General features: G+C 38.4%; 1 protein-coding gene across 1 annotated transcript; it reads left to right on the top strand.

Moving 5' to 3' along the window:
- Positions 1-13319: 13319 nt before the first annotated feature.
- Lhfpl1 (LHFPL tetraspan subfamily member 1) lies at positions 13320-53526 on the top strand. Its single transcript, XM_027933936.2, has 3 exons — positions 13320-13701; positions 24571-24669; positions 53345-53526. The coding sequence occupies exons 1-3, from the start codon at positions 13320-13322 to the stop codon at positions 53524-53526; spliced, it is 663 nt and encodes a 220-aa protein (XP_027789737.2).
- Positions 53527-72089: the final 18563 nt, after the last annotated feature.

The raw sequence follows: 72089 nt of genomic DNA, 5'->3' as shown, positions 1-72089 counted from the left end.
TTCTGCAACAGCAAAAATCCTGAGATTGAGTAATTTATGAAGAAATTAATTTTCTCACAGCTCTGGAGGCTGAGAAATTCAACATCAAGTTACTGGTAGGATTGGCTGTCTGGTGAATGCTGCTCTTTTTCCAAGATGGCCTTATTGCTGCAACATCCAGAGGGGAAGAACACTGTGTCCTCACATGGTTGAAGCCGGAAGGACAGAGATCTGAATGCTGTGTGAAGCCTCATTTATAAGGGCATCAAACCTCTTCACAATACGAGGAGCTTCATGGCCTAATCACTTTTTAAGATCCTACCTCTTAATACTATTATATTGGCAACACCTGATTTTTCAGACAAAACACATTTAAACCAAGGCAGTAAGTAATGGTTGAATGAATATTAAAAAAAAATTAAGTGGTTTTTTTCTCAAAACCCACTTATGGAAAATTAAAAATTAAGTGGTAATAGGATTTTTTTTACCTTTTTAAAAATGTATTTAAATTCTAATTAGTTATATATGCCAGTAGAATGCTTTTGGACACATCATGCATAAAAGGAGTATAACTTTTCTTTCTTCTGGTTGTACATGATGTATAATCACACTGGTCGTGTAATCACATATGCATACAGGGTATTAATATCTGATTCATTCTACTATTTTCCCTACCCACATACTCCCTTTCTTCCCTTCACTCCCCTCTGTCTAATCCAAAGTACTTCTATTCTTCCCTAGTTGCTGTCCTTATTGTGAATTAGTATCTGCATATCAGAGAAAACATTCAGCTCTTGGAGTTTTGGGATTGGATTATTTCACTTAGCATGATATACTCCAGCTCCATACATTTACCAGCAAATGCCATAATTGCATTCTTCTTTTAAAGCTGAGTAATATTCCATTGTGTATATATACCACAGTTTCTTTATCCATTCATCTATTGAAAGGTACCTAGGTTGGTTTCATAGTTTAGCTATTGTGAGTTGAGCTGGGTAATAGGACTTTTAGAAGAGTTTTATTTAATATCTTGATGGAAATTTTTCTAAATTTGTTTTAAAAGTATATTTAAATATAAATATGCATACAGAAAGATACTCAAAATGGTTATTATAATGCAATTTAATTTAACTTACTCTATGCAATTTGGACCCAAAATTTGGTACATTAGTTAAGTTTAAAAAAAGGATTTCTGGTTTATTTTCATGTGTTATAAATATAATAAAGATCCTCCTTCAAAAGCTGTTAAAGCAGGCATCAAGATCCCTGAGCAATTTTTTTTTGGTTTACTTCTGAATAATATACAAATTGCACTATAAAAGTTAAAAAGTTGGTGCCCAGTAAAACATTTTGAAGTGTTTCAGTGCCAGCGACTATATTGCATAGCAGGGAAAAAGCCCATGTGTAACATGAAACAACTGTGATAGCTATCCCATTTTGATTAATACTGTATGTAGCTTATAAATCTACACAGACCCAAACTAATATACTTTGAATCTAAATTCCAGTGGTAAACTGGAGCTAGTTTACACTATCTTGTGACTTTCAATTGTGTGTATTTTTTGCCAACTCCACTTTCATTAACTTGGTAACTTGAAACTGGCCATGGTGGGAGAAATTAAACTATGGGAATCAGTAAATGCCACAAATCTGGGCTCTCTTGTACCCCACTCTCCACTCTGAAGCCAGTCATTAAACATTTACCAGTATACTGTATCACTGGTTAACATAATAAGTTCATCCTCTGAGATCAATAGGGAAATTCAACAAAAGAATTTTCAATTCTGGTCATTATATAAAAAAGATATGTTTCATTCCTAAGTTTTTAGTACAGAACTAAAACTACAGTACAGGCAAGGAGTATTTTCTATATTCACTTTGCATGAATGACAGTTTGACAGGTCAGAGTCTATGTGATTTGAAATTTGTAAGCACAAACTTTTCAAAGTTCAAGGGCAATGGGATTCTACACCTGATTTTACAATTGTAGAGTAGAATTTAGGTGTAGGGTATAATTTAGGTATTCCCTGGCCAATAACTATTTTAGCATAGTTATTGGGCTAGGGTTGTGGCTCAGTGGCAGAATGGGTCCTCCTTGGAAGACTAGAACATAAATCCATAGTAAAGAGAAACTTTATAAAAACCAAAATAAGGAAGGAGCTCCCAAAGTAGAAGCAGATCCAATGAAGGAGGAAAAAAAGAACTTGAAATATATTGGAAAACAACATAAACAGTGGTTCAAAGGAAGGACAGAGAAATACATTTTCACAAAACCACTGAATATTTGGCCTATATTAAACACTAGTGTGTTGTTAACCCACAGGCAGTAGATTTTGAAGAACCAATGTTAACTTGCACCTTAATGAAGCTGAACACAAGTGGCCTTTCTATTTATTTCACTATTCCCCCTCCTCTTCAAATTCTTTCTTCTAACAATTAACACACACACACACACACACATGTACACACACATATGTGTGTGTGTGTGTGTGTGTGTGTATATATATATATATATATATATATATATATATATATATATATTTGTATGAGTATAAACTATGAGTCAACATCTTTTTTTTTCCTGTAAAGAGCCACATTATAAATAAATAAATAAATAAATAAATAAATACTTTAGGCTTGGTAGATCATAAGGTCTCTGTCATAACTACTCAACTCTGTAATTGCAGTATGAAAGCAGTCATAGACAATACATAAATGAATAAGTTGTGGTTGCATGCCAATAAAACCTTACAAAAACAGACAGCCTACTTGATTTGGCATGCACAGTCTCTGGCTTGCTGACCCATTGTCTAGACTGCAAAATGTGGGAGTATTGACACTGCTTGAGAAATGCTACTATAGAGAGCAATGTTTGGTGAACCAGGTATGGGGATGGGACTGTGTATCAGAATTACTAGTCATTGTATCTCATTTTTGCAGAATCTCTAATTCTAGACTGTTCAAAGGTAGAATTTAGGTATTACCTGGCCAACAACTATTTTAGCATTATTAAAAGTAATACATATGGCCCATATCCTGAACACATTACCAGAAATATCCCCTTCTCAAATCGTTCCCACATGATATTATAAAAGCATCACTGAAGAGCAGTTTTAATTGAGAAAATATGAAGGGCCACATGATGAAATCAATTTATTTCTAAGAAAACTATTAGCTGTTAAATTTTAAACAGGAGAGGATGTAGTAGTAGCTCAGTGGTAGAGTACTTGCCTAGCATGTGTAAGGCCCTGGGTTCAATCCTCAGCACCACATAAAAATAAATAAATAGAATAAAGGTATTATGTTCATCTACAATTAAAAAGTTTAAAAAGGAAGTAAAACTTGCCCTATAGATAATATTGTTTGGTATATACATTAAGTCTCCCTATTATTTCATTTACGGGAACTGGGGGCACAGTGAAAAGAAGTTAAAAAGAGGAAACATATGTGAATATGCCACAGTGAATTTCACCATTATGTACACCCACAAGACACTAATTTAAAAAAAAATTACATAAATAGCAGAAAGATGGGTAGAGTAGAGGGAAGGGAACAGGAAGAGGGAGGAAGTGGGGGAAGGGGAAGTACTGGGAACTGATTTTGAACAAATTATATTCCATGCTTTCATAATTGTATCAAAATGATCCTAATGTTATGTATAACTAAAAAGAACCAATACAAATGCAAAAGAGGGAATTAAAAATTGCAGTATTCTTAGAGTTCCAGTGATAAACTTCCCCAAATGACAGGTGTAGCCACTAAGTGAAAGGCAATGTTTACCAGTGCACAGAGTGAAATCAACTACTTTTCATGACTAAATTTTCATTCATCACTTACATACAATTACTATGTGTCTGCTAATATTCACTTACTTTTCATGAAGGAGGGCCTAGCACTTCTCTTTATACAGCCCTATATCTGAAGCAGTGATTCCTAAGGGAATGGCAACTGGGAGATGATTAAAATTATCTAGGGAGCTCACACTACCAAAAGTCTGACATTCCACCCAAGAGGTCATCTCTTGTTCTTGCAGAAACTGCCTCAGTAAGCTATTATTACAGATGGGAATGTGGTTTATCAGTGCACAGAGGAAGAAAAAAAATGTTTGAAACTGCTGATGGTAAATAGCTGGATAAACAAATGCATGCATGAATGTGAGGCTATGTCAGTGATAAAAGACAGGATGCACACTCATACCCACTGCAGGCAGGAAAAACTTTAGTAACTTCATTAAATAATTCTGATGGATATATTAAATGGCTAGTTAATTTACTCTCATTTTTTTATTATTGCCACAAAATTTTAATAAACAGGACTGACAACTTTTATAGCATTCTGGGAAGGCAATTGGGTCATTATAGAAGCACCAATACTTTGGATCCAGTCACATATGCTCTGTTAAGGTAAGCTATTTACCATTCTTCCTTCCAACTCATTTTGATTTGTAAAGCTAAGTTCCCTGTTGACAGGGCATCTAGAAGGGGAAATGAGATACATATGTAAAAAAATTAATACAATGTAGAAGGTGACTAATTTCCCAAAATAAATGTAGAGTATCAGGGACATTCAAAGATGGAAGAGATAACATCAGGTTGAAGTAAAGCATCAGGTAAAACTCCATCCATTTCCAGACCTCTTACCTCTTTTCCCAGTCAGAAAAGCAGTTACTGGTACTTTGTGATAAATTAGACACTGAGTTGCAGTACTTCTGTCATTTAAAAAGGTATCATTTATCCCTTTCAATGTGTGCTTTTGATAGTTTCTTTTTAAATGTTTTTATCAGTGTATCATAGTTATGCATTTTATTGAGGTTCATTTTGACATAATTGTATATGCATGTAATATAATCTACCCCATTTCAGTCCCCAGTACATCCTCCTTCTCCCTCCCTGATCCCCTTCCTCTCTTGCACTGTCTTCCTTATATATATTTATTGATAGTTTCTTAAATGTACCTTGGCTACATCTTGGACCCTAAGATCCTTCTGTTGGAGTGTCATCCCCATCAGACAGTGTAAGTCAATTTGGGGAAAAGACGATATTCTGTCTTGCTCCACTGAACCATGGGTTCTCTCAGTTGTTTCCATTCGTTTACATCTGATACTGAATCTCTGTGGTGAGGATGATTTAGGACTTTCAAAAAAGTCAAGAAGAATTTGTGTTCCTCAGCAGGCATTTGGGCAGCAGGTGAGCAAGTGAGATAGATACACACTTCAAGCATGGGTATAGCTATACACACACACACACACAAAAAAAAAAAAAAAAAAAAAAAAAAACACTGCTGACTTGGCAGCTGTGAAGTTGGAGGTGGGGAACTCAGTACCTGCTAAGCTAGTTTCTACTTCAAGTGCCTGCGTGTCTGAGGCTGTTTGAAGCCTCCAGCGTGGTTAGAGTTAATTCCCATTAGGTTGGACTCCGCCCCTCTCTCCCAAAGGTAAAGCAAGGTTTTCAGGCATCACTGCAAAGAGCAGCTGGGATTCCCATCCCTGTCTGACAAGCTGTGAAGAGAAGTTGTTGCTCAGATCTGAACCCGAAGAGAGGGAACAAGTCAGTCAGTCTTCATGGTCAGAAGGTAAATATGCAACTTGGGCCAAATGCAATTGAAACAGCTGGATAAGAAACTGCTTTGCTCTCCCCTTGCTCAGCCCTCCTTCCCTCCTTCCTTCTTCAGGCTTCCTGTCCTTTCATCTCAAAGCTCAGAGAAGCTGTTTTCCTCCCAAGGGCAGCCTGGTGTATTTTTACTTCCTCATAGTCTGTTGTTTGCACGGAGGCTAAAAGGAACCAGAGCTGGAATCTTATTTCATATTGACAAGCTTTGAGGACCTAAGGGTTAAACGCTAGCTGATTTCCCCAGGGGAGTTGGTAACCTGAGGAGAGGAAGCTCATGTCTCTGGGAGTGGAGGAAGGGATTTTGTTCTGACTTGTCTATGAGAGTCAGAATGGATCCAGTTTTCCCCGATGTGGTAGGTAGTGGTAGGTTGATCTCTTAGACGTGTTTAATTGGGGTTATGGGACTGAAATGGGGTGATGAGGCTAAACTGAAATGCAAATGTACAGGCCAGTAGGGCTGGAAATAGAAGATAGTATTCATTTAGTAAATATTTAGGAGTTCCTACTATGCACTGAGCATGATAATTTCCAGATGAACCTGAAGCAGTTTAACTATAAATCCATTCCTGCAAATAGTATCAGCCAAGTGGTGGGAAACTAAAAGCAGAAAGAACCTAGGAATGAGAAAAAAAAAAACACTGATAAAGTGAGTGGTCATGGAGTGAGAGTCTAAGAGGAGTGATGTTCCCCTCTTGGGTGACTTCAAGTCTTCTCTATTACTTATGAGAGAATGGGGTCTTGTCTGGTAATAAGGGAGAGAATTGATATGTACCATAGTGTTAGGTACACCACAGACATTATTTCATTTGAACTTATGCCTCATCATCTCCATTTTATAGATGAAACTAAAACTCAGGTTTTAATTCATCCACCTCAAGTTCACATCACCTGTAAGGGGCAGAACTCAGGACCTGATCTTAGATCTAATTACAAAAAATCTAGACTCTTTTCCACTAAAACAGTATTCCTCAATTAAAAGTTGCCATAAGAATCAAATGAGTATTTTACAAAATGCAAACTCTTATAAGTTCAAATTCAGTGAATCTGGGAGGCATGGGTCATAGGGTGATTTGATGGAGGGAGTTAGAGCCCCCACTTCAAGAAACATTCTTTTGTTTTTCATTTATTATTTTTATTTGTTCTTTTTAGGTATACATGAAAGTAGAGTGTATTTTGACATATTATACATACATGGAGTATAACTTATCCTAATTAGGATCCCATTCTTGTGGTTGTACATGATATGGAGTTTCACTGGTCGTGTGTTCATACATGAACATAGGACTGCCACCTTCCAACTCCTCTGAAGTGGTTAGAGAAGCATTCAGTGCACCTTCTTCCCACACTGGGCAGATCTACTCAATGGAGATAGTCAGCTCTTGATGGTATTTTATTTCCAGCTGAGGCCATAGGGGTAAATGAACTATTGAGGAATAATAGCAGGATGAGAGCTATTAGCTTAAGGGCATTGGTCATGCTTTACTAGTTAGTGCATTGTTTTTTTTAAATATATTTTTTAGTTGTAGATGGATAGAATTCATTTATTTATTTATTTAGTGCTGAGGATTGAACCCAGTGCCTCACATGTGCTATGCAAGTGCACCACCACTAAGTTACAACCCCAGCCCTAGTGCATTGTTGATAGGGCTTCACCATGTCTTTCCAGAGCAGCTGGCAGAGGGACTTTCTAACCAGCTGAGTTTCTGATGTTGGACTGTTAGCCAACCAACTGATCATGAAGGTAGGGACACAGGTAGACTGTCAACCCAGAGTAAAAACTGAGCTGAAGATCTCTAGATGGCAAAGCAAAGGCAAATGGGAGTTTAATGAGCAGCATTTTGAAGAAAGGGAGAAGATCATGTGAAAATTTGGGAAATCATTCCTGCTCCCACTTTCCAACCTCAAACTCTAGAGAAAGAGAGTAGCCTTGAACCTGATGCAGAGGCTCATTTTATTAGCACTTTTTATATCCTTCTGGATTTTTGATTGCTTATTTGTTCCCCTCTCTTCATGTACTCTCTGCCTTCCTGCCTTTTAGTGCTTTGCTTACTTAAGAGCATCTCCACCTTGGGATGATGAGAGCAAATAAATAATTATCTAACCCAATACAGCTAGTTTTTCTAGTTTCTAGCTCAGACAAAAAGAGGAAGGAAGTGGAAAGAAGGCCTGAAAGGAGGTTCAGCAAGCTTTAAAGCAATGGTCAAAAGTGAGGTCTTCCCTTATATGTGGAAGCTAGAGGAGAAAAATAGGACGGGGGGGGAAAGGGATGACATGAAAGCAGACGGGACACCATTAGGGTGGAAGGAGATAGTATGGGATGGGAGGATGAGAGGTGGGGAGTGAAATTAATCAAAGTATATATATATATATATATACACACACACACACACACACATCTATACATATATGCATATATATATACACACACACACACATTTATATACTGAGGATTGAACCCAGGAGTACTGAACCACTGAGCCACATCCCCAGCTTTTTTATTTTTTAATTTTGAGACAAGTTGCTATGTTACATAGGGTCTCACTAAGTTGCTAAGGCTGGCTTTGAACTTGCAATCCTCCTGCCCCAGCTTCCAAGTTGCTGGGATTACAGGAGTGTGCCACTGCACCCTGGCTCCAATCATGTTTTTATGTATATGCAAATAAACAACTATTAAATCCACCATTCTGTATAGTTGAGATGCACCAATTAAAGAAGAAATGAGGTCTTCTTAGAATCATCCAGATACAAATGGAAAATAAAGCCCTTGAGTGACTACATTATGGAATGATTTCAGGCACAGGAGAACTTGGAACAACTCCCATGGTGAAGATATCCAGAGGAGAAAAATCTTCTAAGATACATAGATGGCAGGAAATGTGGAGAGACATGTTTGGGATATGGTAGTAGATTTTTTAAAAAAAATGTGTCTGAAATAGAAAGATCTAGAATGGTTGGGCTGCTTATATGCCCAGCTTGATATGAAGAGTGACATTGGTCAAAGGCATTTCTGTGGAGTAGGACTCTTTACATACCAGATACATATGCTTGCCTATCTTGCTCATTTTCTAGAGAAGTCTCAATGTCAAGATGTATTTGTAACAGGCAATGCATATGGGGAATGGGGACATGAGAAAGGCCTGCTCGAATTCCTTTACCAACATGAGTGCCCATAAAGTAGTTCCTCACAGACCTGTTCTAAGAAAACAGTTTTGCAGCCATGTTTTCCTCAGCAGCTATAAGTCAGAGACTCCCTTCCTGACTACTTCCTGTTCTAATTATTTAACTCACAGGCTTTTGACTGGACCTTGGCACTCTTAGTAAAGGAGTGTTTTCTTTAACTCAGAATTTACACAATAAGCTCCAGTGGAAACAAAAGTTTTTTTTGTTTGTTTGTTTTTGGTGGGGTCTGGGGAAGAGATGAGGTAGAGGAAGGACTTGGTTTATTTTTCTCCCCTAAGAAAAATATAAGAGCAATGTTGCCAGTTTTGTTGATACTAAATGCCTACATATGAGTTAGCACAAAAGTGACAAAAACGAAAACAAAGACTTGGCCATGGGACACCACAGGAAGAGAAAGAGTGATCATTTTGGGTGAGAAAAGGCTAAAGGTAATCTACCAACAGTCAGAGTCTAGGGCCCTAATATGGAGGACAGTGGCCAGTTGTTCTCCATTCTATCTGAGAATCCAACAAAGGCTTTAAGTTGCAGCAGAAAAGGTTTATAAAGAGATATAACAAGTGATTTATCAACAGTGAGAATTGTTAAGTTACTGTGAAAATTTGTAAATGACCCTTTCCGTAGCTTTCTTTAAAAGTAAGAAATGACCATTTGACATTCATGGCTTATGGCTTAGGTGGGTTTCCTACATTCTGTGGGTTGAGGTGACCATTACCTATGGGGCAGTGTTAGAATAGCTAGCATATCTTTAAAGATTAACCAACATTAGACTTTGGGAAGGACAGTGAATGCAGGAGAGACTTCATGCATCCACCCTACTCATTACAACATTCTGACCACACTAAGTACATCTCATACAACAAACTCTTAGAAATAGGCATATGACTAATTTAGCAAATGGATAAACTAAGGGAGAAAGACAATGTAATACCTAAAGAGAGAGAACCAAATGCAATTCTATCAATGCCCAGTTGGTTACTGGACCACTCAGCAAGAGAATTATGGTGAGTTCTTGGCTCCTGAAATATAGTGTGACTGTGAAACTAGACATTTCCGGAAAGGGAAGCAAAGTTATTGCATACAAAAAGCATACACAAGGAATTAGGATAGAATTAAGTGTAGCATTGTTTGTGATTTTTATTGATGTGAATTCAAAGTGACATAACCAGTTTCTGGGAATGAACTTGGACCACTTTGAAGAACTGTCATGAAGAGGATTACTTCATTACAGGTGATGGAACTAAAAGCATTTGATAAAATGCACTTTCCTGTCTAGCACATGTACACTGGAGCAGTGTGAATCCAGACCCCATATGTCCTGATGCTTTCCTACCCAACCATGGGAGAAGCCAGGCTGAAGCTTATGTTCTCAGGAAATAATGAGTGATTGAATCTCTGAAATCTATTCCTTGACCTCATAAGGTCAAGTCTATGATTCAGAAAGGTAAACATTCAGATTTTAGAGGTTTTATCTCTCCAATGTGGAATTCCATGGTCATTTTTAACTTCTGGGGAGAAAAACTTAGCAAATTTTTTGGGTCAGTGATTCTCATGGATGGTTCTGGCTTACAACATCTCTAGTCCTAAATGGGATGACCATTCCAGGTTATTTGAAACTTTTCTGATTTTATCACTGAATGTCCTACATCCCAGAACATTCTTCAGTCCCAGGCACACTGGCATGGTCATTCACCCTAATCCTAAATGAAATAAGGACGATGAGGTTTGGGGTTTTTCCCCCTAAAATTGAAAGTACTTAATTTAAATTGAATTTTGAAATTCATCTTTCCTACATCTTGGCTTCTGAATGCCACTTGTAAAATGAAATCTTTGTGACAGTGGTAGATAGTATAATAGTTTACTTAACAGCTTTATTTGTCACAGATGGGGTCAACCTTATATCAGAATCCTTCTGCTTTTTTCTATCATAGTCTGGGTACCACTCACTGATATATAATCACTTCCTCTGTCTTAGGTTCTCTGTCCCTCGAACTGGTTGTCACATGAGAATTTTTGATCTCAAGGTTAATGTGCATGGGGGACATATGGGGTTACTTCAAACTCCAAGTGCTAAGCTTTAAAAGCTGATACTTTTCTTCTCACGGTATGTCTGGGTAAACTGGCCTTCCTCCTACCTTCCCTATCTTCTTCTCAAATTCTTCCCCATTCTTAAATATTTTTTGAAGTTTTAGATGGGAAGTCATGGAGGCTTTTAATTGTAATACTAGTGGAGTGATAATATAATACTACTGGGGTAATGCTATGGGAGAAGGCTGCAGATGAAGGAGAGGTGGAAAAGTCACCTTGCTTTCTGACCCTCAGTTTACTTTTTTGTTAGTTGAGGGATAATACCCACTTTCTTACTATCCTAAGAAGATGGTTCAGCAGAGCACATGTGTTCAAAAGGGATTGTGATGACGCTGCCAGTAACTATTTATCAGCTTTTTTCTCTCCTGTTCTGGCTTGGGTTTATTCATCAGGAAATGAATCCATAACAGAGGGCTACCTGTGCTTTTCATAATCATACAAACTCCAACATAACTAGCAGGAGCATTACATCATTGTGGCCAAGGATTCCTGCTTTTCTAACAGCACTTACTCAAGACAAGTTCCATTTCTCCCCCTGTTGCCTTCAATCCCTCATCACATCTTTCTCTCATTCCCTCCACTCTCAGGCACAAAGCCTTATTCCCAGGGGCCCAGCTCAGGGCACTTTCTTCCCAAACCCTAACATTCCAAAGTAAGCACCTGCAATTTACGATCTCTGCTCCCTTCCTGCACAAAACACACAGCACAAAATACATATGTATCAAGAAGGGAATTGTGGTGGGGAGAAAAAAAGAACATTATACTAAGAATTAAATAACTAGGCTCTGGTTTGGCCAGTGTACCTTGCTAGCCTTTTACCCTTGGGTAAATCACTTCCTCTCCATTTCCCCATCTGTAAAGTGATGGGAATGGGGGTTAGTATTGTGTGGTAGCAAAGTGCTGGCTTAGGAATCTGCAGATCAGGTTTCTGTTTCCGGTGTTGCTGCTTGCTAACTGTGACTGGGGAAAATCACTTCCCCCTTTACTGGTCCAAATTCGCCCCATATGTAAAACAAGAAGGTTGGATTAGGTGATTCATTTAGGTCCCTGCCAGTCTGGAAATTGGATGATTCTATGAAAGGGTTTCATTAAACAAATATGAATTGTAATACCTACCCTGTGCCAGGCAGTGTTTGATAATGCTTGTGAGAGGGCTCATGGCTGAGACCTTGAGACTCTGAATATGACTGCTATTTGTTCCTGTTTAACATCCCAATTTGGCAATGTGGCAACCCCATACTAGTTCCTGTCCATCTCCTTTTTAGGGCCTTATCACCATCTCCCCTCTCCAGCCTCACTACCTGTAACTTTTAGCAATGGTGATGAATCATGGAGATGTTTCTGAAACATACTCCACCATCTGCCTGCTGGAGACATTCACAATGCTGTCATCAAGCTGCAGTGTGGTCTCCAGCCGCCCTAATACAGAACCTAGCCAGAAAGCAATGGCAGATTAATGGATTGGGAGGAAGTGGTGGATTTTTGATTGAGGGGTCTGTAAAAACCATTTAGGAGCTGGGCTAAAGAGACTAGATCTGGAAAATCTCTCAGCATCTTGAAGCTGAGATGACTTGTTCCGAAAGGGACCTTGAAAGGTCCTTACAACTATGTATGTCTGCTACAAGGCAGGAATGCATAATTATGATCTGTTTGAGAGACATGAGAAACTTTCTTCACTATAGCTAGCAAATAATGAGGAGGCTTTTATTTGTAGCCAGTCTACTGGTTGGAATGTTGCCTTCCATTTTGGTTGTCTGAAAAGTGACTGAATGGTACTCTCTCAGTGACTGGAATAGAGTACAAGACTGGGCTTCTATCATTTTATTCTATCCATTTCAACTTGGCTGATGTATCCCACTGAAAAGCCTACAGTAACACACTGTTAGACATCCTATCTAAGTCAAATTGATACATCTCATAGCTCCACGGTGAGCTCTCCTGCCCATCCATAAGGGACAGGTCTGTGATTCATCTTCCTTCTTCACTTTCTGCAAACAACTTTGTTCCTCAGCTCTCAAGATATTGCCTGTTTCCACGCCTGCAGATCTGCAAAGCTGTTCAGCTGGAATTCCCAGGGACTCTTGAGGCAGTTTTGTCTTCCTACAGATTCTCTTCCTACCACTAGGTCTAAGCAGTATGCTACAAGTTATAAGATGATGGATCTGGCTACATTGGGTTGGCAGAGCAGTGACTAATCAGTTCTATGATTATTCCACTGCAGGATAGTGACTACAGAACTCTGAACCAAGCAGAATGAAAGGAAGATGGAAAGCAGGATCCCAAAAGGACCCAAATTGTCTTTGAGAGGCTAATCTCATGCAGAAACAAGGGCCAAGTGGCACATAAATGAACCCCAGGACTGGTCGTTTAGATGAAAAAATCAGCCCGTGGAACCTACATGCTAACTTTTCCATTTGGTGCGGTGACCCAACTGATCTTCCTATCCCTGCAGAGAAACCTGAGACCATGAGGAGCAGCTTGACCTTGGTTGGGACCCTCTGGGCTTTCCTGTCCCTTGTTACTGCTCTGGCCAGTTCTACTAGTTACTTCCTGCCTTACTGGCTCTTTGGATCCCAGTTGGGGAAGCCAGTGTCATTCAGCACATTCCGAAGATGCAACTACCCTGTACGGGGAGAGGGGCACAGTCTGATTATGGTTGAAGAATGTGGGCGCTATGCCAGTTTCAGTGCCATACCAAGTCTGGCCTGGCAGATGTGCACAGTGGTAACAGGTGCTGGCTGTGCTCTGCTGCTCCTGGTGGCACTGGCTGCTGTCTTGGGCTGCTGCATGGAGGAACTCATCTCCAGAATGATGGGACGTTGCATGGGAGCAGCACAGTTTGTAGGAGGTAAGACTGTGTCCATGGGGTTGAGTAAGTAGGAGAGCCTTAGGATGCGAAATTCCACCCACATCTCTTCCACTTTGTCTAACTCTAAGTTATGAATGGTGACTTTTTTGAAATATGTAGTCTAGGAATTCCTAAAGTGCAATATACATCAGGGTTTTATTCACAGAAAAATTGGCTAGTAGGCAGAGTAGATATTTGTTGCATGGCCTTTATTTTTGCACCTTCAGGGTATCCATTTAAGAATATTATCCAGAAGTTGATCTCAAAGTAAAAGAGAGTACAATAGTGGTCCCTAGAGGCCAAGAGGGGGAAGGGGAAGTGAAATACATGGAGGTAAGATAAGTTAAAATATAGTTAGTTAGGAGGAATAAGTTCTAGTGTTCTATATCATCATAGGGTGACTATAGTCTACAATTTATTGTATATCTTATATAGAACTTGAAGAGAAGAGTTTGAAGGCCCTCAACATAAATAAATGTTTAAGGAGATGGAAATGCTAATTTCTCTGATTTGATCATTATATATTGTATACATGTATCAAATTATTACACTGTACCCCATAAATGTATGTAATTATTATGTGTCAAACAAAAACAAAAATAATAACAATGGGCTGGGATTGTAGCTCAGTTTTATAGCACTCTCCTAACAGGTGTAAGGCACTGTGTTCAATTCTCAGCACCACAAAAACAAAATCTAAATAAAATAAAGGTATTGTGTCCATCTATAACTAAACTACTTACCAAACAAACAAAAACAAAAACAAAAAAGCAAAGCAAAAATCCCATTTCATTATGGACTTCACTGATTGGCATAGTTAAATTCACTGAAATAGAATTATTCTCAATGCAAAAAAAATATAAAGAGAATATTATTCACTTCTGTCTTCCATTGACAGCAACACATGCTCTAGTGTTCTTGTTCCAATATGAACTTGATCCTGAAGAACCCTGATTTCTGGTAGTTATCTCAGAGGACAGTGATCTGATAAATACATACACATAGGTACTAATTACTAACAGTCCTCATTAAAGAAATACATCTCTAATTAGTTAAATGCTAAGTGCCAGACACAATGTATGTGACTCCTTTATCCTTGTTGGACGGCCATTCACTAATTCTACTCAGGTTTCTCATGGCCTTGATCCACCCTACAATGTCCTTTCACTTATTCAGTTTCCCCTTAATTTTAGTGCAAATAACCTGAGACACTGGGAATCTGGATGGGCTAGGAAAGAGCAAAATGCCATAATGGCAGACTGCAGGAAGACAATGGGAGACAGTTAATTTAGACCATTTGAGAAGAAATCCCAAATTAGATAGATAAATATATGTGTGCATATTTGTGCTATTTTTAAGCCTAGATGGGGCACTAGGAAAAATCCACTGATAAATTCATTGTTATTTCAGGGTTTTAGAATCATTATCTAATTCATTAACACTATCACCTGTATAAGCACAACAGTATGGATGACTAGAGTCATGAAAGTTGGATTTCACCTCTATTTCTTTTACCACAGTGCTGTATGGCACTTATGGGCAAATGATGTGACTTTTCCTGTGCTTCATTCCCCTCAAATTTATCCCCTTGAAAATTCAGTTCATATCTGTATTTTGTTTCCTTTCTCCAATGATGTCATTCAATTAATTGGCCTTCAAGTGAGATGGTAGTGATGAGCTTAGGCACTGATTCTCACCTGAGGATAGACTTGCATCCTCTCTCCCACGAGAGGACATCTGGTTGGTTAGGCCTAGAGACTTTTTTTTTGTTACCAGTGATTGAACTCAGGGACCCTTAACTATGGAGCCCCATTCCCAGCCCTATTTTATATTTTATTTTGAGTCAGGGCTTCACTAAGTTGTTGAGGTTGGCCTCAAACTTACAATCCTCTTGCCTTATCCTCCTGAAGTCATTGTAATTATAGGTGTGCACCATAGAGCCTAGGTTGGAGATATTCTTGGTTATTGAAATTTGGGAAGGTAGCTCTGACATAAGTGGGTAAAGGCAAAGGAACTGCTCACCGTCCTATAATTCACAAGAGGAAGACACCTCTATACCTCAACAACTAAAAAGCATCCAGTCCCAAATGCTGATAGTGCCAAGACTGAGAAACCCTGGACTAAGATACCATGGTTTCCTGGCCTGCATATGTAAAGCCCCAGATTCTTCTTGTTGCACCACTTGAGGGGATGCTTTCTGGTTCTTTCTTTGAACATACTCTCATTGTAAAAATCTAAAATCTGAATTACCGTTTTAGCTACCCTCATCTCTGAATTTTCCTACATTTTAGTCACTGATGGGTTTTCTAGCCACACTGAAAAGTTTAATTAGAATAATTCCTTTCTTTTCCTTAAAAACCATGGTACCAAACTCAGATGCTAACACTGATATAAGCCAATGATTTTATTTCCCTTGGGGAACTCCCTGGGTACCACATGGAGTGCCACTTTGGGAACTGAATTGGTATCACCTTTCACCTATATTCTTGGGTGTGTTATTGTTAATTGAGCACTTCTATGGAAACATTATTTTAGCAATTGACACTTGACTGACAGGAGAGATAGAATCCTTCCCATCAAAATTATAGCCCCAGGGCCCAGCTCACTGCCTGTCACAGAGCAGGTGTTCAGTTAACTATAAAAAGGATGAATATGTGGCTAAAGAAGTATTTACTGTATGTTGGGGTACACAGGACATGTGAGATCTGGGTTAGTTCATATACTTTTTATTTTTCCAGGCTTCCGTGTAGAGCTATTAATCCCCCAAGCTTTCTTGTCTTCTGACAAGAGAGTGACAACTTGGTCCTGCTTGCCTTTTTGAGAGTTTCCAGTTCTCAAAAGAGAAGGAGGAGGGTCTAAGGGCAGGAATCAGAAGAGCAGTAACAACAGCCTTCATCAGACTCCAAGCATTAATAGCTTACTTTCTCTTGGGGACTTGACTGAAACTTTCATGGAAGAACCCTCATAGTTCTCCATATGATGCATTTTAATTGATCTTACCTCCTAGGTCTAGAAACTCAAAGGGAATTATTGAAGCAGGGACTTGGACATTCCTAGAGGATAAGTGGGACAGAAGTTTGACTGAGGGGCAGGTGTCATACAGAAGAAGTCAAAATATGAATTCTATTTTCATGTCAAATGATTCTGCCATTCTATATTTCCCAAAACCCTCATGAGTAGGAACTTGGTCATGGTGTTCACATTTTGATGAGTGTCTTTTACATTCAAGATTAAAGTATCACTTGACAGTAGTCCTACGAAGGGTCAAGAACAAGGCTAGACTACCAGGTTAATGTCAGGCAAGGGAATAATATTGGGCCAGATTGCTAGACTTCTATAGCTACCCTATCTGAAACACTGGCCAATGTTAACAGCCATCCTGCCTCTTTTTTAAAGACTGGTGGCTGTCAAGGTTATATCAAATGTGAAGGAATGGTGAAGACTGCTTGGATGTACCATATTTTCTAGGATCTCCTTGGCACATGACCATTACCTATTGCTCTTCACAGATCTTGGATCTAATTTTCAGAGATGGGTTTTGCCAGTGGCAGGAAGTCAAACCTGGGCAGCATTTGGAACTCCATGGATAAAAGACACAAGAGAAAGAGCTCTGGGGGTTAAGTTTATGTTTGTTGTTCAGATGAGGGGAATTGATTTTGTTGCTCTGGGCCTGGCTGCTTCTCGGCAGCTAGTGCATTAACCGAAATACATCAGGGGAGGAGCCAATTTGTTGCAGGTCTGGATTATCTCTGCCAGACCCCAAACCACTGAAGAACTGGAGTATCCATTAAGAACTACCTCCTCCCCCTGCCTGACTCTTGTTCCCGGGTCTGGCGGCTGCCCACAGAGATGAGTGGTGGGAAGTGGGAGAGACAGGAAGAAATAAAGAGCTGCTGGCTTGAGTCATACTCAGCAAGGTGACCTGATGGGGCCCTTGGGTCCCATTTGCTCCACCTGCAGCTGATCCGGCTGAACAAGCTTAGGGTCCAGAGAGCCTTCCACTGGGACCTTTGTGCCCTGCTCTGACCAGTGAAGGAAACATCTGGCCAGGAGATTATTTCAACACTGGGGATGCTGAGCTTTCCAACCAGATGGCTCCCCTGGTCCCTGAGAACATGGTCATTATTCACATTCCCCTGTGTATGCATATGCATGATGCTTGTGAATTATCCTCTATCTTCAGTGAGAGTTAAACCAAGAAGGAATAGGTGAGAAGTAAATATAAGGAACTTCTTGGCAGGAAAAAAGTGTAAGATCTTGGATTGGGTTACTCAAGGGAGGCCAAGAATCTTTCTAGAGCAGAGAATGTATCAAAATCATCAAGAGTGCTTAAAAGAATGTGAACTCCCTAATTTCCATTCTTATATTCACAGCAACAGGTGGAAGGCTGCATGTTTGGAAAAATGTCCCCAGTGACTCTGGTGTATGTGCCGTGTTTCCTTTCCCCAACCCAAAGGCAGATCACTACCCTGGATATTTTTTGTTTGTTAAGGGGACAGTATGTTACATACCCAGACAGAGAGGGATGATTTCTGTATGTAAGATCCTAATGCTACATGCTACAGGCTGAAAGAAAGTTGCCACTGGAAACAAATCACTGAAAACTTGATTTTCAAAAAGTTGCCATCTTTCTAAAAACTATAATGTTTCAACACATGTATAAATTGTGTAATTATGAAATAAGGCTAATTAGCATGTATATAACCTCAAACATTTATCATTTCTTTGTGAAGGGAGCATTCAAAATCCACTTTTCTAGCTGTTTCGAAATATAAAATGGTTATAGTTATTATACTCATTGTTAACTATATTCACCCTGCTGTGCAACAGAATGCCAGAACTTATTCCTCTAATCTAATAATAACTTTGCACCCATTTATTATTTGTTAATTTTAAAATTTATCCTCATCAGGATGGTGGCACTTGCCTGTAATTCTAGTGGCTCAGGAGGCTGGGGGCAGGAGGATCACAGGTTCCAAGCCAGCCTCAGAAACTTAACAAGGGCCTAAGCAACTCAGCAAGACCCTGGTCTCTAAATAAAATATAAAAATTGGCTGGGGATATGCCTCAGTGTTTCCTAGAAAGTTTTCCAAAATTTTACCAGGTATTATGTCATTTATCCTTACTATACTGAGCAAGTGGCTTTCTGTTTTAGAAATGACATTTGAGGAAGACTTACATAGCAAATTGGAACAGAGCAGAAAATATTGTCCTGAGCTTCTGACTCTCAGTTTTAAGCTTTATGCACACTGGTGCTCTTGATTTTTCTTCTTTCCTTTCAGGAAGAACTCCTATCTCAGTGATTTTTGGAGTGGTTCTTGAACCACTTGTATAAGAATTACCTGTAGAGCCAGTGCAGATTCCTTAGTGTTTTGACATAGGATAGAGGCCTGCCAATCTACATTTTACACATCCTGATTTGATTTTGAAAATATAGTATGAAACAATTCAGATGTATACATTTGCTTAGCTTAAAAAAATAGAATATTGCCAATAAAGTTGAAGCCTTTTCATACTCTCATCACATTCCCTGGTCCCCATAGCAAAGGTAACTTACTGTCTCATATTTCTTATTTATCATTTCCCAACATGATTTTAGTACACACTAAAATTTAAGAAACTTTGTTCAATTTTGTTTATGGTGTTGCTTCTTTCCAGAATTCTCTTTTCTTACATCTCTGCCTATAAATAGTTACCAATCTCTCAAAGGCCAGGTTCCATGCAGTCATTCTGTGAAGCCTCCATTGATTTACTTTTGACATCTCTAGTAGGTGTGAACTCTCTGAGAGGGAATATGGAATCAAATGAATAGGAGAGGTGAGTGGGGGAGTTTCCTGGGAAGGGAAAGCTGAGATACAGTTAGAGGGCAGGTTGTAAATTTTCCAGAGTTATATTTATTTATATTGAAGTTGCTATAAGTGCTATAAACTGAGAAAATTAATAAGAAATTAATCCACACTAGGCTTCTGTTCAGAGTAGTAAATTCAAACTACCTAATGAAAATGTTTGGAAAGGAGAATTGGCAGCCATGCAGAATAGGGAATGTGGAGATAGAAGGAGAGTGTAACAAAATAGCTGTTCACTCAACAGTTGTACTTGTGAATGGGGAGCAAGACAAAGGGGGCTGGTAATACCCAGCAAGGAAGCTAGTACTGTCTGGAGATATGGATCTGATTGAGAATGTGCACTTGGGACAGGGTTATACAACTATTAGGATATGAGAAAATAATCATTCTGGGAGCAGAGGGAAGGTTGAGGGCAGCTGGGATATCTGGAGAGAGGCCTCTCAGTTCTGTCTGAGATTTTATACTTGAGGGTATATATTAGTATTGAAGTTGTTGCAAGGGTGAAGCTAAGTAAGTGTCCAACTCAAGTCTCTGTTTGGTCAGGGAAGAGAGTTCAAACTATAGCCACCATATTTGAGAAGGACATCTGGTACATTTTGTGATAGGTGATTCTTACAGAGGAGAGCAAGTTAGAAATGGAAACAAGATGGCAGCCCATTAGATATCTGCGCCTGTACAGTAGGAAAAGAAGTTTGTAGCACACTCTATAGAGCTTTTTTTAACCTTTCTGAGAAGCAGATAAGAATAGAAAAATGCCTAGCTGAGAATATGCACTTGGGACAGACTTCTCGAAGTGTTACGGTTGGAGGGGCAATAAAATTGGGCATGAGTAATGACATGTAAGAGAAGAGTGAGCCAAAACTGCAGCTCATATGTGGCAGAACTGGATTTAAACTGGTGTTCTCTGCCACCAGAATTCCCATTCTTAACATTTTTACTGCTGCTTTTCTCAAGTGTTGTTACCAGGACTAGATGCATCAGTATCATAGAGTACTTTTTAAAAAAAATATTTATTTTTCTGTTGTAATATTTTCTTTATATGTGGTGCTGAGGATCGAACCCAGGGCCCTGCACGTTCTAGGCAAGCACTCTACCGCTGAGCCACAACCCCAGCCTCCCTGAAGAGTACTTTTAAAATGCATATTACTAGGCCATAGTTACTAAATTAAATACCTGCATTTGAAGTCCAAGTTTGTCCCTACTGTTCCAGAAGGTGGCAGAACCTGGTACTGGCAAATGACTTCCCTGTTGATAGTAGCAGCACATTTTCACAACCCCAAATTGATGAGAAGAACTGTTGGGGACAAACATAATTGAGGATGAATTATCCTGTGAGTTCATTTTTATTTTTAATGTGTCCCCCAAGGCATCATTTTCCAGCTATGATCAAATGTAATGGATTCAGCTGTCAGTTACAAGTCAAATATCCCCATGAAGTATGTTTACAATCCAATGTGCTCACTTGTCTAAAAGGCAGGATGAGGGCATGGGGGTGGTGTGAGGGCAGATTGGGCAGAGTGGGGAGCTATACACACTGGGGCAGGATGCCTGACAGAGAGTTCTGGTCTTTGGCCAGGTAGCTCCGCAAAATTGCAGGAAAATTACTTCAATGAGACATCTTTTGAACTGAGCCCTGCTCAGCTTTTGGCTTTTTAAAATCTGTTATGAAGACAGAGAAGTGAAGAACAAATTAGCACAGGGAATATAGGCAGAAACTGGGAAAGGAGCCTCAGGGAGAGGCAGCTGTTGAATAATAATAAATCTTTGTTGAGTATTTTCCATATAGCAGTCACTTTATGTGCACTAATCTCATTGATTGTTGGAACAGCTGTGTAAGATACAGTACTAATATTGTTTCCATTAAAAATGAGGTAACTAAGGTAGAGAGAGATCAAGTAACTTATCTGAAATCACACAGCCCTTAGGTGGCAGAGCAGGAATTTAAACTTAGTTCTAGGCTGACTCCGGAACCTATTCTCTTAAACCATCATGTTTTGCTGTCTTTTTGGATCTAATACCTGCACAATGCCTTGTGTTAAGAGATAATCTTGCCCAAAGGTAGTCATTACTGGACAACCATCTATAAAAAATGGAGCCTTTAAAGGCTGATAATCTCTCTGATCAGTGAGAAAAAGTGTTGCCAGTAACTGACTATATGATCTAGGGTAAATCACATTCCCTCTCAGGGCCTCAGCATCTACCTCTGTAGATCTGTAATAGGGAAGGAGTAGAGTAGGTCATTACAAAGTTTCTTTCCTCTCTAAGCTTTTATGACTATATCAGATATCTAGGATGATCTTTTAAACACTATGGAAGTCTCTTCAGATGGCTTGCCCCTTGGGGAATGTAGGTTAAGGAAGCTGAATATTCTTTTTTTTTAAAATAGTTTTTAGTTGTCGATAGACCTTTATTTTATTTATTTATATGTGGTGTTGAGAATCGAACCCAGTGCCTCACACATGCCAGGCAAGTGCGCTACCACTGAGCCACAGCCTGAGCCCCAGGAAGCTGAATATTCTGAAACAAATATATTCATTGAGCACATAATATGTACCAGGTGCCAAGGATATAGAATCGAAGATAAATATGGCTCTTGCCTTCAAGGGATACACACTCTAATGAGGAAAACAGATTACAAGCCACTATGAAGAATATACATTACAGGGTATTTTAGTCAGTAGACTAAGCATAGGGTGTTATGGGAATCATGATGAGGAGAATATATCACCTAGGGCATTGGGGATGATGAGGGAATGTTTCAGGGAGGGGTTAATTTCTGACCTGATCTCTGCATGGTGATGCCTGAGGAGCAAAAGAACTAAAGAGGGAGGAAGGTTCCCCCCTGCTGTGCCAAGAAAGGCACTTGGCCAACAGTAGTTCCTGCTTGAGAAGTCAGAGTTCTTGCCAGTCCTGTTGATCTGAAAGTGGAGGTTGGAAAGTAGAGCTGATGTTCTTTTATAAAACTTGTGTTCTTTTCTCCTAGTCTCTGTGGGAAAGCTCAGTCTTTATTTACTCTTCCCACAAAGGGTAGACACGGTGCAGGAAAAGGCTTAGTTTTCTTTTGCAGTTTTGTCTTAACCCATTGTGCATACTCTGGGCTGCCTCCTCATAGCATAGAATTTTAGTTTATATGTGGTGAAAAACGGGGGTATTGTTTTACTGCTGCTGGACAAATTCCAAAGCCTAGAAAAATCTTTGAGCCACCAGTTTCATTTCCTGTAAAGCTATGAGACAGGCAAGAAAGCTTACTAATTTTAAGCTTTCCACTGAAGGGAATTTTAAACCTTCATTGGTCATTCTTTGCAGTTCTAAAACCTTCCTCACTATCATTTAGTTCTCTCCATTTCCCTATTTAAGCCCTCCTCATTTATATTTTAAGGTCCTCCTCTTCTCCCATGGCTTCACTAAGTAGTGAGAAAAACTGCTTGCCATGTGGCACACTAACTTGGAGAGCACTTTGAGATCTTCTTCCTAAAGAACACATCCTGAGGCAAAGAGGCCTTCTGAGCTTCTTAGCATGTAGATGGAATCTACCTCAGTTCAGAAAGAGGTGCAAAGTGAAGCCAACAATCCATGGAACAGCCTGCCTTTCACTCTGCCACTGATCACCAGAGCTGTGGAACCTATAAGAATGCTATTCAGGCATCATCCACCAAGTGCCTGAACTGTGGCAATTCTGCATCCACATTAATGGCAGGTATCCCTGTTGTGTGTTTTGGTATGGCACCCAGTATATTGATCTTACAATTAGACCCTCTTGGTTGCAAATAGTAGAGACTCCTTGATTTGCCTCAATGAAAAGGGAGTTTATTATAACAAGGAAATAAACATTGGAAACCCATCAATAAGGGCTTTTCTTTTCTCTTTTCACGGACAATAAGAAAATTTTCCCATGGTGTGTTTAGTTCATGTCACTTTTCTATTTTAGTCTCCCCCTCTACCCATCAATTTGCTCAGCTGACCCAGAACTGATTTTCACCCATAACTTTGGATTGAATCTGGCTTTAGATTACATGATTCTACCTCTTGGTGTTTCTTTTGCCACTATCTGTTTATTAGCTCACCATCCCTATGTTTCTCAGTTAAAATTTTCAGAAATAAGAATGTAGTCCAGCTCCTCTCTTCATGCCAGACTATAGTGTCACCCATTACTGACCACCCAATGAATTTGGTTGCATTTTTTCATCAGGTGCACATTCTTGACCCAATTTTCTGTGGCTAAAGGCAGAATAGCGTGATAGATTCTAAAATATGAAAATGTTGGCAGTAAAAAAGAGCTATGAGTAAGGCAGTTGCCCTTAGAAGACAGTGTTGCCAAGCAGACCCAGATTTGTGTCTCTGGTTAAAAGAACAAGATTTCCACTAAGATACCACAGAGTTTCTCTGTAGTTTTTAAATGGCCTAAATCAAAGGGGAGTAAAGGCAAGGGACATGATGGAAGATACTAGAAGCCAAAGAATGGAGGGATGCTTGGCTTGAAGCTGATATTATTTTTTGAGGAAGAGGGAGTGTTGTGCCCCGATCAACAGACAAAAATCTTTTCAGTGTGTACGCTCTTCATAGATCTCAGTTTTGACTGCTAATTCTGTGTGACAAAAATTATGACCCACTTATAGCTAGTAGGGTCATAAATGACACTTAAAAAAGGTTTGATTTTAGGAAATAGTATAGTGATCTTTACATTGTTATTTTCTTTAAACCAGACCAACTTAGAACAGGTTGGAGAAGACTTATAAGTTATTTATCAATAGTATTGACTGCAAAATATGTATTGACCTGTCTCAATTTCCAATACTACCCTTCCTTTAGAAGATATCTCCTGAAACGTCTACTGCACTCTACCATCTATGATATGGCAAATAAATCCTTTTGAGTTGGCAGTATCAGAGGAATTTAGAGTAAAAGGAGAAGGGGAAGCTCTGAATGGGGAGGCAGAATTTGAGCTGAGCTCATTCAGGGGGATAATGGGGTAACAGAAAACTTGTTGTATTTTTTGTACCTGTTTTTATGTTTTTCTTTCCAGGACTCCTGATAAGCTCAGGCTGTGCATTATATCCTTTAGGATGGAATAGCCCGGAGATAATGCAAACATGTGGGAATGTCTCCAATCAATTTCAGTTAGGTAAGGTGGCCTGGGCAGAATGGCAGTGATGATTCATGGGAAATCTGTTTTTCTAAAGTGCTTTACCTCTTGGAGGGACCTCTTCTTGGTAGTGGTATATACCTGACTCTCTCATGCTGTTAGCTTACAGAAGGTGGTGGTTTTGCCAGACTTATCTGGCTTTGCTAACTTGCAAGAATTGACTATAAATTCCACTTATTTAAGTATTTTCTACACTGTTTATGTATTTTTGCTCAGAGTTCATTGACAAGTTTTGATAACTTTATTTAAATGGGGATTTAAAATACTTGGAGACTAATGATCTATCATCTTCTGAATAAATCCTAGTTACTATTAATGTTTCTTTCTAGCACTATTTTCCAAATATAAATCCACAGTATCTCTTACCAATCTCCACTGAGGATATAAGAAGAGGTAATTTATTGTACATGAAGCATAAGGAACCCAGATGGTTCCTAATGGCAAAGGCTATTAAATATTAGAATAGGTGACAGATATAACACTCGATCATTTTCTGGTTTGCCAAATCTGAGTATGGCTTAGATTTACAATTATGAATTGGTCATAGATTAGCCTCTCATTGGAACACTTCAAAACATTTCCCCAAACTATCATGATGGAAGAGAGTAGGAGGAGAGATGTCTAGGTTTTCTTGAGTATTGTCAGTTATAGGAAAGGATTTGGGAACAACAAGACCACCCTCTCACACAGAATTTATGCTCTAATACTTCCCTTTCTTTCTATTGCATCAGACTGTTCTAAGTTTTGTCTCACCTCTGTTTGGGAAGGATTGGTTCTCTGTACAAACATTATATGAGGGCATTGTTATACAGAAGATGTGACAAGTTTGGACGCTGGAATGTTCAGTGTTCTTGACACAAGACAGGGCTGACTGGTAAATAAAATAATTCTGCCACAGGAGAAGGAATGATGAAATATTTGGGGCAGTGGTTGAAGAAATTGGAAGCAAGCCACTGGTCCTGCTAGTTGGGCTATGGGAACCTGAACATTTAGCCCACTTTTCCTACTTGGTTATTGGACTTATAATTCTACTTATTAAAAATAATAGATTTATTGATGTATATTTCACATACCATGAAATTCACTCTCTTAAAGTATGTAATCAGTGGTTTTTAGTATATTCCCAAGGTTGTGCAACCATCACCACTATCCAATTCCAGAACATTTTCATCAACACAAAACAAAACCCCTTATCAATTAGCAGTCAGTCCCCATTCCCCTCTGCCCCCATCCTCTGGCAAACACTATCAATATGGATTTATGTATTCTGGACATTTCATTTAAATGAAATCATACAATGTATTTTGTATATCTTTTTTTTTCACTTAGTGTAAAGTTTTCAAAATTAATCCATATTGTAGCATGTGTCTCTATTTCTTTTCATGAATGAATAATATTCTATGTATAGCTGGGCACAGTGGCACATGCCTGTAATCCCAGTGACTCAGAAGCATAGAGCAGGAGGATCATAAATTCAAACCCAGCCTCAGCAATTTAGTGAGGCCTTAAGCAACTTAGTAAGACCCTGTCACAAAATAAAAAATAAAAAGGGCTGGGGACATGACTCGGTGGTGAAGCACACCCAAGTTCAATCCCTGACACAAAAAATTTAAAAATTCTGTGGTGTAACTATAACACACTTCATTTAAACATACTTGGGTTTTCCCACATTTTAGCTATTATAAATAGTATTGCTACTAATATCTTTGTGTATATTTTTATGTGGAAATACATTTTCATTTATTAAAAAGTCTATTATTTACTCTCATTGAATAGTGTTGGTATCCTTGTTGAAAACCAATTACCAATAAATATAGAGGTTTATTATCTCACTCTTGGTTCTATTCCAATGATGTCCATCTATATCCCTATGCTAGTACCACACTGTCTTAATTACCATAGTTTTGTAAGTGCTGAAATTGGAAAGTGTGAGTGATCCTTCTTTTTCAAAATTCTTTTGCTATTTTGGGTCCTTTGGATTTCCATGTGGATTTTTTGTTAATCTTGTCAATTTCTGCATAAAATCCAGCTGATATTTTGCTAGTGTTCAATCTGTACCTTAGTTTGAAGAGTATTGCTATTTTCTGATTTAAGTTTTCCAATCCATGAACATGAGATAACTTTCCATTTATTTAGGCAGTGTTTAGTTCCTTTTAATGATATTTTTCAGTTTTCAGAACACATTTCCATGTCTTTGGTTAAATCTATTCCTAAACATTTTATTGGATTTTAATTTTTTTAAAATTTTTAATGACAAATAATAATTTCATATATTTATGGAGTACCATGTGATGTTATAAATCAGGTGTACATCATAAAGTGATTAAATCAGGCTAATTAACAGAATTATTTTCTTAATTTTATTTCCAGATTGCTTTTTTTTAGTGAATAGAAATTAAAATTGTTTACCTTACTAAACTCTTTTATTAATTCTAATATTTTTTGGTGTATTCCTTAATATTGTTTAAATAGAAACTCATATTACTTGAGAATAGAGAAAGTTTACCTTCTTCCTCTCCACTCTGGATGCTTTTTGTTTCTTTTCCTCTCCTGATTGTCCTGGAGAGAACACCTAGGAAAATGCTAAATAATACTAGTGAGAGTAGAAATCTTTGTCTTAACCCTGGTAGTTAGTACTAACTACCCTTAAGCATTGATACCTTCAATCAAGTTTATGACAAAATTGTTCTTTTTCTTTTTTTTCTTCTTTTTTTTTATTTGTTTGTTTGGTTTTGGTTTTTGTTTTTGCAGTGCTGGGAATCAAACCCAGGAATTAATGCATGCTAGGCAAGTGCTCTACCACTGGGCTATATCACAGCCTTCTCTTTCTGCTTTTACTTGATTTTTTAGTGTCATTTCTCTCTCTATTACTTTCTCCTTCATTAGTTATAATCTGTCCTGTACAATTTGAGCTCCCCTCTCCTCAATGGACTGGATACCATGTTGTTCTGTGAATTCCTAAAAATTGAAGGATTCAATTAGGATTTAGTCTTTGGTGACTATCTTTGAATTCTTTCAACTTCCAAAGTGTCTTTCATCCCTCCAGTACCTTCATTTGCTGATTATAGTTTCCAATTCCATGCCCCTATATTAGCATCTTTCTGATAAATGCTGAAAGGAGTAAAAACCCATGCCATCCTTGATTCTTTTCTGGTAAACTGCCAAAACATACATGACAGTTTCAATTGTAACAGTTGTTCTCTTGCAAAGTGGAGGTGCCAGAAGAAGCAACAAAGCAAGGGATAGAATTAAATAAATTTTTATGGTGCATTAGTAATTCCATACTTAGGAATAACCAAGCTTGGGAATGTCAAGAGTGAAAAATATGGTATTTCTCCCCAGACATTTCTTTAATGTTCTGGGTATTCTGGTAGTGCGTAAGCATCCTTGAAACACCCTAGGTATTGTGTGGTTGGATGACCGAGATAGGGGAAACTTATCCTGAGTGTGTTCCTTTTTCCTTACAAGGCGGCATGTTGAACTGAAAAATCATAGGCCTTAGCATCAAGGACCTTAACTGGTATCCAAGTTATACTACCTAAGCTGTTTTATGGGAGTAAAGTTGTTTTTTTGTGTGTGTCTCAGTTTTCTTCTCTGTAAAATGTGATCAGTAATAATATTGGTTTCAGTATCATTGTTAGAATGGAATAATAAAAGTTGTATTATTAACTACCTAAGGCAGTACAATGTTTGGCTCAAAGAAACTGGCAGCCTTTTTTTAAAAAAAAAAACAAAGTAATGTACAAGGAAATAGATTATCAACTGATAGCATTTACTTTGACTCTACTGTAGACTCCATACACTATTATGTGTTCCTTATTTTGGAAAAGGGAGATGCAAAAAGCCAAAAACACATGGTGCCTTCCAGAGGAACAAAGCTCTTTACCTGACTTGCTTGAAAGAGATGAGGAACTAAGAAGGAGAATAGAGACAGGCATTATCAATCAGTCAGAGGAAGTAAAATAGATTTCTCACCTTGACACTCTGTGTTATGGTTTGAATATGCAGGTGTCCACCCAAAAGCTCCTGTGTTGATGTAAGAACATTCAGAGGAGAAGAGATTGGATTACAAGAACTGTAACCTAATCAGTCCATCCTAGTTTGAATAAACTGACAGGGTGGTAGCTGTAGGTAGGTACGGTGTAGCTGGAGGAGGTGGTTCACTCATGGTGTGCCCTGGAGGGATGGATCTCCCTCATGGCCTCTTCCCCGGTATCCCTCTCTCTACTTCCTGGCTGCCATGAGGGGAGCAGATTCCCTCCATCACGCTCTTCCCCCATCATGTTTTGCCTCACCTTAGGCCCAGAGAAATGAAGTTGGCCATATATGGACTGAGACCTCTGAAACCATGAGTCAAAAATTAATTTTACATCCTTCAAGTTATTCTTTAATTTAATTTATTTTAGTTGTAGATGGACACAATACCTTTATTTTATTTTTATGTGGTGCTGAGGATCGAACCCAGTGCCTTCCACATGTGAGGCAAGCGCTCTACCACTGAGCTACAACCCCAGCCCCTTCAAGTTATTCTTCTCAGGTATTTTGATCACATTGACAGAAAAGCTCACTAAACACTCTAATAAGACTTCCTACATCCTCCAGTTTGAAGGGGTCATATTCATGTTGTCAACTACGCCTCCCTGTGTTTCTATTCTAGTTATACTAAACCAATTGTGTTAGTCAGCTTTCCATTGTTGTGACTAATACCTCAGAAAAATAACTTGGAAGAAGAAGCATTTATTTTGGACTCATGGTTTGAGAGGTTTCAGTACATGGTCAGCTGGTTCCAATGTTTTTGGCCTGAAGTAAGACAGAAAAAAATCATGGTAGAAGGTCCTGGTGGAGGAAAGCTGCTCAGCTTATAATAGTTGGAAAGAATGGGGAAGGGCCAGGAAGAAGATAAACCCTTCCAGGGCAGCACCCCTGTAACCTACTTCCTCTAAGTAGGCCCTATTGTTTACAGTTTTCACCACCTCTGAGTAGTCCATTCAAATTATTGCCCATCAAATGGTTTGATCTACTGATGAGGTTACAGGCCTCATGATCTAATTATTTCCTAAAAGCTTCACCTGTGGACAGTGGTGCAATGGAGACCAAGCCTTTAAGTATATGAGCCTTTTAGGAACATTCCAGATCCAAACTGTAACATGCTATGTGTTTAAGTCCTAATATGAATTATTAAAGATATAATTTATATCAAGGTACTAATCTCGATGCCTGCCATGAATTAAAAATAGCTACAAAGTCTTTGACTCTTTCTCACAGAGAGACCAAATCTTCCTCCCATCCCTGTCACCAGATATGGGCTGGCCTTTAACAACTTTAACTTAATCTAATTAAATCTAATTAGAATTCAGGTTGAGAATCTCTTATCTGAAATTCTTGGAAACAGAAGTGTTTTGATTTTTTCTTGATTTTGGAATGTTTGCATGTATATAATGAGATATCTCCAGGTTGAAACTCAAGTCTAAAAATGAAATTCATCTATGTTCTATATGCACTTTTTATATTTACCCTGAAAGTAATTTTTTTTTACAATATTTTCAGTGTGCTTATATTTTGACTGACTTGTCACATAAGGTCAGGGGTAGAATTTTCCACTTGTTGTATCATGTCAGTGGTCAAAAAGTTTGGATTCTGGAGCATGTTGGTTTTCAAATTTTTGGATTAGTGATGCTCAAACTGTTTTAGACTTATTCGAATTAGCTTCTTTAGAGAAGCTAAGTAGAGTATGGCAGTTGTGATGTCAAGCTTGTTCTAGGCCTACCTTCTACAGAACTTGCACTTTCCGTCTTAGTTTCTTGGAGCTCTGAGCCATCATATGAAATGTCTGGCCATTCTGTTTGATACCTCATAGAAAGTTCTACAGACACCTGAAGACAGAGGAGGCTCAGCTGAGTCCACCTTTATTGCCATTCCTGCCAAGGCAACAGACACATGATTGGAGCTGTCCTGACTCTCCATACCAGCAGTCAGAATACCCCTGAATGACCCCAGTTAATGCCTTAAACTCTATGAATTGCCCAGTTGAGCCCTGGCAAAATTTTGGCCCACAGAATCATTAGATATGATAAAATGATTGTTGTTTTAAGCTGCTATGTTCTGGAGTAGTTTGTTATACAGCAATGAGTAACCAGAAAAACGCCCAAATTTCTTTATATATTTAAGGCTGTTATTTTTATTTTTTCTCTTTTCATATTTTAAGGCTGTTATTTTAATCAAAAGCAGTTCTCATATGTTACAAAATAAAAGAGCACATACATCAAAATTTAAAATGCAAATTCAGACTTTTTCGTGACCTCAACCCCATTCCCTCAAAGGACCATTATGTTTCTTTTGTATTCTCCAGAATGTTTAATAAATATAAAAATATGAGTTTCCAACAGGGATCATAGTACCCACCTAAATATCTAGCTACGTAGCTATCTATACTGTTGTGCACTTTGAGTTTTTCACTTACCCATATCTCTTGAAGAGCTATATATGGATCTTCCTGCTATATTTTAAGTATGCCACATTTTTACATTTTAGAGATAGCATATGCTTCATGAGGGCAGGGATTTTTGTCTGTTTATTGCTGTCTTCCTAGTGCCTGCTTGAACAGTACCAAGTAGTAGGCACTGAATATTTGTTGAATAACTGAATTATATAAATTTAAACCACTCTTCTATTTATGCACATTTAGGCTGCTTCCAGTTATTGGCTTTTCCAAAACATATTTCAGTAAAACACCTTATGTGTATGTCTTAGCATACTAGTATATCTGGATAAGTCCCTAGAAGTAAAATTATTGGGTTAACAGTTACATATATTTTAAATTTCCAAAGGTTACTATGAATGAATTGCCTTCCAAAGAGATTATACCAAGTTATTCTCCAACCACCAGTGTGAGATTGCCCATTGTCCCTCAGACTATTTGATTTGGGGGATAAGCAACATTTTTTATTTTTTTCATTTTGGTATCTTGTTTTAATCTCCATTTCAATAATTATGAAAAAGATTAAGCATCATATCCTTTTCATTGGTCATTTCAAAAATATATTCAATTAAAGCAGCTTAAAAGATAACTCTAATTTACAATTACAATTCTTAAACATTTTTTAACTTTCATCCATTTTTTTCTGGGTGTACTTTAATTTTGAATCCTGAGGACACTGAACAGAATGTTTCTGAGATTTGATTTAGCATGCATTATCTTGAAGTCAGAATCCTTCCTAGTAACTCGTCCACAACTCTCAGACAGGATAACAATCAGAGCACTCCACACTGCTTCTTGTTAAGAGGATATTTGGGTATTTGTCATCTTCCTTCATGTACATAAGGAGGAATGCAAAAGGAGGGGCCAGAAAATGAGAGACCTACTTTATTCTCTTCATTCTTTTTTTTCTGTACCTGAGATAGAAAAGAATAAACATATTAACAATAATAATCAAGATGTTTTTGAGCATTTGCTATATTCCATGCATTATATCACTTAAGCCTTAATGACAGGAAGAGAGGAAATAAGGAACAAAGATTTGAGAAGGTGGTTATTAACTTGTCCATGGGCACAGAGTTTGAACTTCACAGAATTAGGATTTGAACACAAGTTCAGGAGTCTCCATAGCCTAGCTCTTAACCATTACTTAGGTGCCATGATCCTTATGCATTAATAACTTCTATCATTTATTAATCATGCACTTATAGGAATCATGTTAATTACTTTAAAATTATTGCACAATATTTTTAAATGATAAAATTAAGACAATGAACATTCATGTGCCTATCATTAATTAGGTAGCTACTTAATGTCACTCAGTTGGTAACTTAAGAAGTAATACCTTACTAATATGATTGAATCCCTTTGTATTTACTGCCCAAATTATATCTCCCTGCCTTTCCAACAGAGATAATTATTGTCTTGAATTTATAGATCTTTTGTGAATTATACATAATAGTTGGATTCATTATGCCATATTCAAACATGCACATAACATAATTTGATCAATCTTATTCCCTAGTCCTCTTTCCCCTCTCTTGCCTCCCCCTGATTTGCTTGTTCTACTGTAATGATCTCCCTTCTATTACTATACAGGTCTTAAATGTATATACTCAATATGGTGATTATGCACTGAACTTTATATTTATTATCATATTTTATTCTTGAAACAACTTTATGAGTTTGGTTGTATCTACTTGTTTTATCCTGCAAAGAAGAATAAAACCCTCATATACCTGTACTGAAAGTACAAATTAATGGTGTCATTTTAAATTAGTTGACTCCAACCTTTTTACTGCTTGGCATATTTAGCTACACATGTATAAATAGAATGTCTGAATAAAGTGGATCTTAGTTATTATTTAGGATTTTACTGGTTCCTTATCACTCTTCCTCTTAAATATCATAAACCCAAAGCTCCTCCTGCCACCATATTTTTCTATCACAGCGTCTTTTTGGTTTCCTTTGTAGCACTAATCACAATTTGCAACTCTTTGGTTTGATTATTTGATTGCCCATCTCCCTAAAGCTCTATGCTGGCAGAGACTTCATCTATCCTTTCTTAATATTCAAGCAATATTTATTGAATGAATAAATTTGGTCCAACCTCCTCAGTTTAAAGACAAGAAAACGGAGGTCTGGAAAATACTTGTTACAATCATACAGTCTGAGTTTCCTAACTCAGGCAGGTGCTCCTACTCAGGTAGAAGAGACAGGGACCACAATGGTCAACAAAACGGTGGTTTTTCTCATGTTTCCTAATTACAATGTTGATAAGTGCTGTGAAGGAAAAGATGGAGTTATGTGAGAGAGAATAATAGAGGAGCATCTAACTTAAGTTGGGGGAAAATTGTAAGGTGAGTTGTAAAAGAAACCGAAAGTGTAGATAGCCTTAACCAGAAGTGCAAGAAGAAGAGAGTTCCACACAAAGGAGCCAATGTGCTTTCAAGGCCCTAAAGTTGACAAGTACTTTTTGTGTTGGGGAACTGTAAGGCCAGCGTCACTGGAGAAGAGTGATGTTCTCAGAGGCAGAGGCATCAGCTAAAATTTACATGGATTTGTATTTTATCCTAACTACAATGGGAAGCCATTGGATTTTAAGAAGGACAGAGATAGGATATGATTTTTCTTTCAATTAAATTGATCAGAATTCTAAAATCCAAACATCACATTTATTTTATTCTTTTTTATTTGTCCTTTTTAGGTATACATGACAGCAGAGTGTATTTTGACATATTATACATACATGGAGTATAACTTACCATTCTTGTGGGTGTACATGATATAGAGTTTCACTGACTGTGTATTCATATATGAACATAGGAAAGTTATGTCCAATTCATACTAATGTATTTGGCATATAATTTATAATTTAGGGAAATTCCTCTGTTAGGATTGTGAAGTAGTGGGAACTATGGGAGTAGTGGAAAGAGTGGAAATAGGAGGCAGAAGGGAGGCTAGAGCTATGGGCTAGGCATAGAGATGATGAAGGTACAGGGGGCAGTGGAATTGAGTAAAGTAAACTGATTCAAAATACTGTTGACCCTCCACATCCACGGGTTCCACATCCAAAGATTTTACATTTGTGCATTGAATGAACCATGGATTGAAAACATTTCGGGGAAAAAAATTCACCTGTCCTGAACATGTACAAACATTTTTCTTGTCATCATTCCTCAAATAATACAACCCTTTACAGAGCATTTACATTGTATTAGGTATCATAAGTAATCTACAGGTGATTTAAAATATACAGGAGGATGTTCACAAGTTGTATGCAAATACTGACATTTTATGTAAGGGATTTGAGCATCTGTGGATTTTGGTACATGTGGGTAGGGGGTTGCTGGAACCAATCCCCTGTGGATACCAAGGGACAACTATATATTGTAAAAGTGTAATCAATTAGAGAAGGTGATAAGTTAATGAGGATAAGAGAAGAGATATCAAGAAATAAGACTAGAGGAGAAGCAACTGTGGCTGGGAATGGGAAGAGAAAGAAGGAAACTTAGTTTAGATAGGATTTTTCAGATATCTGTTGGAGGAATCCAAGTGGAGGTCAAGCAAGCAGTCTGGAAGTCACTGAAGAGTCCCAAGGAAATTTGGAGTCCTTATTACATAGAGAATACTTAAAAGTTATGGGAATAAATGATTGTGATAATTATAATGTCTATCAGGCATTTTTCAAGTATTTTGAATGTATCATCTCATTTAATCTTCACAGGAACCTAGTAAAACTGTTGCTGTTATCTTTACCTTATGATGAAGAAGATGATTTTATATAGAGAGGTCCAGAGGATTTTAGCTAGGGAAATGATTTAAGTGAGAATAGAAGAAAGATCAGTCCAAGTCACAGGAAATTCCCAACATGTGAAAATTGGGCAATGATATCAAACTCCTATATAGCACTCACTATATATACAAGAAGTCATCACATCTTAGCAACAACCTACAAGGGAAGTATCATTATTGGCCTCTGTCTTAGTTCCTTTTGTGTTGTGATAATAAAATACCTGGCATTGGGTAATGTATAAAGTAGAGATTTACTTGGTCATAATTCTGGTGGCTGGAAAATTTAAACAGCACAGTGTCAGTGTCTGTATCACAACATGATGGAGAAAGTAGAAAGAATTAGTTATGTTATGTGGGGTCATGCATGTAAACAGAAAGCAAGAGTTGGAAGGAGTCAGACTTGCTCTTTTATAACAACTTGCTCTTTTGGGAGCTAATCCATTATTGGGAGACCTGAGACTGTCCTGTGAAACAGCACTAGTCCATTCCTCGGAGTGGAGCCTCATGACCTAATGACCTTCCACAAAACATCACTTTATTGAAGGTTCTACCACCTCAACACTGCCACACTGGGGATAAGCTTCTAGCATATGAACCCTTTGGAGAACAAACCATATTCAAATCACAGAAGTCTCATTTTACAGAAAGTAAAATCAAAGTCAAGAGAGTTTAAGTCATTTGTCTAAGCTCATTCATCTGGTGGAATGGTAGAGCTGAGGATCTAATCCTAAAAGTCTGACTGAAGCAGCACCATTCCACAGAAGTCTCAGCATTGTTGGAAATGTTCTGTGACTTGCTGGCCAATGTGTTGCTAGCCACATGTTGTTGTTGAACAATAGAAATGTAGATGATGGCTGAGGGATTGAATTATGAATTTTAACTTGGTTAAATAAATATATAATTTATTTAACTTAATTTTTTTAAAAAATTTAAATGTAAGAGCCCTGGTGTGACTAGTGACTACCATAGTAGACAGCATGACTTGAGAGTCTGTGCCCTTAGCTTCTCCGCTCCTCTGTAGAGGTTTCCACTAAGGACACTCAGGAGTTTCTGGAGAGACATAAAAAGAAAATCATTTTCAGGTAAGTGGGTGCGACTGGAGAATATCATGCTAAGGGAAATAAGCCAACCCCCAAAACCAAAGGCCGAATGTTTTCTCTGATAAGTGGATGCTGAGCTATAATATGTGTGTTTGTGTGTGTGGGGAGAAATGGAGGAGCTTTGGGTTGTGCAGAGGGGAGTAAGGGAAGGGATAGGGCTGTAGGGATGGGAAGGATGGTGGAATGAGATGGACATTATTACCCTATACCCGTATGATTTCCTGGTGTGACTGCACCATCTTCAGTCAGAGGAAGGAGAAGTAGTGCTCCTTTGTGTACAATGTGTCAAAATGCAGTCTACTATCACGTGTGTCTAATTAGAACAAATGAAAAGAAAAAGATGTGAGGTCACAGAAGCTGAGAAAGAAAGTATGTCAGACAGGGTGTAGTCAATTATGTTTATGCCACAAGTTGCTAGATGAGGATAGAGAAGTTGGAGTTGTCCACACAAAGGTGACCTAGAAGAGCCATTTTACAGGTTTCGATAATGAAGATAATGTGAGATGAGGAAATGAAGGTAGCAGGTGTAGACAATTCTTTCAAAAAGTTTTGCTGTCTGGTTGAGGGTGTAGCTGAGTGTTAGACCAGTTGTCTAGCATGCATGAGGCCTTGGGTTTGATTCTCAGCACCAAAAAGGGAAAAAAAAGAAAGAAAGAAATATTTTCACTGTGAAGGAGGGCAGAAAACAGTGAGATGAAGAGGAGTTTTTACTAAAATGGCCAAATATTTGAATGCTAATGGGAGTGATCCTGTAGTAGAGATGGATACAAAATCAAGATCCTTGAGCAAGAGGAGGTATAAGGTAAAGGAAGTTTTCTTTTGTTATAAAGAAATGTGAGAACTCCAAGTAAGAGCCTTGAACAGAGAACTCAACTGAATTTGTAATATACATATTCAGCTTTGATGATACTTTTAAAAAATCCTTTTAAGTTAATAAACTATGAGAGAATTCCTTTATATCAAATGACCTGTGGACAGGGGACAACCAAGTAGGCCTCATTGAGAATTCAAAGGGGTAAATACTTATAATGATATATATCTGTTTTCAAGCAAGCTTATACAACCATTGTGTTATCAATAGCACTTCTTAGGTAAGGTCTGTATCATCTATTAAAGAACCATATTTACAAATGTTCTCATAAGTATAATCTAATGTGTTTCTCAAAAATTCATGCATGGTTGATGGTAAAATTCTGTTCTTATGATGAGGAAACTGAGACATGGAGAGACAAAGTAATTTAGGTAAGGTCACACAGCAAATTAAAGGCAGGACTGTGAATGGAGCCAATCTCCTATTTCACTGACCCATATGGGCTGCAGTGACTGCTTTTCCCCTTCGTTGGTGAGGGTGTATCTTAAGTCATTTGAGAATTTTTTTAAAAGATACACTTTGGTTTTAAGAAACAAGTGTCTGAAATACCATAGAAAATACCCAGTTTTGCATCCTGTCTCCCCAAGCCCATCTTCACCCTCAGTTCCCTGTCAATTTTTTAGTGCAAAAGTGGAGTAAAACTAAATATACTGGTGGCTAAACTTGATGGCATTCTGGAAGAGGTTTCCAGTGAAATAGATATATATGGGAAATTTAAAAGTGCTTCTATATTTGACTTGTACTAATAAAGGTGTCTTAATTGTCCTGCCAAACCTGATAGCAGAGGAAAGAGAAAAATGTTTGTGTTTTATATATTCTAAAATAATATTCACTCTACCTGGGACCTCTTTCTGATCTTCTGGAATGTCTACTTCTTATGTATGTACTCCTTATCTGTCCTCCTTCCTGAGAGAAAGAGATCATGTGCGTTTGGGGGGTGGGAGGATGAATGATTGGAGGAGGGATGGGGAAAACAAAATTCTGAAGACAAAACCTTACAACTGCAAAAGGAATCCCAAAACTCCTTGCCCACCAAAAGTTTGAGAGCACATATTTATTCTCATGTGTTCTAGCCTTATTACTGTCCCAGTACTTCAAGGTACCTGCCCTGAAATTACTTAACTGACTTTCTCTCTCACTCACCAGGTATTCAGTTAACAGTTTATGAAACTGACAGCTTTTCTTCTTTTCTCTATTAAAGAGGAGACTAACAATCAAATATTTAAAACAAAAAAATTAACAAACATTAATCACAAGCTTGCCCTAAAACCTACAATGGGAGGCACCATGCATATCTATCAGTGGCTTCCATTATCGCTATTGAGGCCCAATAAGGAGTAGTGACTTTCCCAAGGACACACAACTAGTGATCTGAGACTAGCTTCCTGATGCTTATGAACACTATTAGTGCTGCTCCATGGCAATCTGATATTTGTTTGTTTAGTGAATCACCCATTCATTAAGAAGGAGAAAGACAGCTGGGCACGGTAGCGCATGCCTGTGATCCCAGCAGCTCCGAGGCTGAGGCAGGAAGATTGCAGGTTCAAAACCACACTTAGCAATTTAGTGAGACTGTAAGCAACCTAGTGAGATCCTGATTCCACAAAAAAGAAAAAAAAAGAAGGAAAAAGTCAGGCAAGGGCTCCCAGCCATAGCCTTGTCAAGTAAAATGCTTTCCCCAAACCTTGATTTTCTCAAGCAAATGAAAGATCAAAGCTGCTTAAGTCCAATGTGAAATTGATGCATTTAACTCCACCTCCTAGCCATCCTTCACCAAGCCTCTAATTGTCATCAAAAGTAGTGGAAGCCAGGGGAGAAAAAAGAACCTCTTCGAGGAGGGCTGGGTATAGATTGCATTGTGGTAGAAGTGGGCTTTAGCATGACTATATCCTCAGATCAGTGACCTGGGTCAAATTATTCAGCACTGTGATCTTGTTACCACCTCATAGGGTTGTTGAGATGATTAAATGAGATAATGAATTAAACACACTCAGTACAGTGTTTGGTATATAATAACCAGTCAATAGTTGCTGTCTGTTATCATTATTGTTCTCCTGATAACCCGTTTTCTAAATGAAAACATCTCAGTACTTTCATTTTCAGAAAAAGGACCTATTGCAGCAAGAAGCCAGTCTAAATTGCATGAAGGATAAAAACACAGATTAATAGTAGAAAGACCTGTGTTCAAAATTTGTGCCCTTCCACTTACTACTTGTGTAAACCTTGGTATGCTCTTTAACCTCTATGTCTCCCTTGCTGAGGATCAGTAATATTATTTCTCCCCATGGGATTATTGAGATGATTAAGTGAAGTAATAGATACATTCAAAGCACAATAGGCTGCATTAAGGGTAACTTGTTATCAGCAGGTAGTCAGGCCAGTTGTCCAGACCCTCTTTGAAGGGTTGCCCCAGGCTTGGTATCTGAGAGGGAAGGAGGGATCTGGGAGGAACCCACCCAACTTGGCAAAGGCTTGCAATAGAGGCTACCCAAAGGCCATGTGTGTGCTCCCTGTGTTTCCTCTCCCTGAGGCTCTTTTCCTTTGCTCTCCCATCATTTCCTTTCACTCTTGCCAGTTCAAAGCCTTTTGCAGTGACTCTAGATTTGGCCTTTGTGGGTTCAGTTTCCAGGCATTTCCTGTTACCTTTCCTTTTTTGTCAGTTTCCTTCTTTATGGACAGAATGTTTTCTTGTGTTCACCAGAGCACAGTGAGGCAAGCTTAATATATTTTTATGTCCACAGAGGGGCAGCAGAGTGTGCTAGAAATAGGCTTGGCCAGGGTAATGAGACACCTGGGTTTTAATTTTCCTAAGCTTGCTTGGGCACATCACTTTGTCAGTCATCTTTGGTTTCCCTGTTTTTACAGTAGAAAGCATTGGACCAGGTGGATGAGTAACCAGAAGCATGGATATCTTACCCAGCTCCCTGTTGTGAGCTGCCTACCCTTTAGGGCAAATCTTTCAATTTAGTTTCATATTTATCTGTTTTGTTCTTATAAAGCAGAAAAGTAGATTTCAAGTGCTTTTTTAACATGCATGTTTACATATAGGCACATGAGAGCACATATACACTAGGAAATGGATATGTTAATTTGACTGTAGTAGTCACTTCACTATAGAAATATCAAAACATTATGTTATACACATTAGATACATACCATGTATATGAACTGATCTGCCTAAGATACCTTCTTAAAGGAAAGGAGATGTTAAGAATCATTCATCCAATAGGAGTCAAAGTTTGCCCAAGGGGATTGTCCAAAGCAACTCATTTTTTTTTGTGTTAGCATCTACTAGAACACTCTGATAGTTCTGGAAAATTCATGGCTCAAGGGTTGCTTGATTTTTTAAGTCTCCATCCAGAGGAGAAGCTGGGATAAGCTAGAGGAGGCAGGAAGGAATCAGTGAGTCAGGGAGCAAACTAAATTGACTATATCTCTGGCATACTCTTGGCACTCTTAGACGGAATAGTCAACTTGTAGGATGGTTCTGTTGCTCTCTTACTGTTTGGATACAGACATTTATTTCACTTTTTATACGTACTTCCCCATGACTAATGTGAAGATGGTATTACCTACCTCCAGAAACTGTTTTGGGTAGAAAATAATGGAAAAGCATACATAAAAGGACACCGTGAAATCAGTGTTCTACATGTGTAAGGGGTAAGAGATTTGCAAGTTAATCTGTTAGATTTTCTCACGGATCATCTTCTCTATTCAAAATAGTGAGATGGTTAAAGTAATGAGACTGTATACCTCCCAGGGGACACGAAGCTATTTTCATTTTGAATAGAAAAAATAATAATAATGTTATGCACATTTCTCTCTTTCCTGAAATAGTCTGCATGAGAAAAGGGTGTTGATCGCTAAGATGCCTTACAGCTTGGTGACTCCAGAGGGAGTCAAGGCTCTTACAAAGTCCTCAAAGGCAGGTCCTCTGCTTTACTTGGTTTTATTTCCCCAGTGTCTACAGAAGGCCCAGTAAGCTCACTAATTGAAATAATGAAATAATGAAGTGAAGTGGTTGTCTATACATCAGAACACCACACGATGGCGGTAAAGTCAGGCAAATTTATTTGGTTCTCTGCTGGTTTCTCAGTCCTGCTTCTGACTCTCATGTGAATCACAATTTCTTTGCTTCCATGTCTTCCACTGGAGTTCCTTCTGTAAACCTTCCTTACTGTTGGTTTCCTTTCCTTCCTTCACCATTTATCGTGAGTTAACTTCTCCTTTCTCCTATAGGATGAAATTGTATCTTAAGCATTTGTTTAAAAGCAGAAAAATATTTATTCTTTATTTTCATATTTTATTGGCACATTATAATGATACATAATAGTGGGTTTTGTTATTACATTTTTGTACATGCACACACTGTAACACAATTAAATTTGGTAAAAATCATTATCCAGTGTTATCCCTTTCCCTTCGCTCTCTCTTCCCCTGTAGCTTTCCTCTACTTTCCTGATCTCTCTTTGATTTTCATGAGATCTTCCCGAACTTTCTTTTCCTTTTTCCTCTCTAACTTCTACATAGAAGAGAAAACATATGAGTCTTGACTTTGTGGGTTTGGATTATTTCACTTCACATAATGCTCTCAAGGAGCAGAACCTATTTTAATGGGGATGCTAATACTGTAGTACAGGGGTCTGGAAGTGAGGATTGACCTGCACCCAATAAGCACAAAGAATAACTGCTATTACTCTGGTTGTTATGATAGATCAGACTAATCCAGAAAGTTTATTAACACATCTGATGGGTTTCAAGACAGGGGCAAGGAGGAAAACCAGGGACAATTATAATCCTAGCAGCAATTCCCTGCTTAGTTATAGGAGTAAATATAATGTTATGTCTGTGTTCTGTATCATAATTTTTTTCAAGCCATTGTCATCAAGCCCCATCCAGGTGAATTGTGACAAATGGTGAGAAACATTTAAAAGCTATCTCCCAAGGGAAAGTCCATAGCACTGTGTCAAGTACCGTGTAGAGTCTATTAGAATAGTCTATATATGTTGATTCCATGTGGCTTTTTCTCTAAAAGTTCAACTAGTGTGGGCTGCACATAAGACTCATTTGGGCCCTTTTCCCACAAATATGAATCCTGCTCATATGGAGCAAATGCTAGGAGTGTGTGTGTGTGTGTGTGTGTGTGTGTGTGTGTATTTGGTACCAGAGATTGAACCCAGGGGCTCTTAATCGCTGAACCACATCCCCAGGCCTTTTTAAAATTTTTTGAGACAGGACCTAACTAAGTTGTAAAGGCTGGCTTCAAATTTGTAATCCTCTGGCTTCAGCCTCCCGAGTCTCTGGGATTACAGGCCTGCTCCACCACACCCAGTGAGGAAACTGTATCTTAAAGCTCTCCCACACATTTTTAGGAACTGATAGACCAGTTGACAGTGTACAGCTGAGAGAAAGAGAAGCTGAGAACTATTCATTGTTCTAGTTCTTTGCTAAGTGTTTTATATATGTCATCTTATTTGATCCTCTGAACTATTAAGTGGCATCAGTTCCATTTTACTTATGGAGGAGCTATAACTAAGAAAGATTAAATGACTTGCCCCAAGGTTCAGTTTGTAAGTGGCGGGACATGGTTTCAAATACAGTTCCCTGGAAGTCTCATCCCAGGCTTTTCTCTTGGTACCACACTGACTTCTGAAGCTCATAGAGGCCTAGGTCAAAGCTCTATACTCTCTCACTCAGTGGGGACCTTGGTTGGACACTTCATCTGGCGGCTCAGGTCTTTCCTGTAGATAATCTTCTTGCTTCTACTTGGGACTTAAATGAATTAAACAAATGAAAGAGGACTGAGATAATGGTTGGGAAAAGTACCTTGCAAATTGCAAGGTACTATATTCATAGATGGTATTATTTGTGGTATGTCTTATTAATCAGAGACCTGGGATCCAGGATAAGTTGCTATGGTGTATATCTGATGGCTGAGGGAGAATGGATAGAAATAGTTAATGCTTAATGCTGGAATTCCTGCGATAGGGCTAAGTCAATGGCTGGAATGAGGGAGCACTCACTCTTGAGTCTTGAAGTAGGTCAGCTTGCTGAGTCTGGCCTTCCAGCATTCTTAAGAGTTTAAGGATTATGTCAAAATGAATAACAGTCACTCAATTAGCATATTCTGGTTATTCACTGTATACAAGATGCTGAATGAGGCACTGTAAAAATGCAAAGAATTCAAGGATATAATCTTCAAGGAGCTTATAGTTTATTTGAGGAGACATTTTTATAGCTATCTAACAAATTCAACCATAAAGATGTCAATCCAAATTTACTTCTTCATCAAAAAGAGTGAATACTGTTGAAATGGTATGACACACAAGAAAGACTCTAGACTCTTTCCCCTTACTATAAGTTCTTATCTGGATTACTGGAAATAGTCCTTGACTTCCTTTCTCTTCATATTCCCCCAAATGTTGCACATCACCCCCTTTACCTAACTCCCATTTCATCTAATTTCTTTGCTAGGGAGTGCACATACCTGTAATCCCAGCAACTGGGGAGGCTGAGGCAGGAAGATCACAAGTTCAAGGCCAGCCTCAGCAACTTAGTGAAGCCTTAAGCAACTTAGTGAGATACTGTCCCAAAATAAAAACTAAAAAGGGCTGGACATGTGGCTCAGTGGTTAAGTGCCCCTGGGTTCAATCTCCAGTGCCAAAACCAAAAAGTGCTTACTACACTGCTTGACACATAGAAACATTTGATTGATATTAGCTACTCTGTTCCAGTTCAAGTGGTGCTGAGAAAGTTCAAGTAGATTTAAGCAGGGAGCTATTGGGCAGATGTTAGAGGAGAGGGACCAATTTCTTAGAAGTCAAGTGTCCTAGAGAGCTCATGCTGAATCAAAGAGGTACAGTATATGGTTAGATGATGTTTTTAAAAAATATTTTGTTAGGGGCTGGGGATGTGGCTCAAGCGGTAGCGCGCTCTCCTGGCATGCGTGTGGCCCGGGTTCTATCCTCAGCACCACATACAAACAAAGATGTTGTGTCTGCTGAAAACTAAAAAAATAAATATTAAACTTCTCTCTCTCTCTGTCTCCCTCTCTCTCTCACTCTCTCTTTAAAAAAATTTTTTTGTTAATTGTCAATGGATCCTTACTTTATTTGTTTATATGTGGTGCTAAGAATTGAACCCAGTGGCTCCTACATGCTTGGCAAGTGCTCTACCACTGAGCTGCAACTCCAGCCCTAGCTGTTTTTTCTTTTTTTAATCTGTCTCCTTGGGGAGAGTGTCATACCTGAATTAGCTTCTCAAAATAGCTTTTTATAATTCCAACAACTGGGGAGGCTGAGGCAGGAGGATCACAAAAAGCTAACTCAAAATAGCTTTTTGAGAAGCTAATTCAGGTATGACTGATGGGATGTAGAAAGGTCAATACAGGGTAACATGCAAGTTTTTCCATGGGTAGGTGGGGTCAATCTGGAGAAAGACCAAGAAGTATAATTTAAATTGGCCTGAGACATTTTAAAGTACCTAAAACAGGATAGCTATACAGGAGATGAAATAAAGAGGAAATATAGCAAAACCTGAGGAGAACTCAGAAGCAAATACTCAATACTCAATAGTGAGAGGGAAGATTTCAATAGAAGGACTCAGTTTACTTGGCAGAACTATGCATGAGAGATAAACTCAGAAAAATAAAGGTATCTCTGTCATGAGGACTTGACCTTTCACTCCTCACACATCTGACTTCTAGAAAGTGCCATTGTCTTCTATTACCCTACAGAGCATTGGGTGGGACCGAGATGAAGTTGGGAACCCAGAATGTCCTACATCTGTAACAGATCTGACAGGACTAAAGCACCAGTGCCTCCTAGCAATAACGTGTTTACCTGAAAAACTGAAGTTTTCAGAATTTTTTTTTCTTTCATCTCTGCCAAGGGATCCTGGCAGGCTTCTGGAATATTCACTAGGTTCTGGGCCTCCAATCTGGGCTGCTGGTGACACTTACACCCAGGCTGGGGTGTGAGAAGAGAGCTGTTCTCATAGCTTTGGCTGTCTTTTTACTGGGGACTGTGGTGGGGGTGGTAGGGTGTTTGGCAAGTGCTTTTGAATTCGTTGGCTTTGCTTTATCTTTGAAGATTATTCATCTGTTTGCTGGAACCTAGTAGAGAAAGTTCTCTGCTCATTTAGCTTGGCTGCATTAAAAATGTTTTTATGTTGCTGCCTATGGAGACCCTAAAGTCTAAAGTCATCTCTGAACAGAAGGGACCACCAGCTTCTCCCCAAACCCTGCTGCTTCTATTGTCATAAAATTCAGATCCCTGTGGCAAAAATATGCCAAATCAGCAAATAGTAATCCCCTCTCTCCCTCATCCCCCACCATACATTCCAAGTAGCAGTTTAGGAGATGTATTGTAGCCTAGTTTTATGAATTTAAATGGTGCCACAGTGATAGGAAGATCAGTTAGCTTACCTGAGCTGAATTTACATTGAACAAAACAATACCCCCACTAGGAAGAGGTTTGGTTCCCCCCACTTCTCAGTTCACATATATCATGATCTTAGTGTGCTGTGTTAACATTTTATCCCCAAGAAAAATCAACTTATAGGAAGAAAGATTTATTTTGGCTCACAGTTTCAGAGGTTTCAGTCCATTGTCAGTTGGCTCCATTATTTTGGGTCTGTGGTAAGAAAGAGCATCATGGTGGAAGGACAGGAGAGATGTAAGCTTCCCAATTTACTGCAGCAGGGGAGCAGAGAGAGAGAGAGGATCAGGAGGAAAAGATATAATATCCAAGGGCATGTCCCCAAGGATTCACTCCCAACTAGATTCTTCCTCTTACAGTTTCTAACACCTCCCCCAAATCTATTCAGCTATGAATTACTTAATGGATTAATCCACTGATGAGGTCAGAGCCCTCATGATCAAATTACTTTCCAGAATCCCCACCTCTGAACATTGTTGTTTTGGGAATCAAGCAATCAATGCATGAATTCTGGGGGGATACTTCATATCCAAACCACAACAACTTCTAATATTCTTTTGTGTATCCCATTGACCCTCCATTAGTCTCCTTTTGTTCTTTGACCTCTACTTCTTCCCTTTACTCTCTACTCCATTAAATTCTAAAGTATTCCTTGGTATGTCATTGTAGCTGAGGGTCTTACTTTAAGAGCCAGTATAGACAGCCTGGTTTGATATGGAGAAAGCTGTGAAGGCTACCATTGATGGCTCCCAAACAAACATCTCTGCATATCTGGAAGGTGAGGTTGAGAATGATATGTAGGTTCTCATAGGTTCTCTTATACTCTTAGGGTCACTCCTTGCCTTATATTGCCTTTATAAGGTCAGAGCACATTTTGCCAACTTTCTGGTTATTGGAGTACATGAGATGCCAAAAATATGTTAATGTTAATATGATTTTTTTTGCATGATACATGAAACTTATTCCCCCTGACTCCAAGAATTCCTAGAACTTGGATCTCACCCTTGCAGAGAAATATAGACACCTTTCTACACCCTTGAACCATTCGTATTCTCCAAACAGCTTTATTCTTTCTCCAACTCTGAAGCTCCAGGTTCCTTTATAATTTTTATCGCTCCCCCTCTCAGCAGCCTGTGTCCTAATGCACCAATATTCAGAGATTCTACCACTGATCCTTGATTGCAAACATGGTTTTCTAAGAGTTGTAGCTCTTAGAACTTGACTGTTGGCAACACCTGTGTCCAATGGGCCTTCACATATCTGACAGTTTCATCATATCACATCTAGTCCCAGTCAGTATGGGTGGTGTTAGTTGTCATTATTTGCTGCTGTATTTCTGCCTCCCTAACTCTTCCTCCAACTTTTCAGGGGTTTCAGGTTCCATCATATGATTATCTAAAAGAGAAGTTTCAAGAAACTCAGAAGACAGACTTATCTCATTCTTTTTGTATGGCTTTCATATTCAACATTGCTTCCCTCTTCTTCCAAGGAGGACCCCTTGCTTTTGATTAGTTCTCCAGCATTCTTGGCTTCTAACCTGGTATTCTGAATGAAGGTGGAGCCTGTCTGTCAGACTCTGGTTGTGCTTTCAGCTCTGATGCCCACATCAATGCTAGGTCCAACCACAAGCATTAGTTTGGGGCTAACTTATCAGGACAAATTGACAGCTGGCTAGAGAGTGGGCCCTTAAAGTTTACAGGACTGGGGTTATATGCAAAGTGGTTGGTCAGTTGAAGTGACAACCAGTGACAATTTTTCTCTAAACAGTAGAGTTATAATAATATAACCTAATGCTGAATCAAAGGAAACAGAGTCAAACTCCAAACCAATTTGATTTGCAACTTGGAAGAAAAGCAACATGTCTTGATTTAAATGTCAGGCCCACTGCTGAGTGATGATTTAATAACTTTTATGAGGAATCCTGTCACAGCAAATTCAACACTGGAATAGAGTGACTCACAAATAGGGTGTTAGAAATGATACAGAAGCACATGGAAAGGAACAGGCTTATCTCAGGACTCATCCAGAAACTTTGCATAAAGCTAATTTGCAGTTAGAACTCTTTTCTCCCTGTCTTGTCACCCAGTCATTTGCTTCACAGATATCCAGACATGGATGTAGAGAAAACCACAGTCTGATGTCAGCTCACTGCAGTATTTTCTGAGGACACAGGCCCTTGAACAAGTCGAGAGTGGAAGTTCAGAGACTGTGCCTTCAATCCAAAGGCAAGGTAGCAATGAGTCTGGCTGTTTCTCAAGGTATTTCAAGAATTCATCTGGTCCTACTGCTCTGTCTTTGAGCACATATTTAATTACCACCACCGCCCCCTCCCCCACCATTTTCAGGGTGAGTGAGTTTAGACTCAGTGGTGTTAAAAAAAGAGTCCATATCCTGACTCCCAGGAAACCAGAACTTCCTCCTCAGTACTATGTAGATCTCTCTCCTTGAACTTCTATAGTTTTTCACGAAAGCTCAAGGCCAATCAGGCTTCAGTCCTGGTCTGCTTCCCAGGTCAGGAAGGAACCATGCATGGCCATTCTTAACTGAGGACATTCCATTCTGTTGGACTAATCTTTCAGTGGTCAAGGTTCATTTTGAAGGGAATTTAATGTGTAAATATCTGGTGTTTGCCTAGAGGAGAGTTGCTCAACCTGCACAATATTGACATTTTTGGCTGTATCTTTCTTTGTTCTACGGAATGGTTTTATGTATTGTTGGATGTGCAGCAGTGTTCTTGGCTTCTGGTTAACTCTCTGTTTTCCAATCTTTTACACAGGGCTTTCAGGTTTAACCTTCCCAAATTATGCCTCTAACAGGGTAGTTCTCAATGGGAAGAAACATCCTCCTCTCCCAGGGACATTTGGCAGTGATGTCAATACTTTTTCTTTTCTTTATTAAATTGTCTTCTTTTTTAAAAAAGTTATTTCTTTATTCACTTATTTGTGGTGTGGGGGATGGAACCCAGGGCCAGGGCCTCATGCATGCTTAGGTAAGCACTCTATTATTGTACTACACCCCCAACCACTTTATCATTTTCCAGAAGGGGAAGAGATAATTTTCTGTGGGCATCCAGCAGGTAGAATCCAGGGTACCACATTGCACAGGGTAACTCCTTCCCATAAGTCCCCCTCCCTGCCCCAACAAAGAATTCTCCAGTCTGAGCCAGGTGTGATGGCTCACACCTATAATCCCAGCAGCTCAGGAGGCTGAGACAGGAGGATCATGAGTTCAAAAATAGACTCATCAGCTTAGCTAGACCCCAAGCAACTCAGTGAGACTCTATGTTTAAATAAAATACTTAAAAAGGGCTGGAGATGTGGCTCAGTGTCTGAAATGTCAGTAGTGTCAAGGTGGAGAAAACTTGCTCTATCAAATCATCTCTTGGTCAGGAACATTCTATTGTTTCCTGTTGCTTGTGAGAAAGATGGCAAATTTATGAACCCCTCTGATGTAGACGTGGTTTATTATTTGCCAACCATTGCTTCTTTACTAAAACAATTCTGAATGATATGCTGCTTCTGAAACCTGTCATCTGCTTTCTTACTCATATAACTTCCCTCACACTAACTACTCCCTCTGTCTGAGATGCCCACTTCCCACTTTTAAAGCTAAGTTTAAATGTTGTCTCCTCTATAAAGCCTTATCTGAGCCTGAATTCTCCTATCTACAAGTAAGTTCTCTTTTTCTCAATATTCTTATAATCTTTTCTCATATGTATCTTAAAGCACTTATATTTATAGTACAATGGAAAAATTGAATTGGAATGGGCTTTTAGAATTTCTTCAGTAAAATTTCTCCCATTTAAAGAAAAGGAAACAGGCCCAGAAATGTGATGTTATTGGTTGAAGGCATTGTACTTTCCCATAAAACGTAGACTATAATAATTTGTGTCCTTGACTTTGTTCTGACATTATTGAAATGGATAGCATTGAGATTTGAGCTTTGACAAAAGTCAAAGCTTCAAATGAAGCCTAGCCTTCAAAACTAAACTCTGACACTTTTAAGTAATAAGTTTCCTTTTTGACACTTACAAGTTTCCTTTCTGAAACTCACATCCCACCACCATATATGGAAATAATTATGACACTCATGAGAATCAAATGAGATTGTGTGTTCAAAATTCTTGGCACATAGCAGTCCCTCAATAACTATTTCTCAGAAGAATATAAAGATCAACAATACTTTGCTGGCATTTCCTAAAACACCATTAGAGGCAAAGAGTAGCAGTTCTTTGCCACTGCTCCTGTATTTTTCATCTTTCCATAGATAGATTCCTCTGTGGGCCATGAGATGAGTGTCCAAGCTTTCTGTGGAGTAGCTAAATACTGACAAGTGGAAAGATAGTTCTTTAAACATCTGATTTTACCCCCCCCCCTTTTTGCAAAGCCAATGATGTCACTTCTCTATTCCCTTAAGCAGATAACAGGTAGTATTATGAGGAGAGAGTGGGACAAAAACTATATTTCTTCTATTTCTTGTTAGCTTCCAGAATGGAAGCATGCTAGGGCTTAGATGCTATTGAAAGGCCTAACAGGTGTGTCTGTGAGAGAAAATTCAATATGCACTTGGGGTAGCAATGGGAGCACTTTGGTGTTGGCTCATAGTGTAGTGGTAGCTGATTTAGTTTACTGAGGCCTTTTTTATCCAGCTTTTTACTTAAGAATTGTCCACTCTGTCATTTTCTTCCTGCCTAGAGCTTTGGGGTAATGGCATGCTACGGCACTCATTCCTTTCATTTAGAAAAATAAGTCTTTCCCTGGTCCCATGATGCATGTACCTACTAGAAATGCCCCTGCTACTCTAATGAGGGGATGACTTTAAAGGCAAGTGAGAAACAAAATGTGATTCCCAGTGCCTTGTCTAGACTACATTGGGAATGTGTTGAGGAGGAGGAAGTTGCTTGACAATGAGCTTATCTCAGAGGTAGCTCCTGCCTACTCTGTAATATAAGAATGGGTTTGGGTAGGAGGGGCTATAGGGAAGGCCAAGAAGGTCTATATAAATTGATTTAGGAGCTTCCTCTGTAGAGCGTACAGATCAAAGGTCCAGTAGGAGAAAAATGTTTGTTGGAAGGATGAGAAAACCAGTAGGGGGCAAACCACTGGATTGGGAGTAAAGGGCTTTTCTCTGGATCCCTGCTTTTACCTCTTCTTCTTCTGAGAAATTTCCTAGAGCTATTCTTAAGCCTCATATTCCAGTCTGTAAAGGGAATACGATAAAGTCTACAGTCTTCCTCCCAATGATGACAGAAATTAAGGGTTTGTAAATCTCCAGAATTTTCACTCTGTGAATCCCATAGCCATTTTACAAAAACATGTACTTTGAGTGTGTGTGTGTGTGTGTTTAGGGAGAGATGCAGTAAGAAGGAGGATGCAGATCTATTGGCTGATGACTTCAATACGGTATTCTTCAGTCTACTCTTCCCAGAGTCTACCATGTTCATATTGAGGCCACTTTGGAGATAGTTAGATTCCTTTCTCAAAGGAGGCTGCTCTTTTAAATATGTCCTTTCTCTGGGGTATTTTCATTGTTTTCATAGTTATTGAATTTTCACCATGATTTTGAGTGGGGCCACAGGAATTTATGGAAGTTGTATGACTATCCAGGTCTATTGGTAAAGTACTATCTCCTCAGAAAGAATAACCCTTTACACTTTCATAGGAGAGGTTAATGGATATGTTCTAGTACAGAAATGAGGATAATGATCCTATAAGAGCTTCTGATGAAGGAATTTTACTTAGAGAAGTCAGAAAAGGTTTCACAGATAAATTAATGATTGTTCTGAGCTCTTAAGAATAATTGACAAGGGGCTGGGGTTTGTAGTTCAGTGGTAGAGCACTTACCCAGATGTGTGAGGCACTGGGTTCGATCCTCAGCACCACATACAAACAAATAAACAAAATAAAGGTATTATGTCCATCTACAACTAAAAATATTTTTTAAAAAAGAATGACTAAGCAAAGAGAGTGATGGGAAGTATAGGTATACATGTGGACATTCAGTAAGCATTTTACAGATGAAAGATAATGTGAATAGGCCTTATGGTGGAAAGGTCCATGACACATTCTAGAAACAAATAGAATGCTACTTAACTGGTTTCACAACGTTAATTCAAAATTTAAACCAGAGTTTTGGGTATTTAAAGTCTAATATGCAAGAGTACCCAGCTTCAAAGTACTGTTAGGCTAGATCGCACATATTAAATTATACCCACTGGGGGAAAGCACATGAAGCATTATCAAGAAAAGAAACAATCTGGAATGGGGGAAACGACAGATGAAAATATGTGAAATCTGAATATTCCTCCTAATGTTTTGCTTCACAGCTATGTATGAGGTATATGGACAGATTCCTAGATAGCTCCTTTGTTGAGGTGACTTGAGCACACTGAAATAAATCAGGGAAGACTTCCAGCAAATGCCAATTACTAAACAGTGTTCTATAAAAGATATGGATTAGTGAATAAGGAGAGAAGGTGTTTCTGGCAGAAGAGACAGTATGAGTGGTGACTTGGTGTGGTACAAAGACTATTTCTGAGGTGGGAGATTTGTGATAAATTAGATCGACATGAATGGAAAAGCAAAACAGCCTCACTTGGGGCCATCTCAGAGTCTTTCTATGACACATCAACTAGTCAATTAAAATGAGAAAAATTAAGGTTCACTGGGTACAATGAGAACAGAAATAATTACTTATTTGGTTGAACTTAAACTTTAAAAATAAATTGTCATAAATCTCAGTCTTGTCATCCTCAACTGAGTGTAGTTAGATGTAGCTTTCTGCAAGACTGTGAGAAGGTTGCTGCCTACCTCTCTTCTTAGGACCTCTCTGAAATTTTATAACTGGGCACCTACCAAATTTCTGGAGTACTGTTTGCTTATGCACTTTATTTTAGCAGTTAGTTACTCTGATACCTCATAAAATAATAGCTTCAATATTCTCTGAGCTTCAACATTTTTTTGTAAGATTGCTGAAAAAACCACAAATCCTTCAAACAAAGGAATCTACCTCTGATAAGATGGCAGGTGGTGAGGTGGATGTATGTGAGCAGATGCCCTTTCCCATTACTCTTCAAATCAAAACTCTCTTAGAAGCTTGGCTTTGGTTCCAATGTATACCTCCCCTCCCAAGTGTTGAAAGGCTAAATTAGGTGACAGACATGTAGAAAGAAACAAGGGATTTGATTTTGTCTGTCAAATCTCTTGATTACTCAGCATATGGCTCTTTGAAAGCAGCCCATGTGCAAAGGTATATCACTGAGGTTAAAAGTGTGGAGTTTTTGCTGGGTGTGGCAGCACATGGTTGTAATCACAGCTACTCAAGAAACTTTGGCAGGAAAATTGCAAGCTCATGGAAACCTAGCAGGACCGTCTAAAAATGAAAAATAAAAAGGACTGGAGATGTGGTAGAGTACCCCAGAGCTCAATCCCCAGTACTCCTCACAAAGGTATGAAAACATGGAGTCATCATGCACCATGGCTCATATCCTGACTGCCACTTTCTAGTTGAGAGATTTTTTTTTACAGTTAGTTGAATATGTGCCTTGCTTGCCTCATCTTTTTGTAAAACACAAATAATAAGAGTTCCTATATCATACATTCACTGTGATGGTCAAGGAGATATATGTGTAAACAGCTTAGCATAATGTTTGGCATTTGATCAAGTTGTTGTGGTCATCATTGTCATTAGCAGCATTGCCACACTGTCATCACCAAACACCCCTAGTTTAACCCTCTAACAGGAAAATAAAATCTTGCAGTCTCTTGCTAAAGAAGAAACCTGTAGTCAGCAAAGAATGCAAAGAGGAAATGGGAAACCCAGTTGCATTCACTATTTCCTGCTCTCACCCTAACCATATTCCAAAGAGAATCTATGATGACTATACTTTCAAGGATCATTTCTATAGTTTGTTACCAAGGAGAATGCATGAGAAGAAGACAACCCAAGCCTTATGTCTCTGTCTCTGTTTCCACAGGTACCTGTCGCCTTGGCTGGGCCTATTACTGTGCTGGAGGTGGAGCAGCTGCAGCCATGTTGATTTGCACCTGGCTCTCTTGCTTTGCTGGAAGAAACCCCAAGCCAGTCATGTTGGTGGAAAGCATCATGAGGAACACCAATTCTTATGCTATGGAGCTTGACCATTGCCTAAAACCTTGAGCTTTGAAAGAAGACTGGTTGGAGAGGGTGGCAAAGGGAAGGGAAGGGAACTCTGAAAAGAAGTACTAAGACTAAGCCAGTTGGCACCCATCTGCCAGTAATATAGGCTAGTGTTTGCATGTTTTTTTTTAACCCACCTGACATTCATTTTCTTTTTTTTCCATAAGCCAGTTGGCCTGTAGCTATTTAAAAAACTCATCTACAGCAATGATTTTCTCAAATATTAATCCAACTAAGGTATTTTACAGACCTCCAAGTCCCAAAGTTTTCCTTTAAGCAAAATAAGGAGAAGCTCTCCACCTGAAAGGTAATTGCACAATCAAGCAGTCCTTCAGAATTCTGTAACTCCTGTCTTCCACTTACCTTAAAGCTTAAAGGCTGAGTAAGAATAGTTGTACAGTGAGGGACCAGGAGATGGACAGGGCTGGTTCTTATCACTCCATTTATATGGCCCTTTCCTTGATATTTTTGCCGCTGTTAAACATCTCTGGAACAATGCTGCCCAAATTGTTTTGACTTTCTCACATGTATACCTTCTGTATTTTTTCCTTTCTAGTTGTGGGGAAGCTTGGTGGGAAGGCAACTTGCAGTGGTGAAAACATTAATTAACGATGTTTGCATATAGTCTGGGACCCCTTCTGCATATATGCATTAGAATATTCATAGGAATTCATTTTGTGTTCTATTTAAGTGATTGGCATTAAAATATAGTGGCAAGTATTCCCCAATCCCTTATAGATACAGAAATGATGTTCATCAAATGTTCTGAGACTAACATTCGTTGGGCACTCAATAAATATGAATTCAGAATGATGATGACAAGGATGTTTCTGCTGGATCCTTATTGAAATTTCTATCAGAGTTCATTATAATTGACTAGGAAATCCGCAGTAGCATTTGGCCCCTGTAATCACTCCTAGCGTGATACAAGTTTCTCCGCCTATTTCAATGACTGCTCATCAAATGATCTCTCCTCCATCTGGGGTAAGTTAGACATGAAAGAACACAGCCCTGATGTCACCTAGGGATGATTTATTTTTAGCCCTGGCCTCTATCCCATCTGTGCTCAAGGCTGACTGATGGTGTAGAAGAACTTGGTGTCTCCTGGGGGCAAAATTAGTCTCACCCTCTCCCCCAACCCCAGTTAATTCAGGCCAGCTCTATCATTCCATAACTACAGTTTTAAGGACTGGGGAGGGCCTGTGACTCAAGAGGCCAGCTCATCTGTTTCTATTCTTAATCATTTCAGCTTGATTTGGGTATAGCCCTACCTCAAGGGAGAGGAATGGAAAAACTGGCTTCCTGAGTTATATTCCATCCCCCAAGGAGTCAGCATTCTTATATTGTCCTTGTGTAAGTCAGCAAATTCAAATACAGTGTACTCGGGCACAGTTCATTCATTCACTTATTCATGGAGTCAGGAAATATTTCTTGAGAATTTCACTATATGCAAAAGTACAGAGGCTAAAAAGATGAAGACACAGATTCTCACCTTAAAACGAACAGTAGTGAACTAGAAAAGTGGAGAAGGGGAGGGTAAAGAATCACAGGGGGACCACAAAACCAGCTTGAGCATTGGGGGATTCATGAGAAAGATTTCTAGAAAAGACAATACTTAGGATGAGTCTAGGAGATAAATACGGGGAGTTAGTGAGCAAAGGTAAAAAGTGCACTGGACAAGGAGCAGTGTAAGCAAAGGCACGGGGACACCACGAAGATGATGATCAGGTATGAAAGGGGAGGTGACAGAAGCTGAAGCTTAAAAGGGACTCGGTAGCCAGATTCTGTAGAACCTTCTACTCCCAGGACAAAGAGTATAGATTTTATCCTAAAAGGCCACTCAAAGAGAAGTGATATGATCATGTTTGTGCTTTTCCAAAGACCAGTTTGGCTACAGTGATGAGAATTAAAGAGAATAGGGAGAGACTGGAGATATTTTCATAATCTAGGTGTAAATGGATCAAATTCTCAACTCAGGTATTAACTGCGGGGCTGGAGTAGATGGATGAATTTGAAAGAAAATACAGGCTGAGCATCCCTAATATGAAAGTATAAAATCCAAAATGATCCAAAATCTAAAGCTATGCCATTGTCATGTCCATGCTTGGAAGGTTTCAGAACACTTCAGATTTTGGATTTTTGGATAAACAATGTTCAACCTATAATATCTGCAAATATTGCAAAATCTGAAGAAAAAACAACTTTAGATTCTGAAACATTTTTGGTCTCAAGCATTTTGGATAAGGGATACTCAGCCTACCTTCAGGAAGTTAATTCCACGGGATTTAATATCTAAAGGACAAACACAAATGAGGGCAAGTGAAGATTTTGGGATAACATCTCTGGTACATGGTACCTTATACCAAGATGGGGAATACAAGAGGAATAGTGCAAAGGAGGAAAGTGGTTATTGAATTCATGTCAAGTATTATCTCCCACTTAGAAGTGAACTAAGTAAGGTAAGGCAAGTTGAACATACCTCACTGGAAGGGAAACAACGTGATTGGGTGTATAGCATCTCCTTTCTCTAAGAAACATGACGAAGAATTGCTGAAATAAATTGGAACTGAGTCAAGATGAATTTTTATATCATAGACACAATAATGCAACTTTGATTTACGAGAGCAGAGTATGTGGTGAATATGTGAAATGTTTGGGAAAGGGCAGATCACTTTCTTTAGATAAGGTAATTTGGCTAGGTGATCTTTCTTCTCAGACTACGGAAGCTTCTGGATTTCTAAGGGAAAGAATTTGTTGAAGTGAGTGCATACATCAGACTCCTGGCAAGAAACAGATGGTATATTCAAGGAGTTTAGCTGAGATGAGTTTAATGCAGGAACCATTTATGGTAGTGTGCTTGGGGTTAAGGGAACCTACCAGTAATGGTTAGGCTTAGAAAGACGATGAATAGTTCACTCTGAATGACCCACGCCTTCCAGTCCTGAAGCAAGAGGCTCTGACCAATCACTACATTTTGTGATGATTTGGGTGTTGTCCCAGCCCAGGAAGTAGAAGGCGTGCCTTCAGGTGTAGGCATGTCACCGGTGGGGTTGAGCTACACTCACCTATTCTTTTGTAATCCTACCCCTTTGCCCTGTTTGGGATAGAATGTTCCACGGAAGCTTCCTTTGTGTGTCCACTTCTCTTCCTCTGCCTTTGGGTGCAGCCTTCCTAGTTGTCAGTCAATCTGCTGACAGCAGACATCAGAAGGCTAGATTCAATTCCCTGAAACCTGACCCCTTGCCTCATTTGAATGGCTTCTCCCTAATAAAAAAAAAAAGTTCAGCATGTGCGCTCTCTCTCTCTCTCTCTCTCTCTCTCTCTCTCTGGACCCTTAAGGTCAGAGGAGCCATCACAGGACCCAAAGAAACAGGTATCTCTGTCTCTTGTGTGATTATTTCATGCAGCCCAGTTCACTTAGAGTGACCCTAAGTGTTTTAGTCATGAGAAACGAGACAAATAGTGGATAAAGAAAATGTGGTATAAATGTGCAATGGAATATTACTCAGCCATAAAAAGATTGATTTTATAACATTTGTGGTAAATGGATGTATCTGGAGACTATCATGCTAAATGAACTAAGCCAGTCCCCAAAAGTCAAAGATTGAATGTTCTCTTTAGTATGCAGATGCTGACACAGAATAAGAGGGGAGGGGAAGAATAGAAGTTCATTGGATTAGACAAAGGGGACTGAAGGAAAGGGAAGGGGAATGGGAATAGGAAAGACAGTAGAATGAATTGGACGTAGCTTTCCTATGTTCATATATGAATACACGACCAGTGAAACTCCACATCAGGCACAACCACAAGGATGGGATCCTGATTAGAGTAAGTTATACTCCATGTACGTATAATATGTCAAAATACACTCTACTGTCATGTATATCTAAAAAGAATTTAAAAAACTAAAAAAGAATATAAAGAGTGCGGAACCATCATCTTCTCTATGATGGCAGGAGCAAGAGGAAGAAACGATATTACTGAAGCCATCAAGAGCTGTAGCTGTGTGAGAAGGGCTGCCTGATACACGTTGTAGCTTTGGGTACCAAAATACAGTCTTTATCCAAATTCCACACAGTAGTGAAGGAGAGAGGGGAATAAATACTCAGATTTCACTCTTTTCCTTTTTTTCTGATCTTCTGCATGTGTCCACCATTAGCCAGACCCAGGCAGATGCTAGCTAGCAAAAAGCATTTTGCTACAGTCCATTGAGGTCAGTCTCTTTTAGCACAGAGCTTGGTAGGAAAAGGCAGAGAATGGAGCTTGGGGAGATGAGGGAAAATGGAAAATAACAGCTCAAGTGTTCTTATCCCTCCTTACTACCATTGCCTTAAGTAGGGCTTTCCAAGAAGTATAGCTTTTGATGCCCTCCCTCGATCAGATACCTAAACACACTAGGAAGCACTTATACTCTAGAGGGAAGACTAAGAAGGTGGGGGCTGATTTGAAAGAACCATTTAAAATGACTTTTACCTCACAGATAGAAGGTAGTTTGAATATTATCTTTTTCATAGGGAAAAGGGACCAGATTTAAAAGGGATTTTTTCCCTTGAAGAAACCAAGCCTGCAGGGGCTTATATTCAAAGAGGGACCAAGACCCATGTTCAGTTTGAATTTAAATTCCTCACTGCCTGTGTCTGGTTTCTTTCCTGCCAAGCCTTGTTTTGGCATAAATGTCTGGCTAGCCTAGTTTTTTATCCCCTGTGGCCCAGAGCAGACTCTTGGAAGGTAAATATACTTCTTCTGGCTGCTGCTGTTCAGAGAGGAAGGAGAGCCCATGGGTCAGGTAGAAGGTTGAATGAGTGAAGTGAGGGCCTCAGACACTCTGTCGTTTGTCCCAAGTCTGGCTGGCTGACATGCTCCCCACCTGTGTGTGCAGGCTGAGTGCCTAACCATGGGTCCTTTATAACTCTGGCACCACTTCCATCTTGGAGAAGGAATGATAGGTGGGAGGCTATTCATTTGGCCTAACTCAGAGTTGATTAAATATTTCTTGAGAGCTCATTTAGCAGGACACTTCTTTCAGAAAAAAATACTGGAAGGGTAACAACTTCCCAGGTGGTATGAATTTGTATCTAGAAGGTTGACATTTCTATACCTTGGTGGCAAGTGTTAATTCAGATCTGTTTTGGGTGATGCCCTCTAATGTTTCCCTTGCTATCTTCCTCCAGGTGAATAGCTGCCTACATTCACTAACAACTGCTGGTGACTTCATGGCAATGGATTCCCACTTTGTGGGAAGATGTGCCCCAAAGAAAAGTAGAAAGTCTCTGGTTTCTGGGAAATGGAGCTCTGGATTTTGTAAGAGTGGGTGTCAATAGGTAGTTTTGGCTAGAAGAGATGAGGGAACAAAGGAAGCTTCTGGAAAGCAGAGGCTTTATAAATTATCAAATAAGCTGCATTAGGAGGGAGGGTAAAGCCACTTCAGAAAAATGTAAGAACACTATATTAGTCAGCTTCTTATCACTATAATGAAGTATCTGAGGCAAGCTGTATGTGAAGAGAAGAGGTTCTGGAGTGTCAAGTGTATGGTGCCTGCATTGGCTCAAATCTGGTGAGTGTCCTCTCAGCTGTATTACATCACAATAGATGGCAATGATGGCAGTACATTTGGGAGCAAAGGATTACATTTTGATATGGGAAGCCAGAGAAAGACTCAGGGATTAGGCTCCTAATTAATAAATGAGCCAAGGACATGAACAGACACTTCTCAGAACAGGATATTCAATCAATCAACAAATATATAAAAAATGTTCTCTAGTAATTACAGAAAGCAAATCAAAACTACTCTAAGATACCATCTCACTCCAGTCAGAATGGCAGCTATTATGAAGACAAACAACAATAAGTGTTGGCGAGGATGTGGGGAAAAAGGTACAGTCTTACATTGCTGATGGAACTGCAAATTGGTGCAGCCAGTATCTAAAGCAGTATGGAGATTCCTGGGAAAGCTGGGAATGGAACCACCATTTGACCCAGCTATCCCTCTCCTTGGTCTATACCCAAAGGACTTAAAAATAGCATACCACAGGGACACAGCCACATCAATGTTTATAGCAGCACAATTCACAATAGCTAAACTGTGCAACCAACCTAGATGTCCTTCAGTAGATGAATGGATAAAGAAAATGTGGCATATATACACAATGGAATATTACTCAGCAATAAAAGAGAATAAAATCATGGCATTTACAGGCATATGGATGCAGTTGGAGAAGATAATGCTAAGTGAAGTTAGCCAATCCCAAAAAAACCAAATGCTGAATGTTTTCTCTGATATAAGGTGACTGACTCATAGTGGGGTAGGGAGGGAGAGCATGGGAGGAATAGAGGAACTCTAGATAGGGAAGAGGGGTGGGAAGGGAAGGGACGGGGCAGGGGGTTAGGTTTTTGTAATTACTAGAGAACATTTTTTATATATTTGTTGATTGATTGAATATCCTCTTCTGAGAAGCAAGGGTGGTGGAATGTGATGGACATCATTATCTAAAATACATGTATGAACACATGAATTAATGTGAACATACTTTATATACAGATATGAAAAATTGTGTTCTATATCTGTCATAAGAATTGTGATGCATTCTGCTGTCATGTATTTAAAAATAAAAGCAATTTAAAAAATAATAGTGAATCCATTTTATTAAAGATGAAAGGTATCCCACTTGGTGACTTGAGGGGAAAGGTGTGGTATTTCTAGAATTCACAATCTTCAAGCAGACCTAGTAAAGCATTCTTGGTAGACAGAAGGTAAGACCCTTTCATAGAATCATCACAGTCCTATGTCCTTGGCTTAAAAGCATTTTCTGAGCTGGAGGGGGACTGGAGTTGAAGAATATTTAATACTGGCCTCTTCATTAGATATAGAGAGATATATTTTCAGCTTCAATTTCCTTTTTGTCTACTTATGAGATTATGCTCTCCCAGGGTTGATCTCCTCTCTAAATGCATCAAACCCCCACTGATTCCTCAAAGCTAACAGCGAATAAACAGTTCCTATGTGTGCACACAAATGATTTCAATTTTCATTATATAGAGCTGCATATATGCTAGGAGACAGAAGTAGGGGGAGACAAAATGCTTGGTTTTGAGAGCAGAATTTTTTCCCTCTAGTGAAAGGAGGCCTTCAAGGACAGTACTTGGGAGAGGGGCTCATTGAGGCCAGCTGGCATCCATATAGGCAGCACCTGGACCGTTGGCTCCCTTTCAGGTAGTGCCTGTGCTTCCTGAAGAGATGGTGGCAACCAAAGATGGGAAACAAAGTTCAAGAGGAATAAGAAATGGTAAATATGGAAGTAAATATCAGAATCATTCCAAAGAAACAATGCTTCTTCCCATTGTAGCCTATTAGACTTCTATTTGGGGTCTAACAGAGTTTCTTTATGAAATATCTCTTTATATCTCAGATGATAAAACATTGTCCTTCGAGGTGACAAGGCAAAGTGAAGACAGTCCCAGCTTTGAAGACAGACAGATCAAGGTTTGAATCCCAGCTCAAACATTTCTTAGCTGTGTGTCCTCAGGAAGTTACTCAATTTCTCTGAGTTTACTAAAATTTCTAAGCCATCTCCTGTCAAAATCTCCAACAGCTCCAGAAGGTATTCATTTATTCAGTGGCCATATTCCTTTTATTTTTCACTGATTACTAGCCTAACTCTAACATACTGATTTTTAATCCTGCTTCACATTAAACCTGGGCACCTTTCAGAAAATTTTTATGCTTTTGTCCCCTTTCGGTCAGAATTAGAATCTCTGGAGGCCACTAGGCCATACCATCCCCGTATTCAATATTGTTATCATCTGCTGAATGCCTAGTAATCTTTCATTCATTGAGAAAGAAATGGATCACTCTCTTCTCTTCTATTATGATCATTCTGGAAAGTTAAACACTGCTGTGAAACAGTCTTCAAACTTTGACTTCCTTACTACCAATGATATTTTTCTTCCACTCAACTTATATTGATTACTTTCATTTTTGATGTCACAGATAAAAATGATGTCAAGTCTCCCATGTCTTTTCAACACTCTTTCTCTTTCAGCTTTTCTTCTTTAAATCCACACTCTGCCTACTCTTTGATCCTATACTCCTTGCCCATTCCAGATCATATATTTGTAATTGCCCTTTGCATAAATGTTCCTCTTTTTAGCTCTTCATTCAACCTTCCATGTATTTGTTCAACCAAGTCCTAATACAAATAAAATTTAATAATTTACCTGCTTTGTGTTTGCTCCATGTCCCCAGCCATTGATGAAGAAAAGCAATAACTATCTTCTTCTTGCACCTTTTCTGTTTCCATCTACTCCATTGGTGAGTTCTGCTGACCTCATAGCTTATCTATACCTTGTTATCTATATCCTTGCTACTCTAAGTGTGGGATATGCTCCCAAATTGTCAGCATCTGGTGGGAGTTCATTAGAAATTTAGACTCTTGGACCCTACCCCAGACTTACTGAATCTGAATTTGCATTTTAACAAGCCCTCCCTTGGAGTCCTCATGATTAGTTTGCATTAAAGTTTGAGATGCACTGATCTATACCAATGGATCTTGGCTCCAATTGCAAATCAGAATCAGCTGGATGGGCTGGGGTTGTGGCTCAGAGGTAGAGTCCTTGCCTGGCATGGGTGAAGTACTGGGTTCTATCCTCAGCATCACATAAAGGTAAAATAAAGATATTGTGTCCACCTATAACCAAAACGTAAATGTTTTAAAAAATCAGCTGGAGAGTTAAATCTCTACTAATTAGAGATTTAACTGGCCTAGACTAAGACTTGGACATGTGTCACTTTTTATGCTACCATGTAGTCTTAAAAAATCTATCTATCTATTTATTTATTTGAGACAGGGTTTAACTGTGTTATAGCCTGGGTTAGTCTTAAACTCCTGAGTTCAAAGTGATCTTCCCTCTCAGCCTCCCAAGTATTTGGGACTACAAGCGCATACCACCATGCTGAACACCATGGCTATGAATACTGTGTTCATATATGAATACATGACCAGTGAAACTCCACATCATGTACAACCCAAGAATGGGATCCTCATTAGAATAAGTTATTCTCCATGTATGTATAAAGTCAAAATGCACTCTACTGTCATGTATATCTAAAAAGAACAAATAAAATACTGATAATTCCGAAATTAATATCTCCAGTACAAACTTTTCTGAACTCTACACTCATATGTCCAACTACCTACTCCACATCTATACTTGGGTGTTTGTGGGCTTGACAAATGTACATATCCACAACCATGATCCCAAACTTCTTCTAAACATATTCTTAGAGTTACCCCTCAGTAAATGGCAGGATATTTACTTGGTCTCACTGCATCCTCCTACATACCTCTCTGGGAGGCTTCTGTTGGGCTCCTGTGCCTCTGATAAATTTCTTTTTTTGGAGGGAGCTGGGAGCTTGGGATCAAATCCAGGGCCTTGTACATGCCAAGCATGTAGTCTATCATTGACCTATACCCTAGCCCCTGTTCAATCTCATACATTTGAAATATTCCAGGGTGCATTGCTCTTCTTCATATACAGAATGTCCCCCAGGGGAGCTCATCTACATGCTGATGAGGCTCTGCTTTAAACAGTCAGTTTTCTCAAATTTAACTTGTGCCAAAGGAAGTTATTAGTTTTCTCTTCCCCTCCTTCAAGTAGTTGCTCTTGCCAAAAGCTGGGAGTAATTTCTGATTCCTTTCATTCCCTTGACTCCTACCTCCAAACCATGTGCAAGTCCTATCAATCCTACTTTCAAGATATATTCTTTATCTGCCTACTTCTCTTATCTCTATTGCTACAACCCTAAGACATTAATGATAAAATAAATTCTTAGGAAACTGGGACTCAAAGGAAACAATCTGTTCTGATAAAGGGTATCTCTCAAGCCTTCAGCAAATATCATATTAAATAATAAAGTTTTAGAAGCATTTTAATTTAAATCAGAATAAAAAGGCCAGGGAAAATATTACAGTCCACAATGGCAACTGAAAACATGAGATACCTAAGACTAAATCTTTCAAAAAATGCAGAGGAAGTTCTAAAAATTATTGAAGAATGTGAGAAAAGACCAAAAAGGAGAGATAAATAAGTTTGATGAATAGAAAAACTTGATATCTTAAAGCTTGTCAGTTTTCTCTAAATGATTTTATAAATTCAACAGTTCCAACAAATAATCGCTTTTTTTAGTGTTAGCTTTACATGCTAATCTTCACATTTGTATTCAGATATCAAGACATTGTAAAGCTTTACTGATTAACAAGTATGATATTGACACAGGCATAAACAAATGGATGAATGGAACAGAATAGAAAATTTAGAAACAGACCTATGATTATAAGGAAAAAAGATACCAGATGAAAATTGCATTATAAACCAGTGAGAGAAGGATAGACAAATCAACAAAAGGTACTAGGAATACACTATCCATTTGGAAAATAAAATAAAATTATAACCTTATCACAGTCCATTTATAAAAATCTCAATTCCAGATGGATTAATGACCTAAATGTGAAAAAGTTCCAAAATTGAAAAGATAATATATTTATGATTTCAGGATAGAAAATAAATTATAAAAAGACACACATGCATAACCTATAAATCAAAGAATGATATGTTTGACTATGTTAAAATTCCACAGTATGATTGATTTTTCTGTCCCCCTTGAGTTGGGAGGAGTCATGTGACTACTTCCAGCCAGTAGGTTATGAGCAGCAATGATGTGTGCTGCTTCCAAGATGGAGGATTAGTGTTTGCCAGTGAGAGCCCTTTCAAAGCTCTCTCTTCCTTCCCACCACGTTAACAGGCAATATTCTGTTGAAGGAGTGAGGCTGAGTTGGAGAAGCACTTCCGTCTAGCCAGTGACACATATTTGCTATGGTTTTAAAATCTCATCAATGAACACTATTATAATCAAAATAAAAGGGCAAGTTTCAGACTGGGAGAAGATATTGTTAACAAAGGACTGGTATACAGAATATTTAAAGAACTATAAATCAATAAGGAAAGTATAAACAACTTAATAAAATACAGGCCAAGAATATGATCAATTAATTTACCAAATAGAAAAACTGATAGGATGCTCAATTGCCTACAACTCAGGAAAATACAAATTAAAGCAACAGTAATTCAATACAGTCATACCATTTTATATCCATCAGTTTGATAAAAATGTAAAAGTCAAATTATACCTGGAACACTAGAATAAATACTTATTGTTATAGTATCTATATTTAATATTTAGCAAAAAAATGAAGAATGCAATTTTTAAAAATATGTATAAACGTGTATGTATATATATATATATATATATATATATATATATATATATATATATATATATATAATGTTCTTTGTATATATAATATGTGTTTGTAGTACAAATAAGAACAACAAACAGCAAACCCAGGAGAATGGAGAGTGTTTAGTTTTGAAGGAGGGAAATTATAGCTGTAATAGGGAGAAAAGCAACTATCCTCCCTGCTGGTTTGACTTAATTTGTATAATCCCTTTGGAGAAGAATTGGTCAATAATACCTAGTAAAGTTGAAGATATAGGTGTATACTTTCAATCTGGTAATTTCATCTCCTTGAATATGCTATGGAGAAACTATAATACAACAGCATGAAAAGATATAGACAGTGATGACTGTCAATGTCACTGGTGTCTGGAATAGAAAACATAAAATATGTATCTGTAGGGAAGTACAAAAATAAATTTGATACACTATTCAGTGGAAGTTAAAATGAATAGCTTGGAGCTACATGTGTGAATGTATCTAAAAACCATAATGTTGAATAAGTAGCGCAACTTTCAGAATGACTTCAGGGTACACCTTTCACATAGATTTTGAAAACATACAAAATAATCCTATATATTTACTATAGATTAGATTCAGAAAGTATTCATCCCTTCTCTAATCACTTCTATTGGAGGAATACAATTCCCTGGTCCACTGATGGCTTGGCCATGAGGTTTGCTTTGTCCAATGGAATATGTGGGTAGAACTGAGTGCGAGAGGCCTGAGCCAAGGCCTTAAGAGGCAGCATATCTTCAGTTTGTTCTTCTGGGAGCTTCTGACCTCCACAGTGCATGTTCCCTGAAGCAGTCTCTTCAATCTCAGCCACAGAATGAAAATACACAGAAAAATGTTATTCTAGCTGAAGCATAGACCTGTAACACTAGAATAAATGCTTATTCTTATATATTCTATATTTGATATTTAGCAAAAACTGAAGAATGCAATTTACAAATATATATATATATAAAAGTTTATATATGTACACACATATAGGTATATATATATATAATATTCTTTGTATATATAATATGTTTGTAGTATAAATAAGAACAACAAACAGCAAACCCAGGAAAGTGGAGAGTTTTTAGTTTTGAAGGAGGGAAAAAAATCCTATCCCTTTTTATTCTGTTTTAATTATCTTCACACCCTGTGTTTACTAATTGTTTCCCTCTCCATCCCACTAAAATATAAATTCTACAGAAGCCAATGAAGTGTTTATTTTGTGGATTGTTATGGCCCAAGTCTGGTGCACTGTCTGTCACACAGTAGGCCCTCAGTGAACATGCATTGAAAGAATGAGATTGATTACTTGTTTGTAGGTAGGAACAGTTCTTAATGGTTTTGCAGAGCTATGCTGAGGATTAACGCAGAGTAGACCAGAGAGCATGAATGCTGTTGACCCTGGCCTTTAGGCATTCAATTATGTCGGTCTTCTTTCTTTTTCTATTCTAGATATGAAGTCTTCCTGTTGAGATTTTCTCAATAAAGTATAGAGCATTTAAAGTGTAGATTCCATTGTTTACTGGCTATGCAATCTTAACTATTCAATATCTCTATGTTTCAATCTCCTGATCTGTAGACTGGGACAATGATACCTACCTCATAGGTTGATTGAGAATAGTAAATAATACAATTATATGAAGCATTAATCACAGGGCTTGACACAGTAAATATTGAATAAATGCTGCCACTACTACTACTATTCCAAAATGGTTGCCTGTGTAGTATAAGTTCAAGAGTATTTGGAAGGCTGTCTTATAAAATAGTATTTTCCATACCAGCTTGTCTTTTCCATCTCCAATTTCACAATTATTTTAGTAATGTCTTGTCTACTCCAGTGGCCTCTTATTAAATTCATTAGAAATGTGTTGCCAACATTTTAGTATGATTAATTTTATGTTTTTTGTTTGCCTCAATTCCTGGACATATGGACACCATGAGGGTTCTGGACACAGATTTGGGAAGAGAAGAAATGAATTCCAAAGGCAATACTAGGCTATTTGTCCCTTCCACTTAAGGATGGCTTGGTTCCAGAATTTTTCTAGTCATCACTCTTGGTATCAAGAGGAGTAAACTCTACTTTCTGCTACCTCTGATGTAGGTGAGAGATTTGAAAGCTGTGAAAAGTGCTTTCTGGTAGGAGTTCCAAGTGTTCCACTTTCCTAGGACTATCTCTGTTTTATGACCCCTCATCTTTCTCCATTGATGGCAACCTGTGAAAAGAAACCAAGTTCAAACTCACTATTTAGGTACTATTGGAAAGTCTTGTTTCTGTGCCAGAGAATATTATCCTTAGCTCTGTTGCTTATAAGGGTGTATTATTTATTCCACCTCACTTTATGGATATGTACTTAGGACTCCTTGAAGCAAACTGGGGAATAATTACAATTCATGTTCAAACATGTACAAAGATTTGTGAAAAATGTTCAAGCCTGCTAGCCCTTAAAATGGGAATATTCTTAACATATACTTTAAATATGAAATTCACTTTGTTTTAATAGTATGTTTAATTTATTCTTAATAAACATATAGAATTGTTTAACCTTGACCACAATCCAGTTTTAGAATATTTATGGTTGTCTTCTGAATGTATTACTTGTACCAATACACAGTATTCTTGTTGTAAATCCTAGAAAACATCTAATTTTAGCTGAATAGTTTTGTGAATACAGACCTTTCAACAAAATGATATAAAGTGAATTTCTATAGAAGAAATGCCATCTTATCATCAAACTTTTCATGCCATTAGAAATGCATTTCATGAAATACATGGTAGAAATAGGGGAATCATGCAAATGATTGAATTGGATATTTTCATAAGAATAGGATTACAATTGGGTTAGTTATAACTAACTGCCACAAAAAGAAAAAAAAACTAATTAAAATTTTACATATCTCAATACAATGAAAGTTTATTTCAACAAGTCCAATGAAGCTTGAAGGGGTTCTCCACTAAATAGTTACTTGGGGATTCAAGCTCCCTCCATTTTGTGATACTACCATCTTCATATATAGATCCTAAGATCACAAGAGGGAAAGAGAAAGGTAGAGGGGCACCAACTCTTAACCTCCTGAGTTGTACACATCACATTCATTGGTCAGAGCTAGCTCATGACCTAATTGCAAGGAGGTTTGGAAAATGCAGGTTAATACCAGATAATTTAGTGAGCACTTCTCAGCTATAATGGTCAAGCCTCTGGTGCTTTATCCTTCTCCTTCTGCCCCTTCCTGAAGCCCTAACAATGGCTCCAACATCTTAAAATCTTTTTGGGTGGGGGATTGAACTCAGGGGCACTCGACCACTTAGCCACATCCCCCAGCCCTATTTTGTAGTTTATTTAGAGACAGGGTCTCACTGAGTTGCTTAGTGCCAAGCTTTTTGCTGAGGTTGGCTTTGAACTCAGAATCCTCCTGTCTTAGCCTCCTGAGGTGCTGGGATTACAGGCGTGTGCCACTGCACCTGGTTTACAATCTTATGATTCCACAGTTTTCTCTTCTAGAAATTATATTTGCTCTTGGTCATTTAAAATGTGCAGTTACTCTTTTGCAAGGAACTATTTAGTGAGCTTCTCCTTGGTATTTATCCAAAACAAAAAAAATCAGCATATTATAGTGATATAAACACATCAATGTTTATAGCAGGACAATTTACAATAACAAAGTTATGCAACCAGTCCAGATGTACATCAGTAGATGAACAGATAATGTGGCACATATACACAATGGAGTTTTTACTCAACCATAAAGCAGTATGAAATTATGTCATATGCTGGTAAGTGGTGGAACTGAAGAACATCATGCTAACTGAAATAAGCCAGCCTCAGAAAGTCAAGGGTCTAATGTTTTCTGTCACACGAAGCTAGAGAGAAAAAGTAAAACAGGAGTATCCCATAAAAAAAGAAGGGAGATTGGTAGAGTAGAGGAAGGGTATTTAGAGGAAGGAGGGATAGGAAAAGGAGCAGTGGATAGAGTCTGACCAAACTCTCCTATGTACATATATAAATATATACAGTGAATTTCACCTTTATGTACATCCATAATGCACTAATTAAAAAAAAAAAACTACAAATAAGTAGAAGGAAGCCCTATAGAGTAGAGGAATGGGAACTGAGGAGGGAGGGACAAAGGGAAAAATGAAGTTCTGAAGAGAAAATTATACACCATGCATTCATGATTATGTCAAAAGGAACCACACTATTATGTATAATGATAATACAGCAATAAAAGCATTAAAATAAATAAAAATGTGCAGTTACACCTAGACTGCAATGCCATTGTTCACAAAAAGATGACACAAGTGAACATACTTGCCCTTCAGTTTGCAAAATCCTCATCTAAGACTATTCATTTGGTTTATGTTACTATTTGACTCAATTAATTAATTCAGTGACATCAATTCTTTGTGAAATCAGTGTATTCATACCAGTAGATATCCATATATATATATATATATATATATATATATATATATACACACACACACACACACACACACATTTTGCAACAGGAATTGAACCCAAGGACACTTAACTACTGAGCCACATCCTCAGCCCTGTTTTTTGAAATATTTTTTTACTAGAGACAAGGTCTCACTGAGTTGCCACAGGGTCTCATTAAGTTGCCGAGGCTGGCTTTGAACTCGCTATCCTTCTGCCTAAGACTTTGGAGTTGCTGGGATTAGAGGTGTACTAGATATCCATATTTTTATGAATCTTTAGTTTTACATTCATTACCTAGCTCAATAAGTCACCAATTATTTTGGTCACTATTTGATCAATTTTATGTAGTGTTTGTAATAAATTTAATGAAGGGGTCTCGTTCCCTATCCTTTAATCTCTGAAATCTTTGCCATACTCAATAATACCTTACAGTAATGTACTTAATGTGGAAGGCCCGGAAATGAAAACTGCCCAAAAGACCAGGGGACATGGGTTCCAACTCTGGCTTTGACACTAATTAATTATGTGATTTTGGGTGAGCCTGTTAACCAATCCAAGTCTCTGTTTCCTTATACAAAACAGGAAAATTACTCCCAGTTAAGATGAGAGGTAAAGGTGGCCTCTAAAAAACATGTCTGCAAGCCTCTATGCCAGGTAATTCTCCCTTTCTGTATTCCAAGGGTTTCTTCTTCTCAGAGGTCTTTGCTCATAGGGTCCTAGTTATTCTCTCAATTTTTGTGGTGCTTCATTCCAACAGTGTTTGTGGAAGTGATGACTCATTAGGTCTATAGCATATGCTAGAAATCTGTATTGTAATAAACTCTCAAAGAATTTTGGATTATGGGTCAGGTATGGCTGCCAGATTATGTCATGCTATTATTTACAGAGCATTGACTACACTACTAACCTGAATAAGAATCTCAGTGTTCAAGGTAAAGTCCAATAAATAAAAGTACATGAGCCCTCCCCTTCTCTCTCTGCATGGAATCACTGTCTTGCCTGGACCCTGAATGGAACTGTACTTTCCTCCCCTGGCCAACTCCCTCTGTTCTCTCTCTCATAATTAGTTCCTTTTACTACAGCCTAATGGATTTCCAGACTTGGATATGTTGGTCAACATGGGGGGAAGAAAGTCTTGATGATAAAAAAAGTTCATAATAATGTGACTAATAAATATGTAAACATGAATAGCAAACTCAAGACAATTCTCCTTTCTAATAAGTAAAATATCTTCTTTTCTTTTTTTATTTTTTATTAGTTGCTCAAAACATTACAATGATCTTGACATATCATACATATGATTCAAATGGGGTACGTAATCTTATTTTTCCACATGTACAGATTGCAGGATCACATTGGTTATACAGCCACATTTACACATACTGCCATACTAGTGTCTAAATTCAAAAAACATGATAGCTATTTTGAATCCAGTTTGTTATAGATTGAGATATAAATCTTACAGGTTTCTTTGGTTCATTAAGTTTCCTTATACTAAATGCCACAACCCTGTTTTTGTTCTTTTGTTCCCAAGAATACAAAGTCCCTTTTGTCTAAACTTTGTATACCTCATTTTTACTTTCTAGGTCAGACATGCTCTCATTATTTATACAAAATTCTGACTCAGTAGCATTCCAAGATCCTGAACCAAACTTTGAACTCTTGGCATACAACTTAGGAAAGAGACCTTTCTCATTGTTATGCAAGCATTCTTCCAGTTTCTGACAGTAAACTTCTCCACAGATCTGCAAGCTATTTCCCAGTTGTGCTCTCTCAGCCATCATAAAGCACATGTCTATGCCATGCTTTGAGGTATGAGTCAGTAGTTGTGTAGAACATTAACACATTAGCAACACAATTATCTTTCTTTACTCTAAACTCTTGCCAGACTAGAATGCTTTCAATTAGCAAATTTGGAGAAAGATTTTTTCATTTTCATTGTCATTGTTTTTACAGTATAGTTGGGAAGCTTAAAGGAGTACATGTAGGTATATACTGTAATAGGTATAAAGCACAACTCAAATATGGGGTAGAGGTATAAGGGAGAGCCATCCCATCTAATTGATCTTTCTCCAGTTGCTTTTTGAAAGAAAAAGGCTAGAACCCTCATACAACTTAAATTGTATACTACCACCCAATCATAATCATACTAATCTTCCGTCCCTCTTGGATTTTGAAAAAAATGCATAGCTTGTTCTTCTGTAAATCCTCATCACAATGCATGGATATTAGCCCCTTTCCAACCTCATTCCCAGCTGTATCACTAACTCTAACCTATCCTCCTTTCATGTTTTATCTTGTGTACTATCTTCTCTTTGAATTTTTTATTCAAACTGTCAAATGGGACCATAGTCAGAAACTCATTTGATTTCTAAATAATGGAAAAATCATGCACATTTAGATAAACAGAAGTATTTTCAAAATCAGCAGCTCAAAGAGATTTGGTGTTTCAGGTAGCTTGTGATATGTAAATGGCAGCCACACACTTTCATGAACTGTTAAACAACACTTTTTACAAAAGCCAACCAAGAAAAATGATGTCCATTCTTCTGGATGACTACAAAGGAGAATTTGTTCTCAAAGTAGTGTTCTACCAGATCTATAATTCAATCACTTCTCTGATTTTATCTCAGGGAATATACTCATTTCTGAAATGATGGGAACAGTAGGATTTCTTATATTTCCAGAATCCTTACCAAAAATTGATAGGTTGGGGATAATTCTGACTATTTCTAGCTCCTGGATATGTATTGATTTGCAGACTCTCAGGTCTGCAAGTCTGTGCATGGTGACAAGGGAGGGGTAAAGAATGTGTGTGACAATACCAGACC

This window comes from Marmota flaviventris, chromosome X (genome assembly GCF_047511675.1).
Source record: "Marmota flaviventris isolate mMarFla1 chromosome X, mMarFla1.hap1, whole genome shotgun sequence".
Lineage (NCBI taxonomy): Eukaryota > Metazoa > Chordata > Mammalia > Rodentia > Sciuridae > Marmota > Marmota flaviventris.
This window is presented reverse-complemented; position numbering and strand designations above follow the sequence as displayed.

Excerpts from the sequence above, each read along its gene's own strand:
- Lhfpl1 (XM_027933936.2), top strand. The coding sequence starts at position 13,320 with ATGAGGAGCAGCTTGACCTTGGTTGGGACCCTCTGGGCTTTCCTGTCC. Across the intron at positions 13,702-24,570 it reads AGCAGCACAGTTTGTAGGAG|GACTCCTGATAAGCTCAGGC; the intron begins GTAAGACTGTGT and ends TTTTCTTTCCAG. Across the intron at positions 24,670-53,344 it reads CTCCAATCAATTTCAGTTAG|GTACCTGTCGCCTTGGCTGG; the intron begins GTAAGGTGGCCT and ends CTGTTTCCACAG.